The sequence below is a fragment of the Mya arenaria genome, chromosome 10 (genome assembly GCF_026914265.1).
Source record: "Mya arenaria isolate MELC-2E11 chromosome 10, ASM2691426v1".
Lineage (NCBI taxonomy): Eukaryota > Metazoa > Mollusca > Bivalvia > Myida > Myidae > Mya > Mya arenaria.
In genome coordinates, this window is record NC_069131.1 from 2527591 (window position 1) to 2599679 (window position 72089).

The window sequence follows — 72089 nt, forward strand, 5'->3', positions numbered from 1 at the left end:
GAGAGAAGACCGGTATATCGTTACGGCGTCAAGACGTAACCGGTAAGTGTTAAGCAGAAGGTTAGTTGGTCACCGCAGAAAGGCAACTGGTACGAGGGTTTACAATTGAACCATCCGTCATAGGCGCGCGCGGCTTACCGATTCATGGTAGTCGTCCTTACGTTGGTATACTTTAACGTAAAGGCATCAATAGGCTTGCGTCGTATTGGAATGATAAATGATACCTAGATCTATATACGACTTTGCAATTATAGGCTATTCCTTAATACTGTAACGTGTGACGTCAACCGAAAGACGCAACGTTCAGATCCCTTCATAGAAAAGCATGCTCGACTTTGAAGGGGTCCACTGGTAAATTCGCAATCCACACGGAGCCCGGGCTTTGCTAATTTGCATATTACCAAAGAAGTACTATGAACGTACTTCCGTCTATAACGGAATGTTTTATTATACTATGAACGCACATCCGCTGCCTACAGCGTTCCGTTACTGAATACAAACATGTGTTGTCGATACGAACGGAAAGGTTCCAAAATTAGTCTCGATCACTTTGCACCTGATCCGTCATTAACTTTGAATAGAGCGCCTGAATGATTGAGACTAGTATCAAATCGCCCCACAACGTGCGCATTTTTCCTCCGAGGTTCATTTTGAGTAACTCTTTTGAAACACTGTTGACTGCTTCTCATTCAATACACGGCGTGTTGTCTGTTGCAAATTTAGAAGAACAACAACAAAGTCATATTTCGTAATCGAATTATTGCTATTCTCCTGTCAGCTGTAACAAAAGACAATTTAAAAAATTCAATGATTATTGGACGATTTATAACATAACTATGGATGCTTCATCTGCAATGAATTTGGTAATTTTCTTACAAAATGATTTGGTATTATTTGACAAGTTTGGTATGTTCGGACACGCATCAGGATTCGGATTTAAAGTAGTTATGTAAATGAACAATAACAGGTTATCTAGGTTCTGTCAGGCCTGGATATATTTCTTTACATATTTATCCAAATGTCTAAATACACCCCTTAATGTCTAAAGTCCTTTTCGACGAAATGCCGCTTCCATATATATTAAATATTGCTGGTACCCTGGTTTGGTCAAAATACCTGCTCTAATTTCGGAAATGCCCTGGTGTGGTCAATTGTTCCTAGAGGTTCAGGACATTACAGGCCATGGACATTACTACAAAGCAGACATAACCAACCATATTTTGGGACATTACCTGTGCTCCAGCTAGCCTGTTTTTTTTAGGGCTGTCCGCCCATGCCCTTTTTCTTTTGGCCGTGCCCCCTTTTTGGGTAGTACCTTTTTTCACAAATGCTCTATGAGCGCCATCTATCCCATTAGTGCCCTTTTTACTATTGAAATCACCACGAAAGATCGGCAGCCCTTAATCCGCTGTCATAATTGAGACAAATTACGTAACACTTAACGATAATAGTGTTCCCGGTAGGACTGTAACCATGCTACGCCATTGACTGCTTAAAATATGCCATACTGCCCTTTCATCTTCCTATGTGCCTTGCAATATTATGTTAGGCCTAAAAAAAAAATACATTTGGTTCGGGTTACCCGACCCTACCTACGGAATAGGCGCCGACCCTACCGTTTTTATAGTCAGTTTGAAAAAAAAAATGAAAAGTTAAAAAAAAAAAAAAAAAAAAAATATCGTTTTTTTTTTAAATTGCTTTTTAATATTAAGTTTAAACCTTAAATGCTTATACAGAAGATAGCTTTAACACCATTCTCCAATGATGAAAATTATTTTCTCATATAAAACCTAATAAAAAAAAAAAATAAAAAAAAATAAAAAGCCTACCTACCCTACCTATTTTTTTAAAGGATGTAACCCTAACCAAACAATTTTTTTTTTTAGGCCTTACATCAATAAACTGCAACCAAATATAAGTAAGTTAGCATGACTTTTAATTAAAAATATAAAAAAATAATTGTCAAAAGCGTGATTATTAGAGGAACTATTTGGCGTCAACAGTGATCTAAATTTACTGCACATCATGATGTCAGTAAACAACATCCAATGCACTTTTTGGTGAAATGTAGAAAGATGCGTTCTTTTCACCAATGTTTCAACACATTATTATTTCAAGGTATGCAAGAAAAAATATCAATCATGTGTTTCCAGTTCAGATTGAAAAATCTGATGCTCGAGCATACTATGTCAGGCTGGTAACTTGGCAAGCCTTGTAACCGGCTTATGCGTCAACTTAATTTGAATATTGAATCCATTGATGATTGATTAAAACTTTAGTAAGAATGAAATAAGGACAATGTTGTGATATTTGTTTGTTGCTATTTCAGCTCACCCCAGAGGAGAAGCAGATAATGCAGGAAGTTGGAAGAAAATATTTATTTTTTGTTAGTAAGTACAGTCTATATTGTCGGTCCTTACTCATTACTAGATAGAAACTGCAGATACCAATCAATCATGGAAATCAGGCTTTTGGGTGAACAAGCCAGAATTCTTATAAGCTCGACTATTCGAAGAATAGGTGGGCTATACTACTCGCCCCAGCGTCGGCATCGGCATCTGGTTTAAGTTTTAGGGCAAGTTGGGATTTTCACTTATAAGTCCAATACCCTACATTCAATTGACTTAATACTTCACGCAGTTGTTCAGGGCCATCACATAATGAGGTTAGATAACTCCATATTATTCTTTACACAGATTATGGCCCCTGATTGACTATGGAACTTGAGGTTATATTACTCCATATTATCTTGAATACAAGTTATGGCCCCAGATTGACTTAGGTTAAAGTTTTAGGGCAGGTTAAAGTTTAAGGGCAAGTTGGGATTTTCACTTAAAACTCCAATACCATTCATTCAATTGACTTAATACTTCACACAGATGTTCAGAGCCATCACATAATGAGGTTAGATAACTCCATATTATCTTTTATACAAATTATGGCCCCTGATTGACTATGGGACTTGGGTTAAAGTTTTAGGGCAGGTTGGGATATTGTTTAATAACTTCTGTAGCCTTCATTCAATTGACTTAATACTTCACACAATTGTTCAGGATCATCACCCAATGAGGTTACATAACTCCATATCCTTAATACAAGTTATGGCCCCTGATTGACTTAGGTTAAAGTTTTAGGCAAGTAAAAGTTAAGGGTAAGGTGGGATTTTAATAAAAAACCTTCTATTCTGTTCATTAAATACACTTAATAAAATTCAAAATTATTTACGACCATCTTACAACAAGAAACGAAACTCCGTTTTAAGCCTAAATACAAATTATGGCCCTTTATTTATTTTTTTTAATTTTTTTTTTTTTTAATTTCCTTTGAAAGGCATATTTGTATATTCTTAACCACATTTTCATAATGGGAAATCAAGTTATTTGAATGACTTGCGTCATTGTTTGGGTGGGCTGGTGGGAGGGCAGCATCAAAGTCACCTTATGTATCGAATTATTTTAGTTAGGTTTGACATAAGGAGACCAAACTTGGTATTATATCGTTATTGTATTCTAAGTCAAAGCGGCGTGGTCGAGCGCGGTGTTTTACGGCGGCTCTTGTTTGTGTTTGCCATCAAACATTTTCAACAAGCCCTGCTATATAAAATCCAGGATTTTAGCAAGCCTGGAAAGCAATTTATCTGAACTGGGTTCATGGGCTTAAAAATTCTAAATTTAATAACTAATCAATGAGAAATTCAAGTTCAACTAGTTTTCAGGTAGTGTCGATTTTTTTTCTAAAATTCAGAATATTTTAATAATAAAAGGAAAAAGACAACAACAGGACAAAAATATAAAAAAATGTCAAAAAATCTTTCTTGACAAAACTCAATCTTGAAAATGCCTAACAAGTTTGATATACAATATACATGTAGGTAGTGACTGATTTTTACTGTATGTAATGCGCAGTTATTCTCCCCAGAATGTTATTAATAATATTGCATGCATTCTATAGAACGTATCAATGGACTCGGAATAAATTGTTTCAGTTTATTTCTTTACTCTGTGTAATAAACACAGAATATAAAATGAAGAGTTTTTACCCAATTGTTATCACTCATTCACTTGGGTGCTATATTTCCAAGCTTATCTACAGTAACATTTAGTATGTGTTTTACATAATGTACATGTAACCTGTCCTATTGATTGTTATTGCCTTTCTCAGGTGCTCCAATGTCCTTGGGAGCAACACTTGCTGTCAGGCGTTTGATACAGATGGGTAAGCACAGAGAATGAAAGAATAAACAAAGAGTTAGCATAGAGTAAATAGAGTTAGCACATAATAATCATAGAGTAAACAAATAGTTAGCATAAAGTAAATAAAGAGCTTGCACAGAGTTAGCATAGAGTAAATAAAGAGTTAGCATATAGTAAATGAAGAGCTAGCACAGACTTAGCATAGAGTAAATAAAGAGCTAGCACAGAGTGTGCATAGAGTAAATAAAGAGTTAGCTCAGAGTAAATAAAGAGCTAGAACAGAGTAAATAAAGAGTTAGCATAGAGTAAATAAAGAGTTTGCACAGAGTAAATAAAGAGCTAGCACAGAGTAAATAAAGAGCATGCACAGAGTAAGCATAGAGTAAATAAAGAGTAAGCACAAAGTGAGCATAGGGTAAACAAAGAGTTAGCACAGAGCTAAAACAGTGTAAGCACTGAGTAAGCATAGTGTAAGCACAGCATTGGCACAGAGTAAGCATGGAGTAAACAAAGAGTTAGCACAGAGTAAGTATAGAGTAAATAAAGAGTTAGCATAGGGTAAATAATGATTACAGGTAGCACAGAGTAAGCATTGAGTGAGATCAGAGTAAACAAGGAGTTAGCACAGAGTGAGCATAGAGTAAACAAAGAGTTAGCTTAGAGTAAGTATTGCATTAGAACAGAGTAAACAGAGTTAGCACAGAGTGAGCATAGAGTAAACAAAGAGTTAGCACAAATTAGTTTTGAGTTAGAACAGAGTAAACAAAGAGTTAGCACAGAGTAACTAAGTATTGAGTTAGAACAGAGTAAGCAAAGAGTTAGAACAGAGTAAGCAAAGAGTTAGAACAGAGTAAACAAAGAGTTAGCACAGCGAGTTAGCACAGAGTGAGCATAGAGTAAACAAAGAGTTAACACAAATTAGTTTTGAGTTAAAACAGAGTAAACAAAGAGTTAGCACAGAGTAAGTATTGAGTTAGAACAGAGTAAACAAAGAGTTAGCGCAGCATAAGCACTAGGGGGGTGACAGCAAAACCCTTCCCTAAATTTGACACCAACTGCCACCAAATGCAATGCAATTGGGTGGCATTTGATTTAAAATATGTTGCACTTGGTGGAAAATCAGGAATTTCACCAACTGCCCTGAAATTTCCACCCTTTTTCACCAACTGAACATGGCATTTGGGTGTAGTTTGATATCAGTGTTTTTTATGAGCATTTGGTGAAAAAAGTTAGACCTAGTTAATTTTGGATATGACAGTATGTGAATTTATTTGGTGGCATTTGGTGAACATGACTTTAGAGAGTTCTGCAAACTGGAACACAGCAGAATGGTGGAAGTTGGTGGCAAATTTAGGGAAGGGTTCTAAGTGAGATTAAACAAGACGCACTAAGAAGATTAGATGTACGCTGTTCAGTTTTGTGAATTTTGATTGCTTGTGCCTGCAATGTTTACAAACACTCTCAATTTTAAACTAATACGTGGGTCTCATTTTTTTGTTACCTTGCTTTGAGCCTTGGTGGTGAACTTCGCTGAAATATATTACTGTTTGGAAGTTTCACCATTATTTGGGTATATTTTGGTAAAATACATGGAAATGAGATGATATTGTGTTTCTTGATAAACTGCTTTTCTGTATGTTTTCATAGGTCCTGGTGACACCATGGTACTTTGGTATTATTTGATAAGGGTTTTATGGGAAGTTAAAGAATGAAATTACACAGAACAAGACTTAGTGGTGTCACAGGAACATAGCAAATGCCCCAGAAAGGCCTCATTGGACAGAAAGCTATTCGTTTTGGGGTCTATATTGACAGATAGCCTTTAGTATCTTAACATATTTTCATAACGACCTTCAAATGCAGTCTGTTAATATTGCCTATTGTACTTTTAAATGTTCCATACACTAGGTATATAACTTTGTGTATGTCCAAGAAAAATGTCCATAAATACTACAGGAAGTAGTAAACAAATAGTGATATGTTAAGCAGTATATGAAATACTCATAACAGGACCTCAATTAAAGATTGTAGCATTACTTTCTGTTGAGGTGATCTATGTTGTTGTGAACTGTTATCAATGTAGCATAATGTTCTGTTGAGGTGATCTGTGTTGATGTGATCTGTTATCAATGTAGCATAATGTTCTGTTGAGGTGATCTATGTCAATGTGACCTGTTATCAATGTAGCATAATATGGTAAATTGTCAATGTAGCATAACGTTCTGCTGAGGTCTATATGATCTGTTATCAATGTAGCATAATGTTCTGTCATGGGCGATGTGATCTGTTATCAATGTAGCATAAAGTTCTGTTAGGGTTAATGTGATCTGTTATCAATGTAGCATAATGTTCTGTCAAGGTCGATGTGATCTGTTATCATTGTAGCATAATGTTCTGTTGAGGTAAATTTGATATGTTATCAATATAGCATAATGTTCTGTCGAGGTCACTGTTATCTGTTATCAATGTAGCATAATGTTATGCTGAGGTAAATGTGATCGGTTATCAATGTAGCAAAATGTTCCATTGAGGTCAATGTGATATGTTATCAATGTAGCATAATGTTCTGTCAAGGTTGAGGTGATATGTTATCAATGTAGCATAATGTTCTGTCAAGGTCGATGTGATCTGTTATCAATGTAGCATAATGTTCTGTCAAGGTCGAGGTGATCTGTTATCAATGTAGCATAATGTTCTGTCAAGGTCGAGGTGATCTGTTATCAATGTAGCATAATGTTCTGTTGAGGTGATCTGTTATCAATGTCAAGGTATGTTGAGGTGATCTGTGATCTGTAATCTTTGTAGCATAATGTTCTGTTGAGGTGATCTGCTATCTGTTATCAATGTAGCATAATGTCAAGATAGTTGGATCAGTGATCAATATTATATGTAATGGGGTTAGTAGGTGACCTGATATTGGGTATACATGGCAAAGGAAACCATTTTAGGTGAGAGCGATGCGCTGCGCCGTTCATGTTGGAGGCGTCAAATAGTATAATGTTCTGTCAAGGTAATCTTTGATTAATGATCATTATGTTTGTATTTTCAGGACATACCTCCACTCGATTTAAACCTTTGAAACTTTTTGGTAAGTTAGCTGGTAAATGTTTTAGAATATCAGAACTTAACTGTGTACTGTATATGTTATCAAAAGCTTAAGGGTTCATCAAGGGGAATTCTTTTGATTTTTTTTAGTTATTATGTAGTAGGGATGGCAACAAGTACCAGAGTACTCGATCAAACCTCCGAGTACTCGAGTACCAAATCACTACTCGAGTACTCGGAAAAAAATCTATAAAATTCACAAAATACACAATTAACAGACGAAGTAACGGATCTGGTTAGTTGCCAACAGGACAATTTACGGTCCCTCTTATCCCCGCTGTGTACACAATTGACCCTAATAAATTAGTTGAGAGATGCAAACGGTCAGCAAAGGGCCCCTATTTCCAATTATCACTGATGTCAGTTAGCGAAGTTTTGAAAGCGGAACTTTCACCTACACAATTCTATTGTTTACCAATTAGAGTCCTTTCACCAAACAATGGACACTAACGAGCGAACGAGTAGCAACCATTACGAGGATTGATTTCTTAATGGGCATATTTTAACTATTTTTGCAATGATTATCACAATTGATTGGTTGATATCTTCAATCAAGAATTACGAATATTAATGAGGTAAACAACAATAATACAGTATGAAGTAATTCGTTCTTTATTTTTATGTAAGCTATTAATTTTCGTTTATTGTTATTATGATTGATGTTCATTATAAATATCGACTATCTAGACGCTCGAATAAAATCCGGGTTAAACTTTCCAGCTTTATTGTAGATAATTTGCAGTGCATACTTATATGTAAAATCATTAAAATGAAATAAAAAAAGACAAAATTAAAAGCATGAAACAGCATTTGTTTTCCTTTTATTTAATTTCCTGTTAAAGTAAATAATAAAAGTCTAATTTAAAGATGAAAATTTCAGACCAATATTATGACCAACGCGCATTATATACGCCATGAACGATACATGTATACACGATCTTGTCTTTCCCAAAAACAAATTCTTTTTTTCCGAGTTATTGAGTACCTGAGTACTCGATTGAAAGATTGTCCGAGTACTCAAGTACCAATTTTACTACTCGTTGCCACCCCTTTTATTTAGTAAAACTGACATAATGTAAAATATTTCAAATATTTCAAAAAACATGTTTTTTATTGAAAATTGTGTCTTTTAATTCCCTAGTGATAGTCCCTACACATATTTGTGTACATTTTTGTCCAGAGCGTTTTTTGGTGTATTATTAATGTTGAGGGAAGGTCTTAAGTTTAATTTTGGCGAAGATAGACAATTGCCATCATGCAGGTTACCATGGTAACCAAGACAACATGATTTTTTTTCAATAAAATTAACATCTACATGAAGAATCCATGCCAAATTATGCTGGTCAGCTGAAGGGTTCAAGACAATAAAAGCTGCCAGACAATTCCACAATTTGTCAGGAGTATTGGCACATTTCGGGATGACTAATGTCACAGGCTCAGAAGACTAATGGCCAGTCTGGGGAGGTAACATGGGATGCCCCGCATGTAAGTCAGATGCTGTTTCAACTGAGCATACAGGTCCGGTTACAGGTCAAATAACTCGCATACTTCATGACCCGTGTGAGTCAGTTTATGATATCTCACATTCTCCATGGCCTGTGTGAGTCAGTTTAGGATATCTCATATTCTCCATGGCCTGAGTGAGTCAGTTGAGGATATCTCACATTCTCCATGGCCTGAGTGAGTCAGTTGAGGATATCTCACATTCTCCATGGCCTGAGTGAGTCAGTTTAGGATATCTCACATTCTCCATGGCCTGAGTGAGTCAGTTGAGGATATCTCACATTCTCCATGGCCTGAGTGAGTCAGTTAAGGTTATCTCACATTCTCCATGGCCTGAGTGAGTCAGTTTAGGATATCTCACATTCTCCATGGCCTGAGTGAGTCAGTTGAGGATATCTCACATTCTCCATGGCCTGTGTGAGTCAGTTGAGGATATCTCACATTCTCCATGGCCTGAGTGAGTCAGTTAAGGTTATCTCACATTCTCCATGGCCTGTGTGAGCCAGCTGAGGATATCTCACATTCTCCATGGCCTGAGTGAGTCAGTTGAGGATATCTCACATTCTCCATGGCCTGTGTGAGTCAGTTAAGGTTATCTCACATTCTCCATGGCCTGTGTGAGTCAGTTTAGGATATCTCACATTCTCCATGGCCTGTGTGAGTCAATTGAGGATATCTCACATTCTCCATGGCCTGAGTGAGTCAGTTAAGGTTATCTCACATTCTCCATGGCCTGTGTGAGCCAGCTGAGGATATTCCACATTCTCCATGGCCTGAGTGAGTCAGTTAAGGTAATCTCACATTCTCCATGGCCTGTGTGAGTCAGTTGAGGACATCTCACATTCTCCATGGCCTGAGTGAGTCAGTTAAGGTTATCTCACATTCTCCATGGCCTGTGTGAGTCACTTGAGGACATCTCACATTCTCCATGGCCTGTGTGAGTCAGTTAAGGTTATCTCAGATTCTCCATGGCCTGTGTGAGTCAGTTGAGGACATCTCACATTCTCCATGGCCTGAGTGAGTCAGTTAAGGTTATCTCGCATTCTCCATGGCCTGTGTGAGTCAGTTGAGGACATCTCACATTCTCCATGGCCTGAGTGAGTCAGTTAAGGTTATCTCGCATTCTCCATGGCCTGTGTGAGCCAGCTGAGGATATCTCACATTCTCCATGGCCTGTGTGAGTCAGTTGAGGATAACTCACATACTCCATGGCTCATGTGAGTCAGTTAAGGATATCTCGCAGTCTCCATGGCCTGTGTGATTCATTTCCGGATAACTGACATACCCCATGACCCGTGTGAGTCAGTCCTGGATAACTCACATACTCCATGACCCGTGTGAGTCAGTTGAGGATGTCTCACATCTCACATACTCTATGGCCCGTGTGAGTCAGTTGAGGATATCTCACATACTCCATGGCCCGTGTGAGTCAGTTGAGGATATCTCACAAACTCCATGGCCCGTGTGAGTCAGTTGAGGATATCTCACAAACTCCATGGCCCGTGTGAGTCAGTTGAGGATATATCACATTCTCCATGGCCTGTGTGAGTCAGTTGAGGATAACTCACATACTCCATGACCCGTGTGAGTCAGTTGAGGATGTCTCACATCTCACATACTCTATGGCCCGTGTGAATCAGTTGAGGATATCTCACAAACTCCATGGCTCGTGAGTCAGTTGAGGATATCTCACAAACTCCATGGCCCGTGTGAGTCAGTTGAGGATATCTCACATACTCCATGACCCGTGTGAGTCAGTTGAGGATATCTCACATACTCCATGACCCGTGTGAGTCAGTTGAGGATATCTCACAAACTCCATGGCCCGTGTGAGTCAGTTGAGGATATCTCACCCATCCATGACCCGTGTGAGTCAGTTCCGGATAATTGACATATTCAATGACCCGTGTGAGTCAGTTTAGGTTGTCTCACATACTCCATGACCTGTGTGAGTCAGTTGAGGATGTCTCACATACTCCATGACCCATGTGAGTCAGTCTTGGATAACACACATACTCCATGACCCGTGTGAGTCAGTTTAGGATGTCTCACATACTCCATGACCCGTGTGAGTCAGTTGAGGATGTCTCACATACTCCATGATCCATGTGAGTCAGTCTTGGATAACACACATACTCCATGACCCGTGTGAGTCAGTTGAGGATATCTCACATACTCCATGACCCGTGTGAGTCAGTTGAGGATATCTCACATACTCCATGACCCATGTGAGTCAGGTCTGGCTAACTGACATATTCCATGACCCATGTGAGTCAGTTGAGGATGTCTCACATACTCCATGACCCATGTGAGTCAGTTCTGTAACACTTATATAGAATGATTGACTCAATTTTCAAATTTTCTTACAGTCGGTGGTATGCTCGGCTTTTACCCAGGTTTGTTTATGGGACAACGGGAGGCTTTTCGCCAAACAATTGCCAAGGTGCCTAATGGATTCAATGCCACGCTCTTCAGAGAGCTAAAAACTCTGACTGATGAGGAAAAGATCCAGTACTTTAAAATGTAGGTTAAAATAATATTTTAATAATTCATAGACATAAACATGATATTCTAATGTTTTTTCCATCTGAAAGAAAGGATATTTTGTCTTTGCTTGAACCAAATCAGTACTTTTATGCTCCATAACATCTTCGTCTATACAATATAAAAACTTGACAGGCTGCTTAGGTTGGCTGCCACTGGTGTTCACTTTCATTGCATTCAAGCCAGGTATAGAATCATGCAGTTTGCTTGTATCTGCAGATCGCGGGAGAACCAACACAAGAAACAGTTCCTGTTCCCCCATCAGGTTTTCCCAGAGAAGTTTATTGATTCCCCTGACGTAGTTCCAGATGGTCCGCCCTCCTTCCAGGGTGGTGGTGGTGGAAGGTCCTATCTCCCTCCATCGCCCTCTACCTATTCACAGCCTGGCATGCCGACAGAAAGTTCCGAGCAAAGCTCACAAGGTAGATAGCGTGGGTGTAGAAAGTTAAGAGTCCCCAAAATGGCTCGCATGCTGAAAAGCGTGGGTGTAGAGAGTATATAGTCTCCAGAATTACTCATAATGTAAATAGCGTGGGTGTAGAGAGTATATAGTCTCCAGAATTACTCATGATGTCAATAGCGTAGGTGAAGAGAGTACATAGTCTCCAGAATTACTCATGATGTCAATAGCGTGGGTGAAGAGAGTATATAGTCTCCAGAATTACTCATAATGTCAATAGCGTAGGTGAAGTGAGTATATAGTCTCCAGAATTACTCATAATGTCAGTAGATAGTCTCCAGAATTACTCATAATGTAAATAGCGTGGGTGTAGAGAGTATATAGTCTCCAGAATTACTCATGATGTCAATAGCGTAGGTGAAGAGAGTACATAGTCTCCAGAATTACTCATGATGTCAATAGCGTGGGTGAAGAGAGTATATAGTCTCCAGAATTACTCATAATGTCAATAGCGTAGGTGTAGAGAGTATATAGTCTCCAGGATGGCTCACATGGTAAATACCATAGGTGTAGCGAGTATAGAGTCTGCAAATTGCTCATAAGGTCAACAGTGTATAGTATAGAGACTCCATTATAGCTAACATAGTAAATAGCGTACGTGTAAAGAGTATAGAGTCTCAAGAATGGCTCACAAGGTCAATAGCGTAAGTGTAGAGAATATATAGTCTTCGGAATTACTCACAAGGTCAATAGTTTAGGTGTAGAGTGAGACTCTAGCATGGCTCCAAAGGACAATAGTGTAGGTGTAGAGTAAGTCTATAGCATGGCTCCAAAGGACAATAGTGTGGGTGTAGAGTGAGTCTCTAGCATGGCTCCAAAGGTCAATATTGTGGGTAAAGAGTGAGTCTCTAGCATGGCTCCAAAAGTCAATAGTGTAGGTGTAGAGTGAGTCTCTAGCATGGCTCCAAAGGTCAATAGTATAGGTGTAGAGTGAGTCTCTAGCATGGCTCCAAAGGTCAAAAGTGTAGGTGTAGAGTGAGTCTCCAGCATGGCTCCAAAGGTAAATAGTGTAGGTGTAGAGTGAGTCTCTAGCATGGCTCCAAAAGTCAATAGTGTAGGTGTAGAGTGAGTCTTTAGCATGGCACCGAAGGTCGATAGTATAAGTGTAGAGTGAGTCTATAGCATGGCTCCGAAGGTCGATAGTGTAGGTGTAGAGTGAGTATAAGCATGACTCCAAAGGTCAATAGTGTGGGTGTAGAGTGAGTCTCTAGCATGACTCCAAAGGACAATAGTGTAGGTGTAGAGTGAGTCTCTAGCATGGCTCCAAAGGTCAATAGTGTAGAGTAAGTCTTTAGCATGGCTCCAAAGGACAATAGTGTGGGTGTAGAGTGAGTCTCGAGCATGGCTCCAAAGGTCAATGTTGTAGGTATAGAGTGAGTCTCTAGCATGGCTCCAAAAGTCAATAGTGTAGGTATAGACTGAGTCTCTAGCATGGCTCCAAAGGTCAATAGTGTAGGTGTAGAGTGAGTTTTAGCATGGCTCCAAAGGTCGATAGTATAAGTGTAGAGTGAGTCTCTAGCATGGCTCCGAAGGTCGATAGTGTAGGTGTAGAGTGAGTTTTAGCATGGCTCCAAAGGTCGATAGTATAAGTGTAGAGTGAGTCTCTAGCATGGCTCCGAAGGTCGATAGTGTAGGTGTAGAGTGAGTTTTAGCATGGCTCCAAAGGTCAATAGTGTAGGTGTAGAGTGAGTCTCTAGCATGACTCCAAAGGTCAATACTGTAGGTGTAGAGTGAGTCTCTAGCATGGCTCCAAAGTTCGATAGTATAGGTGTAGAGTGAGTTTTAGCATGGCTCCAAAGGTCAATAGTGTAGAGTGAGTCTCTAGCATGGCTCCAAAGGTCAATAGTGTAGGTGTAGAGTGAGTCTATATCATGGCTCCAAAGGTCAATAGTGTAGAGTGAGTCTCTAGCATGGCTCCAAAGGTCAAAAGTGTAGGTGTAGAGTGAGTCTCCAGCATGGCTCCAAAGGTCAATAGTGTAGGTGTAGAGTGAGTCTCTAGCATGGCTCCAAAAGTCAATAGTGTAGGTGTAGAGTGAGTCTCTAGCATGGCTCCAAAGGTCGATAGTATAGGTGTAGAGTGAGTCTCTAGCATGGCTCCGAAGGTCTATAGTGTAGGTGTAGAGTGAGTTTTAGCATGGCTCAAATGTCAATAGTGTAGGTGTAGAGTGAGTTTTAGCATGGCTCCAAAGGTCGATAGTATAGGTGTAGAGTGAGTCTCTAGCATGGCTCCAAAGGTCGATAGTGTGGGTGTAGAGTGATTTTTAGCATGGCTCTGAAGGTCGATAGTATAGGTGTAGAGTGAGTCTCTAGCATGGCTCCAAAGGTCGATAGTATAGGTGTAGAGTGAGTCTCTAGCAAGGCTCCAAAGGTCGATAGTGTGGGTGTAGAGTGATTTTTAGCATGGCTCTGAAGGTCGATAGTATAGGTGTAGAGTGAGTCTCTAGCATGGCTCCAAAGGTCGATAGTATAGGTGTAGAGTGAGTCTCTAGCATGGCTCCAAAGGTCGATAGTGTGGGTGTAGAGTGATTTTTAGCATGGCTCTGAAGGTCGATAGTGTAGTTGTAGAGTGAGTTTTAGCATGGCTCCGAAGGTCAATAGTGTAGGTGTAGAGTGAGTGTCTAGCATGGCACCAAAGGTCGATAGTATAGGTGTAGAGTGAGTCTCTAGCATGGCTCCAAAGGTCAAAAGTGTAGGTGTAGAGTGAATTTTAGCATGGCTCCAAAGGTCAATAGTGTAGAGTGAGTCTCTAGCATGGCTCCAAAGGACAATAGTGTGGGTGTAGAGTGAGTCTCTAGCATGACTCCAAAGGTCAATAGTGTAGGTGTAGAGTGAGTCTCTAGCATGGCTCCAAAGGTCAATAGTGTAGGTGTAGAGTGAGTCTCTATCATGGCTCCAAAGTCAAAAGTGTAGGTGTAGAGTGAGTCTCCAGCATGGCTCCAAAGGTCAATAGTGTAGGTGTAGAGTGAGTCTCTAGCATGGCTCCAAAGGTCAATAGTGTAGGTGTAGAGTGAGTCTCCAGCATGGCTCCAAAGGTCAATATTGTGGGTATAGAGTTAGTCTTTAGCATGGCTCCAAAGGTCGATAGTATAGGTGTAGAGTGAGTTTTAGCATGGCTCCAAAGGTCAATAGTGTAGGTGTAGAGTGAGTTTTATCATGGCTCCAAAGGTCAATAGTGTAGGTGTAGAGTGAGTTTTAGCATGGCTCCAAAGGTCGATAGTATAGGTGTAGAGTGAGTTTTAGCATGGCTCCGAAGGTCGATAGTGTAGGTGTAGAGTGAGTTTTAGCATGGCTCCGAAGGTCGATAGTGTAGGTGTAGAGTGAGTTTTAGCATGGCACCAAAGGTCGATAGTATAGGTGTAGAGTGAGTCTCTAGCATGGCTCCGAAGGTCATTAGTGTAGGTGTAGAGTGAGTTTTAGCATGGCTCCAAAGGTCAATAGTGTAGGTGTAGAGTGAGTCTCTAGCATGGCACCAAAGGTCGATAGTATAGGTGTAGAGTGAGTCTCTAGCATGGCTCCAAAGGTCAAAAGTGTAGGTGTAGAGTGAGTCTCCAACATGGTTCCAAAGGTCAATATTGTGAGTATAGAGTTAGTCTCTAGCATGGTTCCAAAGTTCGATAGTATAGGTGTAGAGTGAGTTTTAGCATGACTCCAAAGGTCGATAGTATAGGTGTAGAGTGAGTCTCTAGCATGGCTCCAAAGGTCAATAGTGTAGGTGTAGAGTGAGTTTTATCATGGCTCCAAAGGTCAATAGTGTAGGTGTAGAGTGAGTTTTACCATGGCTCCAAAGGTCGATAGTATAGGTGTAGAGTGAGTTTTAGCATGACTCCAAAGGTTGATAGTATAAGTGTAGAGTGACTCTCTAGCATGGCTCCGAAGGTCATTAGTGTAGGTGTAGAGTGAGTTTTAGCATGGCTCCAAAGGTCAATAGTGTAGGTGTAGAGTGAATCTCTAGCATGGCTCCAAAGGTCGATAGTATAGGTGTAGAGTGAGTCTCTAGCATGGCTCCGAAGGTCATTAGTGTAGGTGTAGAGTGAGTTTTAGCATGGCTCCAAAGGTCAATAGTGTAGGTGTAGAGTGAGTCTTTATTATGGCACCAAAGGTCGATAGTATAGGTGTAGAGTGAGTCTCTAGCATGGCTCCGAAGGTCATTAGTGTAGGTGTAGAGTGAGTTTTAGCATGGCTCCAAAGGTCAATGGTGTAGGTGTATAGTGAGTCTCTAGCATAGCACCAAAGGTCGATAGTATAGGTGTAGAGTGAGTCTCTAGCATGGCTCCAAAGGTCAATAGTGTAGGTGTAGAGTGAGTCTCTAGCATGGCTCCAAAGGTCAATAGTGTAGGTTTAGAGTGAGTCTCTAGCATGGCTCCAAAGGTCAATAGTGTAGGTGTAGAGTGAGTCTCTAGCATGGCACCAAAGGTCGATAGTATAGGTGTAGAGTGAGTCTCTAGCATGGCTCCAAAGGTCAAAAGTGTAGGTGTAGAGTGAATTTTAGCATGGCTCCAAAGGTCAATAGTGTAGGTTTAGAGTAAGTCTCTAGCATTGCTCCAAAGGTCAATAGTGTAGAGTAAGTCTTTAGCATGGCTCCAAAGGACAATAGTGTGGGTGTAGAGTGAGTTTTAGCATGGCTCCAAAGGTAAATAGTGTAGGTGTAGAGTGAGTTTTAGCATGGCTCCAAAGGTCAATAGTGTAGGTTTAGAGTTAGTCTCTAGCATGGCTCCAAAGGTCAATAGTGTAGGTGTAGAGTGAGTTTTATCATGACTCCAAAGGTCAATAGTGTAGGTGTAGAGTGAGTTTTAGCATGGCTCCAAAGGTCAATAGTGTAGGTTTAGAGTTAGTCTCTAGCATGGCTCCAAAGGTCAATAGTGTAGGTGTAGAGAGTTAAGAATATTTCTGTAATAATTTTAAATTTATTGCCCTTCATTTATTTTTTATACTTATACCCTCTGGGCAATCTTTCTGAGAGAATATATTGAAAAGTTTTTTAGGTATTGACTTCAAACTTCATATACAGATAGATTTTATTGAGACGAAGTGCAGTGTACAGGAACCATTACCCTGACTGCAGTATCAAGTGATTGCGCTTTGTGAACATTCTTTCATTTTTGTTAAAAGGATAGCCTGAAAAAACATTGAGGTATTGACTTCAAACTTCATATAACTTCATACTTAGTATACAGATAGATCTCATTGAGGAAAAGTGCAATGAACAGGCACAGTTGCACACAAACCATAAGTATAGGTTAGGTATTTTTATGCCCCTTAAGGGTAGGCATATTAAAATCGTACCTTCTGTCCGTCCTCTCAGCTCAATTTCTCATGTCTGGAGTATTGACTGTAACTTTGTCTTGTATGTCAATAATCCCTTAAACTGGTTTCTTTAGAAAGGTGCTGCCAATTGTGATATCAGATACTTTAAAAAGGTAAAAGAACTTCCACTTATAAAATCATGTTGCCATTGCAGACACAGGTGCATCAGATCAGCAAAGGTTTTCCTACAAAGCCCAGCGTGAGAAGTGGCACCAAGGAGAGAGCACCTCGGAGACGCCTGCGACACCACAGTATGGGGAATTTACGAGGGGCGATTCTTATACTGAGCCATCACCACCAAGTAGTGGAAGAGGTAATCGTGAATCAAGGGTGGTTGTTCATACTTGTCATATAGGGACCATCTCATCATCGGAGATATTAACAATAATAGTAAGATGAAGAATTTTAGTCATAAACTGCGTTAAAGTCACTAATTGAGTTAATAAAAGGTTTAGTTGCAAATTCTAATATCTGTCTGATGTGACCGATCAAGCCATAAGTTTTGAAATAAGTATTATTGCAACTTGGAATTACCGATTTGAAAAAAATGGTTGCACAAGAGTCTCCAAATATGTAAAATTAATGGTAGGTTTAAATTCAGCATCTTAAATTTAGCAATATATAGATTTTGATTTTAATGCATATATGGGTAAAATAGTGGAACATATTGATGAATGATGTAGGAAAATTTGTTAATTTCATTGCAAGTTCTTATTTTATTGCACTCATCATCGTAAAAAAAATAGATTCATGTGTATAGATGATAAAATCTGATCATTTTCTCTCTGGCTTTAGAAGAAAATTTATTTAGCCAGATTTTTCATCGAAAAATTCAGGGATATTCTTTGAAAAAATGGGTGGGCAAAGATTTTGGCGGGCTTCGGGTCGTGTTGCGTTAACAATTTTTATTAAAGCTTTCATCTGATCTACATAAAACTTGGTCAGAATATAAGTCAACATGACATTTAAGACCAGCGTGAATAAGGGTCATCGTGGGTCAGAAACTAGGTCACATATTAAGAAAAAGTTGTGTATTTTACACTAACGTTTTTCATGAGTTCATCTGGGTCAAACGAATTTTCAAGAAACTCAAACAGAATGTTTCTCAGCATTTTATGAAGGACCAGTGCAAATATGTGTCATCTTGGATCAAAAGTAGGTCGATAAATCAAAATGGGGACAACATTTTGTCATAATTTTTTTGTTTTATTGCTTACATTAATTCAAAATTCTTAAAGGATTTAAATCCTGTTTAATAAGGTTACTGCATGTCCCCCTTGTTCAGACATAATATCAGTTTTTCTCTGGGTATTTACTGCTTTTAACATGCATCCATGACAGGTACCATTACACCACACTGTTTACAAAATTGAGCCTTGAGCACCTAGTATAGCCAATAAGCTTGTCACATGTTCAAATCATCCATTCATTGGGTGGCTTATTATTTGACAAGGGAAGTAACATTTAGTAGAATTACAATAAAAAAAATAGATACAACCTAATGCACCAGTCAATTGTTACCACGGCCCCCAGGTCCGGGTGTATACCAGGGATAGCCAGGCAAATGGTCGTGTTTTTACCTTCCTGTTGGCCCCGCAGTGCAGGGTGAATGAGGTAGTTTTGTCTACGCGCCAAATATAGCGGGGAATGGGCCTTACCTAGGGTCCCTGGGGTGCGGGGCATTTGGCGGGTTTTTTAGCAGCAGTTGGGATTTTACCCAGGCTTACCCGATGTTCCCCGGACCTGGGGGCACGGTTACAATTGACTGGTGCATATCTCATCCACCTTATTCACTGTTAATCAAGACAAGGGTCTAATTATTATGCCATCTTTGATTCCATAAAAATATATTTTTTTTAAAAGAGTGACATAAAAATAGTTTCAAACAACCTGCGACTAGTATTTATTAGATGAACTTACTGCGCAAGAATTTTGGGGCAAACCGCACACAGTAATTTCTTTCCTTTTCCATACAGTTATAGCTGTGCGAGTGAAAGGGAAATCACTGCGTAGGATATTGACTCCACACAGTGGTTACTTCCCTTAGATGGGATCTTTCGTTACAAGGGTGTCTTGAACGGGGATAATAATTTAGAAAGTACTAAATGTACATGAAAAAAATATGAAATCAGTGCAAGATTTTATTATATAAGTGAGGTTAGAATGTTGTTTTTTTTCTTGATCGTGCCATCCTTCTTACACAGGAGATGATGATAGCAACAATATACACTGCAAGGATGTACAGTATACATGTATTTATAGCGTGCTTTTGCAGCTTATAAACTGGTTGGGAGGCATGACTGTGTACACTATGTTTTATTCGTATTTATTTTACATCGACTGTGAAGAGAGTTATATTTACTTATGTTTAGTCACTCATGTTGGCTCGATATTGTGATATTGTGTTGTCGTGGGAGGTACATGGGGACCTGTAGAAAACACCCGTGTCAGACATGGCGACCACTGACCAACCTCACATGCGCCCAGGCGAGGAGTCAAATCAGTCTCGCCTTTGTGAGAAGAAATTGCTCTTACCACTGCCCTTACCTGACAACACAAGACATCGAATTCTCATATGGGTTTTTAATATGTAATATCGAAAATATATTGTTTTTTTATTTCCTTTTCAGGGCCTAAAAATAAATATGGAGATGAAATGGAATAACCCAGGGAAAGACAATTTAGAATATCGATAAAAAACAGTGTATTGAATAACTTTATGTTTGTGTAATGGGATTGACAAGTTGGGGGTTTGCTTTTTACTTAGAAGACACAAAGGATTGTGTGACAGGTACTGGTCCGACATCGTGCATGAACTATACAAGGTGTGTTTTTGAAATACATTATAAGATTGTATTAAAAACAACTTAATTGTTAATTAAGTGTGTTATAGTATGGAATAAATTGTTAAAATAAATGATGTGCATTTTTGTTTCTAGTCGGATTTTTCCTCCCGAATGTGTTTGATACAGCAAGACAATATGTCACGTTTAAGACCAGTGTCCCTACCTCTAAGATCAACGTCACATTTAGTTTTTGTTTACTATGGATTTCTGCATATAATGACAAAAGAGTATAGGGGGTCGTGTCAAGGCTGTAACTTTCTCTTTTATGGTCAGATTTTAATAAAACTTGCCACATGCGTTTGACATACCAAGACAACGGTTGCGTGCAAGACCTGTTTCCTTACCTCTAAGGTGAAGGTTACACTTAGTGTTTGTTGACTATGGAGTGCAGCATATAAGGACATTAGAGTATAGGTGGTCGTGTGAGGGCTGTAACTTTCTCTTGTATGTATTTTTTTAATAAAACTTGCCTCATGTAATCAATGTACCAAGATGGCATGTGGCATACACAACCTGTGTCCCTAAGTGTAAGGTCAATGTCACACTTAGTGTTTGATTACTATTGAATGCTGCATGTAAGGGGCACATACATGTATATATTTAAAACTAACTTGCCACATGTACTCCACATAAAATGGCGACGTGTTGTGAAAATGTTGAAGTGAATTTGGGTGTATTCGTCATTTATAGTCAAATTCCGGGCTAGCAATCGTTACAGTGTCGTAAACAAGTTTGTGTTGAAGGTTTTTTCAGTGTCATAATGATGACAGTTTGTATCTGATGTTCATGAAACTTGACAGCATGCTATTTACAACCAGTAAGATTGAGTCATCTCTGGTCAAAAACTAGGTCACTAGAACAAATACTAAGACAACATTTCTTATTCCTTACCGAAATTGGTCAGTGTTCATTCAATCTTCAAGGATATCAGTCAGAACATTTTCCAGCATGATATTTAGGACAAGTGTGAACATGGGTTATCTCCACTCAAAACCTAGGTCATTAGGTCAAATCAGGAAAACATTGCGATCATAAATCAAAAGGTGTTTATCCAGTCTTCATGAAACATGGGAGTAGGATTTTGTTATTGGTCGCAGATGAAACTTGGCGGGAATATTTATCTTCATGATAATCAAAGGGACTCGCTCATTAGTTTATTATGAGCCAATTTTGCGTAAATATCAGCAAACCAGTGATATAAGACTGCAGACAAAATATCAGATCGCAGATTTTCATATTTCCGTTCGAAAATTAATGTTTTATGGCTTAAAGCGTTACTAACGGTTTAAAATATTGCAAAAAAACACATCATTTTTTAAGCTTAAATATGATAATATGCGATCTGAATATTTGTCAGCAGTCCTATATGACTGGTTTCCATGCATTTCGCATAAATTGGCTCGTTCCAAGACTACAAATATAACAAATGTGAAAACGTTCAATTCGTGAGAGTGCAGCTTTAAATCACATATAACAACAGTTATATTTTAATCTGTGTCAAGGGTTTATGCCGAGTTGTTTGATAACATGCAAGAATTTTCGTCGCTTGTTTTTAAACAACTTTGGAATGGTTAAGTGGCCTTCCAAGTATCCTCTTTGTGTTGTTTAACATGTCTGTACTTTTGAAACTTATAATAATACTTTATGATGATATCATTATTTTTCGAAGAATTCACATTATGATATTTTTACAGTTTACATTAAAATATGATATGTTCATGTGACCATCTGGAAAAAAACTCAATACAGTTTAGAAATAGATTAATAACTATTCACACATATATACAAACATCTTTTAAATAAGACATATTCACAATGATTCTGACATACTATTTTAAAAAAATAATGTACATGTTACCATTCTGAAAAAGAATGCATACAATTTTGGGTATGAATTTACCTTCCTATACCTTCCTCTCTTCATTTATCTCTGTTTGTGTAGCCTTTTTTTATAAAGTAATTGCTGAACATTGTGGTTAACAAAGCAACTTCTCCTCCTTAAACCACTGGGGCAAATCCAACCAAACTTCACCGGAATGTTCCTTGGGTGGTCCTTTACCCGATTTCTTTAAAAAAAAAGAAGAGTTGTTGTATGCAGCATTCCGGTTGCCATGGTAGCCTTAATAAAAAAAAACTTTGAAAATCTTCCCAGAAACCGCTGGCCCTGTTTCAACATTATTTCACGGAAATGCTCCTTAGGTCACCCTGTATCAAATTCCTTCACCCCGTGAATCGTAAAACAAAAAACATGGTCAACCGAGGGGACGAGGCTACTTTTCACTATATTTGTCTATATTGTAAATCTTCTCCTCAGAATCCGCTGGCCCGATTTTAAAATAATTTCACAGAAATGTTCCTTATGTGACCCTCTATCAAATTTCTTCAACCCATTTTGGTTCGTAAAATTCTCATGGTCGCCAGAGGTCAGCGGCTACTTTTCACTATATATATGTCTATATGGTAAATCTTCTCGTCAGTAACTATTGGTCCGATTTCAAGATTATTTCACAGAAATGTTCTTAAAGTGACCTACAGTTAAATTCCTTCAGCCGATACTGATTCATAAAAATCACGGTTATATGTCTATATCGAACATTTTGAAAACCATTTAGAAACAATTCACCCCATTTTTCAAAATAATTTCACAGAAAGGTTTCTTAGGTGACCATAATATATCAAATTCCTTCACCTCATTGTGATTCATATAACTTCGTGAACTTATTAACGGTAAAAATGTGCTCTTTTGTGACAAGTTATATAACTCCCAACTTACTAAAATATTGTAAGAGTTATGACCCTTTATAACATTTTAAACAAATTCATTTTTTGATGTTTCTTTTTATAACCCCGTTTAAAAAACGGGACGTATTATAGTTTCGCCTGCGGCTTACGAGCGGGAAGCGTTCAGTATGTTGTCCGATCAATACTTTTAGAACCCTTGTCCAATTAGGTGAGTGATATAGGGCCATCTTGACCCTCTTGTTTTCACTCCTTGCCGTTTGTGACTTCTATTTAAATTTAAGATATTGAAGTAACGGCTTAGCCCCTTCAATGAGACATGCACCAGGAGCGCAAAGCCAAAGCGAAAATAGCAATCATTTTCCGTATTATGTACAACTAAACAACCACGGCCTTACTCCAATCACCTACGTTCGAGGCCATGGGTTCTATCGATATATGTGTGTACAGATTGCCAGGACTCTCTCCCGTAGAGTATAGATTTGAGCTGCAATGTAATATATGCATACATGCATGTAGCTACCTGACGAAAACCACTGCACGGACGTTATTGTTGCATTGACAGAATACACCCTGCAGATAGTTTCAAGAAGTAGTGCTGGTCTGGAAAAAAGAAAACGTGTATACATGTAGAACTTTGTGTGTATTAATAGTTATTATAAAGCTGGTGAAATTCAAGTGGCTCTGACTGCATGAATCGGCATGATCAGATTTTGTACGGAAACTGTCACTCTTAAATTAATAATGATAACATCATATGAACTTATTTATGATGTATATGGCTGTCTAGAGACAATCTTTATTTTAATCTTAATACAGGATGCTGCGCATTATATTCATATCACAACCTTAATGTGGAAAGATAAATAAAGGATAATACCATGAACAATAATGTAGGTTTTAAAAAGACAGAAGGTGCAGAAAAAGGATACAACTTTCCGCAAACATATATATTAAGTTCGTAAATATTTTGGATCATAAAACATGTAATAAACTACTTGATTAACTACAGCATTTAGTTCTAAGGAGGCGGAAGGGTGCCCATGCTTTTCTTCCATGTTACCAGAGGGATGCTACCACAACAGGGGAAGGCTGCAGCGCCCTCCCCAGATTCTTAAGCGTAAAAACTTATAATCACAACAAGAACAACAGAGAGATCGCAATATTCGCTCCGAATAACGTTGATATACTTATTGTCGAGCTTAATTCACAAGATTGACAAGTGCGAGCTTCCGGACGTTTGAAATGTTTGATGTTAGATGTAAAACAGTCGCTCCGCATAGTTTAATAAACTTGACAAAACCTGTGCCAGATAAATATAAGTTTGGAAACGTTTAATATATAAAACGGCAGTGTTTATTTCAATATTTGCTGATCGCAAAGATCTACTGGAGTGTTATCTCGGCTTCAAATATAACGTCAGTTAACAAACTTGACGTAACTGACAATCGAAGATTAGTTAAAGAGTTGACTGGAGATCTTATGTAGGTTTCACGTTTATTTTCATTCACGCCATAACCTGGTAGTAGAAATGTACCAAAAGGTCGGTCGCTTCTTGGAAAGTGACGAGAACGAGGCAAATTTGACCCTCGAAGAGCTGAATGATGAATTGTTTCAATACCATATACCGGCCATCGTATTTGTGATCATCAGTATGGTAGTCGGAGTTTTCGGGAACACGCTTGTCATTCTGATCTACAAGACCAAGTTTCGCCGGTCCAACCACAGGTACTTCATCCTGTTTCTCGCCGTGACGGACTTCGTGGCTTGCGTTACTGGTATGCCCTTCCTGGTGGCGAGTCTCCGCCTGCCGTACCTCATGACATCGTCAGTCACGTGCAAGACACTGCGATACTTCCATTACTTCGTCAACAACTGCTCAGGGCTGCTCCTCGTGGTCATTGCCATCGAGCGCTTCAGGAAAATTGTTCGCCCGTTCAAAAGGCAGCTTACCACGCGCCAGACACTATATCTCTGCTATGGCACGATGTTTATAAGCGCAATTATGGCCGTTCCAGCACCGATTTACTTCGATGCCACAGATATAGATACAGGTGTTCAAAACATAACCGGAAAACAGTGTTACGTAAGCCCTAGTTCGAAAAAAGGATTCGAAATGTTTAACTTTATCCTGATGCTTGAAGCATTTGCCAGTATGGTAATATTTGCTGTACTGTACTCTCTGATAGTGCGAAAACTTTGCACAAGCGACCAGTTTGTGCAGGCTATGAAGAGTATGCGATCAGTATCCTCTATGGACTCTGGACGTAAAGGGATAAACTCCTTGGAGGACCATTCAGTGGACATAATGGACACGGAGACACCGACCCATTCTGAAATATCACAGGAGCCGTCGGTCAAAGGGGCAGTGTCACTTAAATCATCCACACAGACCGAATACACGAGTAACGACAATGGGACGACACAGTCTACAGTGTCGTTAAATACAGATGTAGAATCTCGAAACAATGGTCACGTGACAGGAAGGAATGCGAGGGCGTTGTGGCGAAAATCAGTTGACCTAATTGGAAGGAACAACCATAATGAGAAGCAGAATGTTGTCACTCGTGCCCAATCTGATGTGAGGCTAAACAGAATAAGACAACCGAAGACTTCAAACACAAGGTCCCATGTCGAGCCATTTGAAGTGTTAATAAGGAAGAAAAGATCTCAGGTCAAACGTGCATCAAAGCATAAAAGCTCGAAGACAACTATTCACGTGACCGTCATGTTGTTTACCGTTTCGATATTTTTCGCAATAGCCTTCATTCCACATCTGGCTTTGATGATTATAACTGTTCACGACAAAAAGTTCCTGAACATTTTAGACAAAAAGGAAACTATGGCGTACCATTTGTTTCTCAGAAGTTTTATAATCAACAACATTGTTAACCCGTTTATCTATCTGTTATGTGATTCACAATTCAAGAAAGAAGCAAAACTGTTGCTATGTAGGAGTTGCTTATCGTCGCGATGAGTAACGGAAGTTGGGCATCGTTTCTTTTGATTTAGTCTTTACTCGTATAAACCATGACTGGATCCAGGGGAAGTAAGGGGAGGGGCGGCATACACGGCGTGTCCCCCTCCTCATCCAAGTGAACATTTTATATTGATATAGAAAGAAAAGATGCATACATTACACCAAAATGCACATTTTAGACTAAAATTACCAAAAACAAAAATATATGTTCCGAGCCTATTTTGGGATGCACCCCCAAGTGCTAAAGTGCTACCCCTCTAACTTCAAAGCCTGGATCCGCCCCTGTATATCATTTTGTTTTGTAAGGTTTGTACTTTTTAAAATAAAGACAAAGATATATATCGTTAAGAGTTTATTAGTTAAAAATCGTTGGTTTAACTACATATGAGGGTATATATGTATGCTCCCCGGTGCTTTGGGTACGCCCCTGGTGTGTAAAAGGTGGCACAACGACGACACTCATGACGCCATCATCGACACCCAGTCTATGACAATTCCCCTGTGGGTTTTCTTCGAAAATAATACTTACAAGCTTAAAAGAACATCTTCTGAAGCATATGACGAGAATTTGCAACTGTTTTATAAGTATATATTGACTCCATCTTTTAACTTAGTCAATCACTTATATAAAGGATTTAGTGTTTCAGCCATTTTTGCAACCAATCGTTATGCTCATACAACTTCATTCAAAAAAACAACGGCAAACACTAAGTAAGAAATCACTGGGCGTTTAAACCGGATAAACCCTCACGGCATCAACTTGACTTAGGAGTCCAAAAACCGGTTTACATCCACAAAACCCCGTGATTTCCTACTAAGTCCTTACTGAACGTGCCAAATATTTCATATATGACGATCTTATAAGGTGTTTCTCTTGGTTGTTGTTTTGTTTGGCATTGGTCGTTGTGTCTATAAATAAGATCTTGGTTGAAGTTAAGACCATTGAGTTTGTTGCTGTGGTTTGTTGAATTGTCTTAGTGAATTAAACAAAAATTCAATACCAACTGATAAGTCGACAACCAGATGCATCAACATCGTGTCAGCCCAACAGTACATTCACTAGAAGGTCCAAATCGACGACCAGATGCATCGACGACCAGATACATCACCATCGTGTCAGCGCAACAGTACATTCACTAGAAGGTCCAAATCGACGACCAGATGCATCACCATCGTGTCAGCGCAACAGTACAGTCGATTGAAGGTCAACATCGACAACCAGATACATCACCATCGTGTCAGCGCAACAGTACATTCACTAGAAGGTCAACATCGACGACCAGATCCTTCACCATAGTGTCAGCGCAACAGTACATTCACTAGAAGGTCCAAATCGACGACCAGAGGCATCACCATCGTGTCAGCGCAACAGTACAGTCACTAGAAGGTCCAAATTGACGACCAGATGCATCCCGATCGTGTCAGCGCAACAGTACATTCACTAGAAGGTCCATTCAATAATCAATGAAAGAGCGGCATCGTCAAGATTGTTTTGTACATTTCATATACCAAGTAACTAGGTAGGCAGTAGCACTCCAATGGACCAAATACTATGCCAAGTTCGACATAATACCTCAATAGCCTCGCCCAGGTTTCCTGTAGTCGTCAAGTGTTACCATTAAAGTCGAACCCCGTTGGCTCGAACTCGCTTGGCTCGAATTCCTCGTTGGCTCGAAGTAGATGTAGAGGACCGATTTCTTTATGCTGAAGGTAAACAATCCCGTTTGGCTAGAACTTTACGAGGCTCCAAGTATTTTCTCCGGTCCCTGGGAGTTTGATCCAACGGGGTTTGACTATTTATAGCGTCGTTATTTCTTTGATATATTTTGTCAAAAAGTACCTTCATACAATTATTACATGCTAATTTTGAAAATAAGTATTTATTCACAATCGTGTTAATTTCATTTGTACATATCATGACGTTGTCATATAACAGAAGTACACATCAAACATTGAATAAAAAGTTATTTTAACAGTGCTATGTCGGAAAAGGAAGTTTGAGAACGAAACCGGTTTTAATTCTTCTTCTTTATATAAGGTAGCAAAAGCGCCATTTTGCTTAAGTTAGACGGAAATAACTGTTTAAATGAATGTTTGGCTGTAAAAGTGAACCACATAAAATTGTCTAGTGATTCAGTGTCCCTTCAATTATTATCAATGCATTGTAGAGTAGTTTTAACATATATAACAGCCATTGACTTTATCGTTCTACGTATACAACGAGTTCAAGTACCATCTTTAAGATGATACCGGATGAAAGAAACCAACGTGGGAAGCGGACATTGTTACAGTCATTTGATTGGAATGACCTGTTGCTTTAATGTCATATGACCTGAAATACACTTAGCGACATTAACTTAAAATCATTTACTTTTTTTCTTAAGATTTATCAAAGGGGTCAATTCGATGAACGATCTAGCACAAAATAACTATGCATTACTGCAGTTTAAAAATGTCAGAAAATTTCGAAATGCCTAAATAAACTAAAGTCAAACATCTTCGATTTTATCGAAAAATTTCGAGTACGAAAAGCATGCCAAGAAAAGTACCTAAAAGAAAACATGCAACCTACCTGCAGATGACGCTCCAAGCTTTCAATAACAACCAGATTCCCACCTGTACACGCGGCACATTAACGAAACAAGTTTCCGAATGTATCCAAAAAAAATCTCAACACAGTACTCCGATCCACTGAGATTATTTTGGGTTCGAAAAGCAAAAATATAGTGGAATCAACACCAAACGGTCATTGATTTGAGAACTATTTAAACAACAAGCGGTCAGGAAAAAGCGTATTATTGACCTATTGATTTGAAAAACAAACTTAAGTTGTGATTATAACTAATATAATGCCTATTGGACAACCAGTATAATGCTTGGTTTTGTTTCACATGTTTTACCTTCCTTTGACGGAAGCGAGCATTGCTGTAGTCAACTCAAAGTGCTTACTGCAGTAACTCGTGGACACGAGCTTAAGACTACTAGCGGCCAAATCGGAGTTCCGGGCCCCAATTTCTCGAAACTTCTTCAGTTCCTTACAACAGGATTAAGCTAAGCTCACTATTTTTGGTGTTCAATAAATTGCATAATATTAACTTCTTTAAGAGTTTTTATACTTTAGATAGGAGTTATCATTATGATAATCACAAGAAAACATTTTTCGTTTATCAAAAATAAATTTAAGTATGTATTTAAGCTTATTGAAATAAGCTACTTAAGCCAGGGTCTATGATTACGAACGGTCTCAAGTCTGAGTTCAGACTCAAGCGGCATAACTGTAAATCTTCATTTCATTGTAACTTTCCTTCTAGTTGAGTTTGATGATGAAATTTACTGATTTTAATTACTATTCGAAACTGTTTATTTATTAACATTTAATTTGTAAACAGAATTGAGTAACGACTAGTTTTTGCATTTAAACATAAATGTTGAGTGTTAGACAAGACTTGGACTTGAGACTGTTCGTATATGGCGCCAGAGCTTCTGTGTACAGGCCAATAATGGGCTGATGTGAATCGTAGCTGTGCAACATAAACTCCGTATTAGCAATACAATGATAGCTCGAATTTAGCTTCACTCATTTAGTTTAAACATATTAATTCAGTTGAAGGAAACACGAAAATAGATGCACACTGTACAAATAAGATTATATTTATAAACTGTTTATGAATGGTTCGGAAGACAAGCAATCTAAATGCTTATTTAAGTTCCTGTTGCAGTTCACTTGTTCTGGATTGCAAAATTGTTCGGTAATATAGCCAATAAGGATACGATCTACCTTAAGTGGAGAAATTACTTGCTAAGATTATATCCTTAGTTTAAACATATTTATGTGACAACGATTGTGAAACAAGTTTTTACAACATTATATTAATCACTGTCGTTGCCACGATTTGACGCGAGAGTGTTGTCTTGTGTTGTGGAGGAAACCGGAGTACCCGGAGGAAACCCGTAAAAAATATGTTTCTGTACAACAATACAAATTAAACCATTTAGTTGCAGCAATAACGTTCTGAAGTCCCTAATGCCTGTAAACGTATACCCGACGCCCCCCCCCCCCCCCCATTCGCTAAAGTTTACTTCTCATTTCAATATATAAACACTCAAAATGCAACATTTCGGAATAGAAATTGTTCGCCCCCTTTAACATCAAATCCTGGCCAACCCTGTTCACTTACGTGACTCAATGCGTGCTCTGTATAATCATCGTGACGTCATTCATATCATTTGAGAAATAACGATTCGCTGTGGCTTGAAAAACACATTACCGTTTATGATTTAATTTTACATTTCCTAAATATTAAATGAGTTTTACTGAACTGTGAAAGAAATTTAATTGTGTAAGAATATAACATTTTGTATGACAGGGTGGTGCTTAAGTAAAGTTTACCTCTGCACGGTAAAGGTACGTCATAACTAAATGGATAACATTAAACATCAAAGCGAGTGGACAGTCATAGGAGAAACATGACATACCTTTATATTGCTTAAATCAATTGAATTTGTACTGAAATTTGAGGAAATGTATGGTCGTCACAAACGTGAAACGCTACAACTGGCATTTTTTCCAGTCTAAAGTTCACACACACACACACACACACACACACACACACACACACACACACACACACATGGTCTCTGAAAGGTTTTGGCGCAAGATAGGGTGCTTCGGTTTCCGGGTAACTAATTTTTCATTTCAAGTCGTACTATGATATTTCAGGTCGTTTTTACAGTAACAAACTATCAGCTTAAATCGGGCTAAAATGCAATTACTACAGTTTGTCTTGAGTTGACACAACAGCTTTCCAAAGAAAATTAAAATAAATAAAGCATGTAACAATAGGTAGTCTCTCCGAACTGGTGTAATTTGCCCTTTTACATTGAAATGTATACCGAAATAGTTAGTAGTGTGTACCCTAACCGTGTGAAACGCTAATTTTATATCTTCAGATTATAACGTGACTCGACAGAGTAGCACATAATAAATTCTAGCCGAGAATTCGTAAAATGACTAAACATTGTCACTACTGGGCAGTTGCCTAATTCCGGATCAATTTTGAAGTTTTCTTAAAATATTGTCATAATTACTGAACATAAGTGCATGCAATTTTAATAGAAAAATGTTGGGTACTGTATCAACCAAAATGGAAAAAGAATAAAAGAAAAAAACAATTAATTATAATATAATATTCAGTACGAAATAAGGGCATAAACGACGTCCAAAAACCTGCATTCAGTGCCTAAATATTCGGATTTTTTTCAAAGAACAAAGTAAACATTATCAAGTCAATACAAATATTTAAATGCTACTTAAATGAACATCATGTATTAAATGTTTAACCTGTATATAAATTTTATACTTCTCCGAAGTATTTGTATGTGTATTTTTGGCGTATCCGAACTACTAATTTGTCCGAATTTGCATAATTTTGAAAGTACGAATCTGTTTCATTTTTGCTTCATTTTCATATCAAATGCTGCACAACACAAAACAATGACATCGTCAATTTATTTACTTTATATGTAATTGGCATTGTATTTCGTGATTGACGATAAGTCATAAACATTGTATAGTAGGTCTAGTGTTTAAAGATAACCCTGTTGAACCTCAATATAAAAGCTGGCGCTGTGTGACGTCATCCCCCACGTGACTCAATATTGACATTTAGGAAAGCGAAAGTTTAGAGGTATTTTTTTTGGGGGGGGGGTATACTCGAATAGCTGCACTTTTGTGTTGTTTCTGTTGCTATGGAGGTCAATTGCGTAGACTTTGATCATTATATATTGAGCACGGTCGCCGAAACGCTTTTTAAACGATTTCCGAATTTTTAGGCAAATCCGGAATTAGGCAACTGCCCAGTATGTTGTTGCATAACTGTCGCCGCTAATTTACTACATAGTCGTAATCTTTGGATAACTATGTTTTACTACCAAATTGCACTTCTGCACATGGTTTGAATATTCCGACTATATTAAAAATATCGTCTTCAAGTAACTGTTTTGACATTTTCGTTACTGTCGCCAAACAAATATACTTAACTCCAACAGTTGCACTTTGTAAGAGAATTTATTTATTCCACAAATATTCAAATACCATTTTGTCAGCAAGTGGAAACACAAACAAATGTTACACGTGCATTTAACCACAATGAATCTTTATCTGCTTACAACTAGATAGTTTTGTCAAAAAGTTACACGAAAAGTTAGATGACATGTTCGTTACCGGTAATATATAGAAACCAGAACAAAACTATTTATTAGAATGGATAACATAGTAATTTCACATCATTTTTATATAGCCGATAATATAAAATAAAATATGGTCAAATAAATTATATGGTATTAATGCAATTTATAATAGGAAAAAAAATCATGGATAAACGACTCAAAACAGCATGTTTGTTACCCGCATCATCTATATAATGCACACATTTATAGGTTTTATAAGGTTCTCAATACAACAACATCTACCTAAGCAATAAAAAACACAAACAGTTTTATTACAGTATTGAAGTGTGTGAAGCATCAACAAAAAGCAGCTGAATTGTACTGACATGTACGTTACCGAGTATTCGAAACGCACACTCTCGTGTCCTAACTCTACCCAAATAATGATGATATGAGGTAATAAGATGGCGGTTTAACAAGGACGACTTTGTTGTGGAAGAAATTTCAACGTTTATTGAATCAGAGGACAGGTAAATGACTTACATTATCCCTTTTCTTGTTTTTGAAATTTGGTTTAGAACTTATTCGCTGATCCATTTTATATCCATAAGTCATATAAAATTGATGTCCTTGATACTCTTTAATTTGATGTACACGGTGGTCGAAAGTGGTCTCAAATAACACATTAATTATAGTAATGTACATTTAAAAATGTATTACCTGCATGATTTGTTTTATTCGATATAATTTGTATGGACACATTATTAATGTTGTTTTATTCGCAGAGACCTGCTATTTATAAAACAAGTAAAATGATTGGGTACACATGTTAGGTAAAACATTTTTCTTGAGCTGTCAAATGTCCCTTAAATATTATACTTTGATCTAGATGCATTAAACTTAAATCATGAAAATATTCATGCATAGAATATATTCATTTGATAAATGTTTTGCCTAAAGAGTGACAACGGATACTTCCTCGCAGACTCCCGCATTTTTCTTTGCCGAAATGTTTTAGCCCAGGGCTGAAATCGAAAAGGCATACAGGCAGAGGTTAAAGGAGAAGTGTAATGCACAATATCTAACCAAACAAATAGAAAGTCGGCAACGAACATATGTACCAAAATAACAACTGTCAAAGAGCTAAAGAGGCAAACGTAACCAGAAACATTTTAAACCGCCAGTATAAGAAAGAAGCAGCAGCACTGTTACGCAATGCCTTTAATTCAGCTGAAAATCAAATAGGGCATGCAAGCTCTAGTCACTACGAGAGTGTCCCTTCAAATAACCATAACGGAATAGTGGTTAGAATGAACACCCTACACCCTACAGGATATTGTTAAAGATTACAAGTCAACAAGCTCTGATAAACTACTCCATACGTGTATATTTGTTGAATAGGATGAATGGGTCATAACGCTGGGACCGTATTAACATTTATTGATAAATTGATCCCGGAAGTAAAACTGCTTAACCCGGAATCGACATGCATCCACTACTGGACGGACAGCCCTACATCTCAGTACAGAAACAATGTGATATTCCGAACCATAGCCAGCCACACCGTTATCTATGACATGAAAGCAATCTAGAATTATAGGGAAGCCGGCAACAGCAAAGGCCCCTGAGATGGGCTAGGGGACAGTCGTTGATGCCGTTAAAACGGGAAAGGTTGCCATACAAGACACATTGAACTTCTATGCATGCACACAATCTCGAGTACTGCACCATGAAAAAGTACAGTTCATATTTTGTGTCATCTGAATGTTGTCAGGAGAAAGCCATTGAAATAGCAAAACTTCATTTAAAGCGTTGGAACAACGAAACTACACGCTGTCAAGGGAAAGGGCAGTTTTGTCGTGGCCGTACATTACAAAAGCTGTTATTGCATCGTGTCGGCTACCTCTACATCCAATATATTGAGGGATAAGAACATGGAACTTAAAACTAAAATAGTGACTAAACGCTCAACCTCAGCCAACCTTACAGAGGACAATAATGAATCTTCAATTCCCGAATAAAGCGCACAACAATCAGATAAGCGACCAATTCCTAGGTCCAATATAGTTAGAAAACAGACATTCTTGGCATTCTTGAAGGAGAATGACTACATAGCTGCTAAATATCTCAATAATTGGTATATCGGTAAGGTGACCTATATAGATTCTGACGACAAAACTATAGAAGTGTCATTTCTGGATTAGAAGAAGAAGTCTTACCAGTGACCATGTAGACCCGACGTCTTATGAGTGAAAAACAGCGATATACTCTGCAAAGTTTCAGCGTCTACACCCTTTGGCAAAACGAAGCGCATGCTGGAAACGGATCCAAATGATATCAAGCAAGTCAAAGCATTGTTTGACAAACTTTGAATGACAAGGTTACATTGAAATGTTCGTTATAATTGCATTTGAAAACTGTTCAATTCATCAGTTTCTATGTGAAATATTCAGAATAATATCTGTACATCCATATTTATCGGCACACTGGTACAAAGTACTTAATTATTTTTCCAACTGTACAACAAATAACACTATAATCAATACTTATGAATTGGTAACGTACATTTCAAATAAAAAAAACTCCACTCGGAGCACCGATAAAGTTAATATGTAACAGTTACAAATTATGATCATAGTTTGATTATGTAAAGATGTAAAGCTGTATTGCGTATTGCCTGTGTCGTTCTGTTCACACATGTAACATATATATATATCAGGGGAATAAAAATTGTGTATAAACATTCTTTTGTATTTGTTATAAAAAAAATATGGTGGTTATAAACACTTGAATATATATATATACCGACATTACTCATATACCCCACAGAATACAGTGTTTAATAAGATAACTTGTGTGAATATATATATATGTATATTTCTTATGTGTGCCTTTAATTTGAAATGTTCGTTACCATTTACACTGTGTCATAACAATGATTACATGTTGTAAAAATTCATTTATCCAGAACTACATCATTCTTAAAAGGATTTAGTGTTAAATGTTGTAGTAATGCATTAGATTTTGTGTAATTTTGGATACAGAATAGAAACAGTGGATTTCTAGACCAGTAGATAAAACTTTCGTAACTCTGATCAGAAGAGTTGCGAGTAAATATGATTAGTCCATTTCCATTGTCGCACATAGAAAAGCGCTGGTAAATCGGTAACTGTCTCAAAAGTTCAGTGAACACAATACGAATGATTTATGAATATTCTGACAGCGGTTCGATCTAGCTGAGGAGCATGAGCAATGACTATCCAGGTGAGCTTTTGTAAAATTTATTCCTTTCATTCAAGTTTTTGAGTAGTTAATCTTAAACCTATTTAGGCTGTTATTTCCCCTCAGGTTATTCCCCATTCAGCCTAGTACTACATCAGTCATTATATATCTATCTATAGTTCATTGCTAAAAATAAGGCAATCACAGCCAAGAGTTGCATGCACTCTTCTTCGATTATTCACGTATGCGACCGAGTCAACTTAAAAAGTGCTCTTTCGTCATATTTAAACCTTACACAGGTTTTTTATGGGTACAACAAGTAGTTAGTACAAGTCACTAAATGTGTACCTTGCTATATCAGAGGCGGTAATCACGTGGTACATTGTTTTGATACCAAGCACTAAAACAATGCTGCGCCCAGTGAGGCGGTATGTATTTTTGTTTATTTTCTCTCCAATTTTTAAACAATTAAATTTCCTAACATCAACCATGTTCCAGCGCTCAATTCTCCCTGTAATATAGTACCTTCATTTTGTCAGACAGTTCTGTAGTTTATTTGGAATGCATGTCGCAAGTTTTCAATCGAGGCGAAATGTGCTGCGGAAATATTTGAACCAAGCATGAACTGTCCTTTTTTTCTAAATTTCGTCTGTTATAAACGCAACTTCGTTTACAGAGCTATTTTTGAACATTGCATGTAGCCCTATCGATATGCCATAAGTTATGTTACCATAACAACGTACGCATTTTGCGGTAATAACGCTACAACCGTTTTTCGAACCAAGCACTTACGAAATATTATTCGAACCAAGCACTATATAATTTTTATATTGTTGCAGAATATGTTATGCCAACATTGTGGGAAATCATACAAGACCAAAGGCGCATTAAGTATACATTAAAGAAAACATACAGGCTCAGCACCATACAGATGCTGTGAGCTTATGTTCTTTAGCCAAAGCCACTCAAAACGCCACAGGTAAACTATCCGTTTCAGATTGCCATATTTCGAAGTCGTTACATTTATGTTTATGCATATAAAATATTAACTAAAACATAAAGAAATATTTTAAATGTTACAATTTGCAAATACAGGATACAAATATTCTTAAAATAGTTATTAAATCATATTTCAGAGGTTGTGCCCATAGTGAGAAAATGCAGAGCCAGTGTACATACTGTGACAAAGCGTTCGCTACAAATGGGGATTTGTTTAACCATCGGAGAATAGTGCATACAGACGCCCAGATCGAATGTGAAATTTGTGGTGCTAAATGCCACATTCAACGAGATCTGGTGGTTCATCTGTTATTCCACCGAGGGGAGGAAATGTAGCTGTGGTAAAGAATACGCTTCACGTTCCGGCCTGAGCTACTATAGAAGTGCGCCAATAAGTGATAGAGTTAACTGTTTTTTTATATTTTTTAAACAGACTAATGTTATCATCTGCTTGCGATGATCAGTTCTTAACCCAATTGAATGTTATATCAATCTGTGATAATCTCAGTTTATGTTTGCGATTTGTAATTACTATGTTAATGATACAGTTCTCGATTTTTGTTTAATTGCTGTAATATGTTCATGGCTGTATGTATTTGCATAAGTAAGAGTATAATTATACAATATTTATTACATGAATATAGCATGTTAATGTTAACAATGGTTTATACACATCATCAGTTCTATTCATACACTCATACTGTTATGTTAGTTATGTGTGTTGTTTTCACACTGCATGCTTTTGTCATAAAAATAATGAAAATAAACATTTATTCGAATTGATTATTTGTTCCTCAGCCATTTCCCGAAACTAATACTCTTAAAGTATAAGAAATTTATAAGCTTACTGTTAATTGATATAGTTTGCTGCTATAAAATACAATATTTCAAGGTATGCAGATCAATGAGAGACAATACAATGAGCTAAAATGTATAGCAACATATATTCTCTTGGCTTATTTTAAACGTAAAATTATGGAGAGAAAATAAACAAAAATACATAATGTCTCACTGGGCGCAGCATTAATTTAGTGGTTGGTATCAAAACAATGTACCACGTGATTACCGCCTCTGTATATGTCGCGTAAAAAGTTTCAAAATTTGAATTTATTGGGACTCTTTCATATAATTGTGCTATTAAAGGCGTATAGCATTGAACCAGCGTTGAATGAACACCAGGCACAGTTAAAGTATATAATCATTGAGCATTTTTTTTTTATCAATTAACACTTGTCCATTTTCAATCACGTTTCTTGCGCTTTTCGGCCTGAAGCATTTCACAAACCAATTTTGAGTAATAACTCTCTGAAACATATGCATAAATTACCATATTAGCAAATCTTTCTCAAAACCCATAATGCTAAATTAAGAATAAATTAAGAATATCCGACACTTTTAAATATGAACGTGTTCCAGCAGCATGCGCCATGTATTACCTGTAAGGTCCAAAAGTCCAACGACAACGATGACCACTACTGGTAACATTTTGGTCAACTCGATGTTTCTAAATGTTGACTGGTGTAGTCTGTAAAGTGCTTACATATGAAGATAACATTGACCTCACCTTATCTTTCTTTCATTGTAAATGCAGGTATACAACTAGAGCTATCACAGAAATGACAAATAGCCTCCGACACACAAATGTTAACTATTCATCTTTCTTTTTTTCGTTATTTTGCAATAATTAAAAGCATCGTTAAAACACACGCAATAAATATGCTGCTTTAGGTGCTAAATAAAAGAAATTGAGCCTTGTGTTATTTCACAAATTACTGTAAAATAATTTTTGACTGATAACCCACGAAACGTCAAGCACTGTAAATGTTTTTCTAGCGCAGGATGCAAATATACCGTTATATTTAAGTAGAATGAAAAGAAAAGAGAGTATTTTGTTGTCATACAAATTGTTTCAATCATAGATAAACACGGTCCTAGAGCTATTATTCCCATGTATAGCGGGACAAGGCTTGAACGAAATATGAGAATGAAAATTAATGACAACACTGAATGAGAGCCCAGTTACCTGGTATTTGGACTGCAGATTTTGCCAGTCGAGCTATATGATTCGAGATGGGGTTTTACATATTTAATATTTTATACAATCTTTATCATTCATAAAGATTGCATGAAACTTAAAATATCTACATTTAAATATATACAAATATACGACCAAAAGTGGATTCCTTGTTTAACAGGTATATCATAAAGTACAAGAACACATTTTCAAAATTCCCCGAGAAAGGGGTCACCCTAGGGACTGAATCGCTCGAATTAGATAGCTCGACAGGCTAAAACTGCAGTCCAAATACTAGGTGACTGTGCTCTCATTCAGTGTTGTCATTAATTTATTAATGCCTTGAATCGGTCAATGAACGCTAGTTTATAAGTACTTCACCTCACATTTTCAGAGAAACAGAAGCTCGATGGGGTTTAACTTAGTGAATAAGAACCTCCAATTGTCGGTTTAACTAATTGATATGTACTCAACCTCCAATTGTCGGGTTAAACTAGTTTATATGTACTCAACCTCCAATTGTCGGTTTAACTAATTTATATGTACTCAACCTCCAAATGTCGGTCTAACTAATTTATATGTACTCAACCTCCAATTGTCGGTCTAACTAATTTATATGTACTCAACCTCCAATTGTCGGTCTAACTAATTTATATGTACTCAACCTCCAATTGTCGGTCTAACTAATTTATATGTACTCAACCTCCAATTATCGGTTTAACTAATTTATATGTACTCAACCTCCAATTGTCGGTCTAACTAATTTATATGTACTCAACCTCCAATTGTCGGGTTAACTAAATTATATGTACTCGACCTCCAATTGTCGGTTTAACTAATTTATATGTACTCGACCTCCAATTGTCGGTTTAACTAATTTATATGTACTCGACCCCCAATTGTCGGTCTAACTAGTTTATATATATTCAACCTCCAATTGTCGGGTTAACTAATTTATATGTACTCAACCTCCAATTGTCGGTCTAACTAATTTATATGTACTCAACCTCCAATTGTCGGGTTAACTAATTTATATGTACTCAACCTCCAAATGTCGGTCTAACTAATTTATATGTACTCAACCTCCAATTGTCGGTCTAACTAATTTATATGTACTCAACCTCCAATTGTCGGTCTAACTAATTTATATGTACTCAACCTCCAATTGTCGGTCTAACTAATTTATATGTACTCAACCTCCAATTATCGGTTTAACTAATTTATATGTACTCAACCTCCAATTGTCGGTCTAACTAATTTATATGTACTCAACCTCCAATTGTCGGGTTAACTAAATTATATGTACTCGACCTCCAATTGTCGGTTTAACTAATTTATATGTACTCGACCTCCAATTGTCGGTTTAACTAATTTATATGTACTCGACCCCCAATTGTCGGTCTAACTAGTTTATATATATTCAACCTCCAATTGTCGGGTTAACTAATTTATATGTACTCAACCTCCAATTGTCGGTCTAACTAATTTATATGTACTCAACCTCCAATTGTCGGGTTAACTAAATTATATGTACTCAACCTCCAATTGTCGGTTTAACTAATTTATATGTACTCGACCTCCAATTGTCGGTTTAACTAATTTATATGTACTCGACCTCCAATTGTCGGTCTAACTTGTTTATATATACTCAACCTCCAATTGTCGGGTTAACTAATTTATATGTACTCAACCTCCAATTGTCGGGTTAACTAATTTATATGTACTCGACCTCCAATTGTCGGTCTAACTAGTTTATATATATTCAACCTCTAATTGTCGGGTTAACTAATTTATATGTACTCAACCTCCAATTGTCGGGTTAACTAATTTATATGTACTCAATCTCCAATTGTCGGGTAAATCTAGTTCATAAGTATATAAACCTTTCATCTTTAATCGTTCTATCATCAGCAAAAGATCAAACCAAACAGCAGTTAGTCAGCCATAAATACATTTACCTTTCCGAAATTGAGGTCAATCCCATTACGGTCAACGTAAATGAGAGAGTAAACGGAGTTATATTTGTATAATGCTTTGTCAATAAACATTCTTTAATGGTGTAAAACGCATAACATAATCAAGGACATCTAAATATCCCAGCGTTCTAGATTATGTCCAAGGATATACCCCCACTACCAACCGGACTACATCAGGGTATATTACTATTGAAAGGTTTGAATATAAAAATGGTCAAATTGTGATATGTTCACTCACATACATTCTTTTGATTAGGAAATAACTAATACAAAGATCTATTTATCGATTTAAACGTAAAACAATGTAAAAAAATAAGGTCGGTCGGGCAAATGGAAATTAAAATATGTTTGCGCCTTTTTAAAATTCTTGCATAAAGCAAATGATTTTCTATTGTATTTGCTGTCGCTTTGAATAAAAGCGTTTACGTTTTTAAATTGTTATACATGCAATATATAATGTTGTGCATACTAATCCGGTAAACTGTATATTTACGATACATCGACGACACTATAATAAACCACGCAACTTTAAAGTTGACAATAAATCGGTCATTAAACTATCCTAGGATACCTAGCCAGAGTACAGGGATTATATCTAACAGGATAGCTAACTAGAACACAGGGATTATATATAGACGAGATAGCGCGGTCCTAGTTTAAACTCAGAGTATAAAATACCAATTTAAACCCGAACTTGTTAATATTGAAAAAGTACTTCGTAATTTGAAGGTGTTTTATCGTATGTACAAGAAATATTGTAAGGACCTTAGGCAATCTACAGCAATGGCTGCGCCGGCGGAAGTAGAATACAATTTCCTGGGAAATACAGGTGTTAAGGTGTCCAACCTCGGCCTTGGGACCATGACATTCGGTTCATGTACGGATGGTTTATTTCCTGCCGTAAGTTGTTCTATTTGTTTTTGACAAGCATGTACATGCCTTTTAAAACTACCGAATGTCCAATCAGATCCGTGTACATTGTTTTGATAAATTTATCTTATTGAAATCATTTTAAACATTTTCTATGTTTAATTTAGAACAATTAACGATAATTGACTGTCAAGTTTTGCATAAAACATACATATTGTCATGTAACCATACACGTATTAGCGACAAATATCATCAAATCAACGTTAATATTGATACAAAGTGTCAAGCTGAGTTTGATTTATTAATAAAATGTTCCTTGTCAAATGATACTAAAGAAATTTGCTCACGGGCACAGTATTTAAACACAATAAGAGTAATTGAAAGTGAAATATGTGAAGACGTTCACTGGTAACGCAATCAGAACAACAGAAAAGAGATGTGGAAGTCATATCTCTGCTTGTTTTTGCGAGCATTGTGAAAACATTATTTGCACACTTACTGAAAGGAAGTAAACACTTCATGTCATCGTGAAGATAAATAATTCCTATATAATAAGCAATAATAAGTAGATACCGGTATTTTGTTTGCATATTTGTGTTCGAAATTCAGAGTCGAAAGCATGTATTTCATACACATGCACCATTGCATATAACTATCTCATTTGTAAAATACATCGTGATTACTGTACATGTATTTACTAGTTTACTTTTAAAGTGTTTAAGTGATTATTACGCATATCATATTTGAATGGCTTTTGTAAATATTTATGATTCTAAGTAAAGTTAAACAAAAACAATTGCATGTCTTTAATTGTGTAGTTAAAAGTATTTTATAATCTTTGTGGTGCAGATAATTAAAAACCCCTTGAATAGTTGTCATATGATCGTAGGGCTTACTATCGTACATTTCCACGTATAGCCCTGTTTTTGGCGTTTCAATAAAAAATATCGAAAGGCCATTTATCGCATACATTCTGCTCGTATTTTTGTACGGTACGGGTGTACCTGATCACTATTGGGAAGTGTCATGTTTACTACTGAGGTATTTTATTGAAGCTAGACCCAGAGGTTTAATTTTGTGATAGTGCACATTCCGTTCCACCTGTTTTATAAAAGAGGAGTAGGGTTACTGATCTGCCCGCTCACGCTATTTACACTGATTTTATCAAGTGACCTTAACCAGCGGATTTGTGAGTTCACCTAGTTCTTTAATTGCATTACTATTTGTGTATATAGCAGATACTGAGAGTACTTGTTAAAAAGAGTGTTTCATTTTATAAAATACAGTTCATATGAAATATATATAGTAAGTGTGTATTAATTTCAGTCATGGTTGTACAATAGAAAGACTATATTCTACGTCAATATTACTTTTGAATTAAATACTTGAAATTCATAACCAAACTTGTTTATAAAAAGTAAGTATTTCACAAAGTAACAAACGAATTATATTAACACTACACAGGACCTAATGAGTAACGTTGATCTTCTTCCAATCCGTCTAGGCGAACCGTTAAAAGAAACATAGTTCTTAAATAGATACAGGCTGCCGTATGTTTATAAAAATTCAAGGAAACGGAAAAGACTTGGAAAGACTTGGAAATATTCCATCCATCAAATATTTTTTCTGTTTGAAATACTTCTTGAATATTACATTCCACAAGCGTAATCATGAGAGAAAACACTGATTAAAACCTATGTTTTTTATCTTGATAACTGTATGCAAAAGTTCAGTGGTACAGTGATATTTAAAAAATAAATAATTGTATATGATTAAAATCGAATATGTATGCAAAAAGGTATGCTATGAAAAATATTTAGTATTGCAAGTTTAGTAAATAAACATACTTGTTTTGTGTCTTTAACCAAACACTTATGTCAATGAAATGCAAACAGAATGCAAGCTTTAAACGGCACAAACTGTTGCGTTACCCTACGAGTGTAAAATTGACATACTAACATAATGGAATGTAATCAGTTAGCCGTATCAACGTTTCCTGCCATATTCCAGTTCTACACTAACCCCAAACAGCTTGATGAGGGGACATCACACAAGGTTATGGACAGGTACTTTGAACTGGGAGGAAACTTTATCGACACCGCCAATATCTACGCCAATGGCCAATCAGAGTCCTTTATTGGCAGCTGGATGAAAAAGTGAGCAATATTCTATTGATATCTTTATGTGATATGAATGATGTTTTCAATGAAACGTATTTTGTACAAAAACTACAGCTCTGCTAGTATTACTACACACCTAATAATGCTAACAGTTTAACTGTTATCATTAATGTTTCCACAAGGTGCAGCTGCTAGTAGGTCAGTGAAGATCTACCTTCCCCATTAAACAATCAATTGATGGAAACATCATCACTTATGTTCATTATCATATATGATACTATAAAACACTTGTTACATCCGATAATAATTTCCAGGAAACAGAACCGTGAAGACGTTGTCCTAGCGACCAAGTGTAGATGGCCTATGTATATGAACAAACTGCAGAACGGACAGGGCCTGAGCAGACGACACATCGTACAGAGTCTGGAGGACAGCCTGGCCAGGCTCCAGACGGACTATGTCGATCTTTACCAGGTATATCAGTATGATACACGTCATGTTCTATTGGTCATTTCACCAACATGCGACCGGATTATTTTTTCGCAATTAAGAATTACTGTATGCATAAGACAACTTACTATGGTTTCTGCCTAACTGATAGTATCTCTACCAGATACATAATTAGATTGTCAAAGTTAGCTAAATGTATTGCGCATATACATCACCAAATTATCACAGGTATGCACATTAAGCACAATAAGTTAGCATTACCACATCACAAATTAAAATTAAAATCTCAAAATAAAACAATCATCATCATATTCAAGTTACAAATATATCATTCTATTTCTAAAACAGCATTGAGTACTACATTGCCTTACCTGTAATACTTAATAATCAGCTTTGGTATTTTTCACTGCAAATTTTTCCTTATTCCTAAGACAACAAAATAGTTTATAAAAAATGTATTGTATTGTTTCTGCATTTGTATAAGTAATGCACCAGTCAAGTGTAAGTCCCCGGGATGCGGGGATATTTGGCGGGGATTTTACCAGCAGTTTGTCCCTGCAGGTCGGGGATTTTACCTGGGATTGGCTGGACCAATAGTCAAAGTCCTCGCTATTCCCCGGTCCTGGGGTGCATGGCTACTATTGACGGGTGCATACGTATCTCTTTCTTTAATACGAGAAATCAATTCTCAAAGAACCCATGGTTCAGACTTCTGTTAGATATGAACGTCTTTTAGAAGAACAATTGTGTCTAAGACATGTGTAAACATAATTTTAAGATCTTCCCATGTCTGGTTGACATTGTCAATAGTGAAAACATTGGACCAGTCATGCTTTTAACACTGGGCGATGATTTTCAACAGAATAGTTTACCAATGTCCGCATTCTTAAACATTTGACTTGAGCAATTGTTTTAGTCTAGAAAAATGGCAAAACGATAAGTTAATCCACAAGGTAGAGTACTATAAGTTGCTCTATTTAAGAAAAGAGGCTTAATGATTCGTTAATCCACAAGGAAGGGTACCTGACTGATTTACTATACTATGATAATTACAAATAATACAATACAACACATCACATGACTCAGATGTAATAATTGTGAATGATCAAACATACGCAAACAAAATGTTCATCCGCTTTAACAGGAAATATCTTCTCTGCTTATATCAAATGTTATTTTTTAGGCTACTAAATCAATTTCTTCATGGTATACATTCAAAGAGGAAAGATATTTATAAGAAATGTAAAATAGTGAATTCAATGGAGTTAATGTTTACATAAAATACCAATTTTTTTTTATTTTTTTTTTGCTATCGCTTCAAAGCCACAGTGCATGCTGATTGGCTAGTCATCTTATGTTGACACAAAACATATCCAGCTCTTTAATAACCTATCCGGAATCAAATCTAAACGATTAGATTAAAGATTCAAACAATTTTATACTTTGATTTTTCAATAATACAAGAAAACTAAAGGGGATGAAAAGTAAATTTTAATCACATATAAACCCTGTATGGATCCTTACCGGAAGAACCCAAATGAACAAACCCAACAAACAAACCTTACACAAGTTCACTGAAAGAAGACTTTAAAAGTAGTTAAGAAGAGTTTATATGCGCAAAAACCTCCCACGTATCCAAACTTTAATCAGTTAATACAAAATTAAAAAAAATAATGTACCTTATCGGATCTAGCACCAACCCATTAACAATACTGATTAAAGTCAATTTATTAAAAATACTGATATGGTCATGCATGAACAACTTCATACAGACATCAGCTGAAAAAGAACGTTTGAAGCCGGAGCAAGATTGTTTGAGGACATTAATTCCACGTTTGCACTGCGGAACGCCGTTGGCCTCTTAATGTGATCAATTGGTACTTTTTATACATGACACAGACTTGTTTGTTTTACACCACAATGTAACCAGTCAATGTACTATATTCACCCATTTGTAATAAGATTGCATTCTTCTGTAGCCCTATGCCAATTTAATATGACACCTCTGTATACAGGGACATGGGTGGGACAGTGGAACCCCTCTGGAGGAAACCTTGACAACGTTTGAGGACCTGGTGCGCGCGGGGAAGATCCGTTACTATGGTTTCAGCAATGTGTGTGGCTGGCAACTTCAGAAGATCGTAGACACGGCTAAGCACTTGAACTTGAGACCTTGTGTCACTCTGCAGGTTAGTGTTTAACAAGGATGTGGTGCATATTAGGTTTATATGGCCTTTACTTACCTATTTTAAGAAACATTGTGTGTGACATATTGAAACGTATAAGCAGACTTAATATGTGAAGGACTTTGTCTGTTTAACATATAAGGAGTGATTCATAATTTGTATGAGTGTGCGTTTTTTTACCAATGGTAATTCTAGTTTTCAAACGTCTTCTTGAAGCTGAACATTTGCTTTCGTACAAACTCTTTACAAACGAAAACAAATGCTCGAACATACATCCAATAATGTATCATCCATTTATCATTTTTCAAACCGTCTGATTTTGTAAAGCAATCAACTTGGAATATTAACACAACCATTAACTCATTAATAGACTACAACATCCACACTTAAAGAATCTTAAACACGTCAAATGTCAACAACGAAGCATGGTCTTCACCGCAATGGTCTTCACTGCAAGGCTGGAAAACGTCTCGTCAGATTCAGACACAAACACGGAATAATGTTCATCCAATTATACTTTTTTTACAATTAAAACCTTTGAAATAGTTTACATATAGTTAATTGTTACCATCGTACTTTTGGTGCCTGTTTTGTTTTATTTGATATTTACTGTTTTAATTTGGAACATAAATGCATTAATCAAAGTTTAATGTTTATAAAAGTGTTATATCGGCGAACGGGGCGTCTCCAGGTAAAACATGTGTATGCAAAAAGGGTGTTATTAAAATCAGTAAAGCTGCAAAATGTGCATAAATGAAACAGAACATTGGTTGATTTCTGTGTAAGAACGAGAAATATCCTCGCTCTCTCTATATATACATAGAACATGTTACTAACTTAAGAGGTTCTTTTGCAATCACGAGAGTCAGTGCTTTATTTTAAAATTATGTGGCTAATTCAAGGCATTGTGAGGACTAAGTAATGACAAAAGTTTGTGATGGCTGTAATTCCCAATAGCCTGTTTAATTGTTAATACATGTAGATCTATTTCTGTACAAATATTACGTTTCTGTCTGTGCATAAAGGGTCAGTCAAGAAGCAAATTTATTTATCTAATTAGTTCTGTGAAATCCCTATATATTAATGCTTAATTTCTGTTGTCTTTTTATGTAGAATTATTTTTAACAATAATAAAAAAACATGCAATGTGCAAACGTGAGTGTCCATTTTACAGCAAGAGTACAGCTTGTTGTGCCGGGACTCAGAGTGGGACGCGTACGAGGTTTGCCGCAACGAGGGGGTCGGCGTGCTGCCCTGGAGCCCACTGAAGAGGTGAGCTAAGGAACTACTTCTTTTCAAGAATTGTTTTATTAATGCTTCATAATAGTCGACAAAGACTAAACGAATATGAATTTATTAATGTGTTAATCATGTAATTATAAAAGAAACCATAATTGTACACGTATATTTTATTCAGGTTATACTGATGACGAAATTGACCTGTTAAAACTGTAACTACAGTGGAAACTACAGAAACAAAACTCAGTATTAAAACATTCAAATTGAACTCCCTGTTTAGAGCCATGACGCTAATGCCTACCATTCACACAACGAGAGGTTCGAGCGACATTATATAACACAAGACACACCTCACTTGTATGATACAACTCTATTATTGGACTTTTCAATCTTGGTGTAAGATCCTGATTCCGTGTCTAGAAAAACTGAATGATGTCCCAATTGTTCTGTTTATATCATGTCGGTGTTGTACGCGTACAGCAATTGTGGCGTGCTGTACGCGTATAGTGAATGCCAATAAATTCTTGTTTGTTATCGGTTTTGTGCTTTGTCATTAAAACATACCTTGTGCCATGGAGCTCCATGTATTGTATCCATCTTGCTGTGCCATTGTGTATTCTTCTAGTCGCATCTTATAGTATATAAAGTTGGAGTTTCTGAATACTGTTACATTTATGGACATTCAAAATACGGCATAACTGGCTGACTATTAAAAAAGACAAGTATTTGTCATTCCCGACGGAGTTTTGTTTATTCTGTTAATTATAACAGAAATATGTATATTTCTTTACAGTGGTATGTTAACGGGAAAATTCAAACGTGGAGAGACGCCCGACTCAAAGTCAAGCCGGGCCGGCTATATGTCAAAAAACGCCACGCAAGGACAGATACAATGGAGCCCTTGGGACCAGGTAAAGGAACGTGAAGACTACTGGAAACTTATCGCTATCATGGAGAGGATTGCGAAGGCAAAAGGTAGGAGCTTATGCTCTGATAAATAACGATAATAATTGTTTGCATTAAAAACAAATATGGGCTTTCAACTTGAAACGATCAAGAGCAGGAAAGATATATTCGCATATTGTTACATGGGCGTTAACGTACTTAACCATCTTAATACATACTCTCGTATATACAATTCTTTAACTGGTTGGTCAACATGCAGGTCGCTCTGTGGCCCAGGTGGCTCTCCGCTGGTTGACTCAAAGGGATGTGGTGTCCGCCGTTATCATTGGCTGCACTTCCGTTAAACAACTTGAAGATAACATGGGTGCTTCCGGCGGCTGGGAACTTTCCCCGGAGGAGGTAATAATGATTATAATTCCGCAATTTTAGGAAATTGCAGACGAATAATCGTAAGAGCTCTCCTTTGAATATCTTATAGTTTAATAATTGAGAATTAAGATCATATGAAGTGCATGACAGTCTGAGGGATAAACAACCACTTAAAAATTTATTATTATCAATAAGTTCGAATTTCGAAGTTACGTCACTTCTCTATGAATACCAATAAAATGAGGACTTCTCTGGATAAATTTATAAGAGAAAAGACGTATGTTGAAGAAAACAATAATAAATGAAATAAAAAATGCAATCCCCTCTATTCAAACGTTCATCTTTTTATCCAAGGGTAAATATTAAGTTGGCTGATATTACCTGCTATTCGAGTCAGGGTGGAATAATTATATACTTATTGACTTATCATGCTTTCGTAATACAAAGAAAAATACAGGAACAATTCAATAATTTATTTAAGGAATGAATTGCGGGGTTGATGTCATTATCGGGGTATGAACGCGTTTGGGCTGGTTAAAGTGCGTGGAGTCCGAATTGAAACACTTATGGCAATAATACATTTAACATATAATAAATTAACACTTTCTAAAATGTTGATTTGTATTTTACGGGAACTGATACAATACAAACAATAACAAGATCAGTAGTTTCCATGCATATTGTTATGTGATGAAATGCGATCCGAATATATCCGAAGATATTGCGTTCATCGATTGATAAACACAATTGCCGAAAAGCAGTTCATTTAAGGAATGGAAGTTGAGGTGTAAATATTTGTTGTTTTTTAACAGATGAAGGAGATGAGCGATGCGTGTCCACCAAAGACTCCGTCGTTCATTAACGCGTTAGGCGCAGGGCGAGAAAACAAGCACGCCAGCATGAAGAAACTGTATAACACAGGCACTTCAGCATGAAGACACTATCGAACACAAGCAGGCCTGCATGTACAAACTATCGAATACATGCACGCCAGCATAAAACTACTATCGACCACAAGCACGCCAGTATTAAGAGACTGTAGAACAAGTACGACAGCATAACAAACTATGAAAAGACTAGCCCATTGAAACCCATAATTATAATGCAATGTATCATACAATGTAAATATTTTAGCCAAAAACATTTAAGGAGAGAGGTATGAATATTAGCTCTAAGCTAAGATACCTCTTCACTCCTTAATTATTATATTCAAATGTAATTTATGTATTTGCTTATTGTACTCATATACAATAAATATTGTTTAAACAAAATAAACATTTAATTAATTCCTCCTTAGAGGTGTTGTAGAGGTGTTGTTAAACGTGTCTTGTACGACAGGTACCAGCAGCAGTCGATGCAAGCTAACAAGAAATATATTTGAAGAAGACACTCGACCGGGTTAAAACAGCGGTTTACTTGTGCTTGAAAATGTTTTAATATTTGACCACAGCTGAGATTGTTCCTGGTTTAATTTTTGACCGGTAATGGATATTAAGCCGTTGATTACCCAGGGAGTAGAAGAGCAATACAATGCAATAATTGTCAAAAATGAAACATATCTAAAAACTTGCACACTTTTTCGGAAACCATACTCGTTGCACATTGAGACGTTTTGACTGAACTTTGTCGAATGACCTTGACCTATGATTTTCGGTCAGCCAGAACAAGTCCAAAATTGAATTAAATTCATCTCGTTAAGCTTAGCTTAAAATATAATTTGTCTTACTTTTCTTGAAAAATGTTCGAAAACAGTAAATATCTTCAACTTTGAAACAACCACAAAGCTAAATATATCGTATTCGATACTTATTCGATTCTCCTGTATTCGACTTACTTAACAATGGCCAATAGTATATTAATATTTCTTGTTTCACCTCAATTTGCCCTAAAATGGTCAAATATTACTTTTTATTTCGTTATAGGAGATAAACGTAATTAAATACGCCCAAAATGCACCATTACGGACTAGAAATTGTTAAAATTTTCTTGGGTATGTTCCCAAATCCCCCTTGCCAACACTTTAAACCAACACTTCTGAGGGAGAGGCGCAAGTCAAAAGATTACGCTCCTAAGTTACGCCCTCTCTAACGTCGAATCCTGGATCCAACCAATTTTAAAGTAGCAAATGAGACTTCTAGTCTTATTTTGCAATGACAAATATTTTTTTTTACTTTATTCAGCCCACCTCTGTTTATTTTACAAGAATGAAGGGTGATTTCAGTCGGTATACAGCCAAAAGACGGGTATAAAGTGACAGAAAAATATTCCTTTCAGTAAAGCGCGCCAAATTGTATGCGAACACTACGTCTTCTGCAAGTCTGTTCGAGCTCTGTACGTTCTTATGTTTGATTTAAAATTAAAAGATGACAAAAAGTTCAGAACAGTGAAAACATTATTTCAAACTGTTATTTCACTGTTGGAAATGTGATTTTCATTTTACTGGCTATCCTTAATAAATCACAGGAAAGCATATAAATAAAGTCACCAATAAAACAACTAAGCATTTATGCGATTCGGTTGACTTAACAAATTTTGTGATGCAAAAAAAAAGAAACGTTTCGAAACTTCATTTTCATAGACAAAAAAACAAGACAGACATTTACGTAGTTGGTTTATTTTACTTGTTAATACAAAACCAGTTTGCCATGATGAAGCTGGCAAATTGGGTCTTAAATGATGCAGTACGCAGAGTTTGTTGTAATCTTTGATTGAGTTCTTTGATAAATAGATCAATGAACGACCTGTCACAACAGGCGTATAAAAAGGTTCAGCTTAGAAATAGAACAGCAGAACTGATCATTAAAGAACGTTACAGTTCCATGTTATGTTTATTAGAAAAGTATCCTCATTGGAATATGGTATTTTATTAGCCACATACATAAGTATACTACAACATTTGACCAAAGAATGTACATGTGACGTCCAAACATATACTGTAAGAATTTAACAAACAAAAAATAACAATATATCCTCAGCCATATGTATAAAACTTGTATAGTTTGATATTTATATATAATGGTTCGTTTGCACATCCAAATAATAATATAATTACTGGATAAATGTGAACCAATTAAAACATTCGGCTAACTTTGAACTATATAATTAACCAGTTGTAAACAAATGGTTGTCGATGTTTAGAATAACTGTGTACTTCTGTCGCTTAACATTAATTACCATCACGTTACAAGTGAAATTTCTGAACTACATGTGATTTTACTAAATACATTTTATACTTTGAATATCGCAACAATTCTAACTAGTCAAGTCAAACAACGTTTATTCTCTCATACCATGATGTATGGCAAATGAGGTATATACAATATACATAAAAGGCATGGCACAACATTCATATTTAAATTTAGAATGTGATAAACCTTAGTCTGGTGTGATTTTTCTTTTTTTGTATTCCATGTCTTTGGTGTTTGCCCTGTGCCATTAAATAGGGTTTATGTTTAAGCCTTAGGCCACTGAGCTTGTTCTCGTGTGTGTGTGGGGGGGGGGTGGGGTGGGGGTGGGGTTCAAACAAATATTGTGATCAGCATGCCAGACTATTGGGTACTCCGGCTTCACCCACAGCACAAAACTGTCTTTAAGCCTAGAACTATACTCAAATTAAATAAGTTTAACGTCTAACTTATAAGTTTATTTTTGTAGTTAGTTATCAAAGTCTAACGTGTGAACGGGATGCGACACATTACAGAGCACCCTGCGGCAATCGACGACATCCTCAAAGACCATCCGAACAACAAGTCACGGGTGAAGTTTACGTCACCAGACATCCATAACAAGATGTTTAACATATACGCACAGCAAGCGTTAACATTATCTAGTGTAGGGCCTCTATATTTCGCGGGATTTTAACGGTCACTTTGTATTGCAACGATAGCTCCTTTACATATATCCTGGTAAATGTAAGTATCATATATAAACTTGAAAATCCGGATAAGATCAGAATCAATAAAATCTCTCTAGTTAATTAAATATTGGCAACTTTGTTAGAAATGTCGAAATTTTATGTTGTTTCAGGCTTAAAGTGGTTCTGCATATTTCTTCAGACTCTGAGGTAAACGGGCAATCAAGTTCCTAGATATCAACCTCGTCTGCCGTGTCATTTCCAAGTCGTCTGTATTGAAGGTACTAGAGGGCAGAGTGTAAGACATGTTTTTAAAATATTTAACAAAGTCATCAACTCCAATATCATAATAATTTGTGAAGTTTAAGAGGGAGTGCCAGTTTATTACACTTGACTGTTGTCCTAACATCCGAGGGCTAACTATTCTAGTTTCACGATCCCATTATTAATTTGCCATCACTGATAAATGTCAAGTGTCAAGGTGATAGTAATGCTAAGTAATCCTGGTATAAAGTTGGTGGCTAGCTATCGATGACTCTCCAAACATTGATTGCATCTAATTGGAGTTCACATGTAGTGACTACTGCCCCATGACAATTATTGATTTGAATAGGAGAAACTACGAAATATTTCCTGATTTTTTCAAATATTATTTTAGAAAATAACTTTCCCAACGCGTACGCCAAACATTTTCACTCATCATATTATTATGATTCTAGTCAGTATACTTAATTTCAGAATAAATGTTCTAATATCTTAGCCATAAAACAATATTTCATGGAGCATAAACAAGACTGCATCGATTCGAGGACTAGTCCATATAACATCAAGTCATAGAGAATGGCGAGACACTTGTCTGCAGGATTTACTTATTGATTTTTAATAGAGAAGTGTGTAAACAGTCGAACTCCGTTGACTCGAACTCGGTTGGCTCGATTTATTCTTTGGCTTGAACTGAACGTAAAAGGACCGATTTTTTTCTACTAGAGGTCAGCATTCCTGTTTGGCTCGAATTTCCCGGGGGTCGATGTATATTTTGCCGGTCGTTGTGAGTTAGAGACAACGGGGGTTCGAATGTATATGAAGCATGCAAGTGATAGGACAAGTGATAGGACCCCAGAAACGTCAAGTTTCCTTTATTCATTCATTCATTCCAATACATACATGAAAACATAAGGTAATATCAAATCCTTTATATCACGCTTAGTGCAAACATATACGGATTTGATTTCTTACATAACAAAATAAAAGTTTGACATTATATTGGATAAAAAGTAATTTGTCATTGAAATAGATTTTTGTTTAATTCCTGACAGAAAAATTATTGGTATAAATAGAGGGTTAATCCATACTAGAATTTTCATGATCATGATTTTAGTCATACCTTATTTTACATTGTTAAAAGAATCATTTGAAATCAGAATCGGTATACTGAATGGAGTAGTTGACAGTAACACAACACATAAAACATTTTTTTATGATTCATACATCTGGTATGTAAAACCGTCCAAATCAAGAATGTTTTGACTGAGGATTGTTTTAATTACCGAAAAAGATACGATAAGAAAGAGCTTTATAATGAAAAACATCGTCTAAATTACCAAACAATTCATATAATAATAAGTAATGTCAGAGAAACCTATTACTAACAAGTAAGCTACTATATGTTAACCTCCAGATGTATATATGCAATTAATATTTCTTACTACTGAGTTAACGATAATCTCGTTGGATACATCCATGTTAAATATTATAATGGTTAGTGTATATAAAGTTTGGTTCTGTCATACATTCCCTTTACTCCTTACTGATTGTGTCCAAATCTTCGGCAGATATTTTTCATGAATTTACGTGTTTGAAGCACTGTTGGTTTGTTGCTGCATCAATGTTACTTACTTCCCGATATTGTCGTTAATGCTTGCCATTCGCTGATCTAGCTGTGAATACATTGTTTCTAGTCTTTCTATAGCAGCACCATTTTGCCCAATATGCTCGTCAATGCTCGCCATACGCTTGTCTAGCTGTGCATACATGGTTTCTAGTCTCTCTATAGCTTCATTATTTTGTCTGGGAGTCTTGTAGAACGAATGAAACTTTGTGACGTTGCAATGTTTAAGAATCGGACAAATCGGAGAAATAATAGCAATCGAACTAGTAATTTCCCCTCCTGCCACCATTCCAACACACGTTAAATCGTCTTTTTCTTCGTCAATAAACACGAGAGCTCCTGAGTCACCGTAGTTAGCAAATTTCTTGTCTGGATCAGTGCCTATTGGAGACACAGCAAATTGGTTAAGTAACATAATTTGGAATTGATCGGGTGTTCTCCATGACAGAGGAACTTCTTTTACAGCGGTCATTGGAGTTTTAAGGTGCGTTTTTCCCTTTGTTGAACCAGATGTTCGCCCAAATTTCCACAAAGACTTGTCGGCTGCACGGCTCACACCACACACATTTCCGCTCTTAAACGTGTATGCAACATCATGGAGAAGATCTGAAATAAAAATGAGTAAAATTAAATCTTTTTATCTTTTTCCCAGTATTCTTATCAGTAGAACAATATCTGCTGAATCAATTATTGAAGTTTTGCACTATTCGAATATGCGATAATTTACATATGTGTTGTAAAGCTTACATTATTAAACGAATAAGAATACATACAACGACACAAGAGAGTGGGGTGCGGTGACAATTGTTCATGTCGTACAATAAAAAGGTGCAAATAAACCATGAATATAAAAAAAATTACAGGATGTGATACGGACCCCGAAAGATAACACATTTGAAAGATGGAGCAATTGGAATGTATATTAAAAGCCAAGTGAGTGACTATGCAGTGGCCATACCATAAAATATGTTAAAATCGAAAACATTACCTTGATTTTATTATTTTTATAAATATTATTTTTTAATAATTATGCACGTGCTAAGCCATGTGGCAGAGTTAGTTTTGGCATTGTTTACAACTTCGTTATTGTCAAAAAAGACGGAAGGCTAATACAGCTTTTTAAACAAATCAAACAATATCGATAGGGATTGGACTTAAAATAATGTTAACCTTCTGACCTACATATAATAAAGTTATAGTTCTTCAGATAGGAACAGACACATAAAAAAGGAAACAAAACATTATTATCGACAACAATCCAATAAAACATCAGTCATGCCTTTTGCCTGTCAAGGGTCACAGATGTATGGTGTTTAATTGTACAAAGTCGAATTTACATCAATTAATGTTTTTGCCCAATTTCCATCAATAACTTTTCAAATTCTGATAAAATGTAAACTCATTTAAAATTTTATGCTTCTGGTTATATTGACATTAGAGTTGTTTTACTTCTCAAATAAACAGTAGTGTTACTATGGTAAAAATGTTTTATGTTCGAATTTGATGTTAGCGATGGTTCAAAATACATTAAGAACATAAAACAAAACATATGTAGAACGGACGGACTCATAGGATATTTATCAACGGACCACGTATTTTCTGCAGGGCCCTTAAAAGGGTCCGGACAGTTTCAGAAGAACGCAAATAAAACCATCTAATTGGGCATGTGAACTTACCGTTTATTTTCTCAGCTGGAAAAATTCCGTCTGCTGGATATTTCTTCTCTATCTGGAACAATGCGACATCGAAACCTGATTCCAAATGACTGCCCACTTGATAAAGAACTTCCACAAGATGACCAACCTCATCGCCATTTTGAAGTTTCGCAGGTTGAAACATCTCTCTCCCACGACTGCCTTCAGGCCATTGTTCTAACATAAGCCGTCCATTGTTTTTTACACAAGCTTCGTACTCTGCATGATCCAGACACATGTGTCCGCTAGTTATTCCACACAGTCCATATTCCGGGTGATCTATAAAGCCACCAAGAGTTCCAATATCTCTGCTTTCTCCTCTTCCTATTTCACATCCCATTGGTAATTTGTCATGTGACTCATGCGACAAACGTCCAAAGGTAACAAAAGCACCTTCCATCACGTCTGTACTAATTCCATTCAATTTTGCCGGAAGTGGGTCCTCCTTTATATATATAAAGTCCTTGGCATGAACACAGAAGACGATGCAGCATTCAGGTTCTCGCACAAACGATTGAAGAATCTCTCTGTTTTTATTTCTCTTAGACTTCAGTGGAGAAGCTGTGATAACACTCAAATACTTATGTGCCTCTAGCAAGGGTTTAGCCCATTTTCCAATGGTAACTGCTATGGGCCTTTGGCATTCGTCTAAAATGCCATGACCTTCTGCATGTACCGCATCCATTAATGTCTTCAATTCATTGCTAAACTTGTGGAGAACTCGTATTTCTAAAGTATATGCAACCGCATTGCATAGAAGGGATACATCGGTCGTTTTACTTAATGTCACAACAAATATAATTTCGTTTTCTTTTCCGACTTTGAATGCTGGATATATGTGAAGTATCTCATTGTTCGAACACAAAATGTTATCAAATGTTTCTTTCAAGTGATTAACAATCAAATCGCATTTACGAGATACAGTTTTCGATTTCCTCCCATCCCGACTGCACAATTCGTTCAACTGTGTTTGAGTAAACAGTGTTTCGCTGATGGCTGCTGAAGGTTCGTCGGTTTCGTTTTGGTCTTCCAATTGGTCTAGATGAAACAGTAAAAACTGAATGTTAGTTAATGATATATTAACTTGTCAAAAGGTGTTGTTTTTTTCAAATATATTATAAGCCGTAATCAAATGTCTAACGTTTTATGCTAAAGAGGAATTCAAATCCTTTCAAATGTTTCAGGGCCATTCGAAAGTAAGTATTTTCATGTTATCATCAGGTAGACTCTGGATATAGAAAAAAACTTAAACTCGAATTGCACTTTTTCAAAATGTATTACACAATTACATTCAACAAAGTTATCCCCCTTAAATAAATACTTTCTGTAACCATTCTCACCGTAACCGTTGGTTTCAACCATATCAGTTTTCATGGAGTCTGTCAGAAATGGACCATCTGTAATGAATGCAACAGACATCACTCGTACATTGTATAATATAATCCATTAGTACATCTTGGAATGGTTACACGAACATATTTCTTTGAGATTTTGCTTAATTGCCCTGTTTATGATATACGCTGCAATGATTTACGATTTTAAAGCGGCATACAATATTCCTACCTCTGTATTCTGTCATGGTTCCAATGTCTTTCTTCATTAAAACCGGTATTGGTCCAATTGCTATTAAAACCAGAAGAACTCATTGTATAAGAATTGTAAAAGTTTTTTAATTGTTTCAGTTTTACATAGGGTATTAACAGAGTAAATGTTATAAGTTCTAGCGGCTGGATTAAGTTGAGCCTCTTAAAAGAGGAATTGTTATTGGTTCTAGCGGCTGGGCTATGGTTGAGCCTCTTAACAGAGTGATTGTTATAACATTTAGCGGCTATATTATTGTTGAGCCTCTTAAAGGAGTAAGTATTATGAGTTTTACCGGCTTGAATATCTCTTATTAGAGTGAATAATATAAATTCTAGTGGCGGGGTAAGAGTTTAGCCCCCTATAAAAGTTAGTGTTTTAAGGTTTTAGCGGCTGAGTTAGGGTTGAGGCTTTTGGAAAGTGAGTGCTACCCGTGCTAGCGGCTTCGTTGGGGTTGGGTCTCGGAACAGAGTGAGCGTTTAAAGGTCTAGCGGCTGGGTTTGGGTTGAGCCTTTTAACAGGGTGAGTTTTATAAGTTCTAGCTGCTGGGTGAGGGTTGAATCTTTTAACAGAGTATGTGTTATAAGTTCTAGTGGCTTGGTAAGGGCTGAGCCTCTGAAAAGATTGAGTGGTATAAGTTCAAGCGGCTGGGTTAGGATTGAGCTTTTAAACATAATGGGCGTTATAAATCTTAGCGGCTTGATAAGGGTTGAGTCTCTTAACCTATTAAGCGTTATTAGTATTAGCGGTTAAGATAGGGTTCAGCCTCTTAACATAACATGCGTTATAAGTTCTAGCGCTTGGGTAAGGCTTGAATCTCTTATTAGAGTGAACGTTATAATTTCAAGAGGTTTGGTGAGGGTCGAGTCTCCAAACAGAGTAAACGTTTTAATATCTAGCGGCTTTGTTAGGGTTGAGCCACTTCATAGAGTGAGTGTTATAAGTTCTAGCGGCTGGGATAGGGTTGAGCCTCTTAACAGAGTGAGTGTTATAAGTTCTAGCGGCTGGGATAGGATTGAGCCACTTAACAGAGTGAGTGTTATAAGAACTAGCGGCTGGGATAGGATTGAGCCACTTAACAGAGTGAGTGTTATAAGTTCAAGCGGCTGGGATAGGATTGAGCCACTTAACAGAGTGAGTGTTATAAGTTCTAGCGGCTGGGATAGGATTAAGCCCCTTAACAGAGTGAGTCCTATAAGTTCTAGCGGCTGGGATAGGGTTGAACCTCTTAACAGAGTGAGTGTTATAAGTTCTATCGGCTTAGTTAGGTTGAACCTCTTAACAGAGTAAATGTTATAAGGTATAGATGCTTAGTTAGGGTTGAACTTCTTAACAGAGTGAGTGTTATAAGTTCTAGCGGCTCAGTTAGGGCTGAACCTCTTAACAGAGTAAATGTTATAAGGTATAGATGCTAAGTTAGGGTTGAACTTCTTAACAGAGTGAGTGTTATAAGTTCTAGCGGCTCAGTTAGGGCTGAACCTCTAAACAGAGTAAATGTTATAAGGTATAGATGCTTAGTTATGGTTGAACTTCTTAACAGAGTGAGTGTTATAAGTTCTAGCGGCTCAGTTAGGGCTGAACCTCTAAACAGAGTAAATGTTATAAGGTATAGATGCTAAGTTAGGGTTGAACTTCTTAACAGAGTGAGTGTTATAAGTTCTAGCGGCTCATTTAGGGTTGAACCTTTAAACAGAGTGAGTGTTATAAGGTATAAAGGCTTAGTTAGGGTTGAACTTCTTAACAGAGTGAGTGTTATAAGTTCTAGCGGCTGGGATAGGATTGAGCCACTTAACAGAGTGAGTGTTATAAGGTATATAGGCTTAGTTAGGGTTGAACTTCTTAACAGAGTGAGTGTTATAAGTTCTAGCGGCTCAGTTAGGGTTGAACTTCTAAACAGAGTGAGTGTTATAAGGTATAGAAGCTTAGTTAGGGTTGAACTTCTTACCAGAGTGAGTGTTATAAGTTCTAGCGTCTCAGTTAGGGTTGAACCTCTAAACATAGTGAGTGTTATAAGGTATAGAGGCTTAGTTAGGGTTGAACTTCTTAACAGAGTGAGTGTTATAAGTTCTAGCGGCTCAGTTAGGGTTGGACTTCTAAACAGAGTGAGTGTTATAAGTTATAGCGGCTCAGTTAGGGTTGAACCTCTAAACAGAGTGAGTGTTATAGGTTATAGCAGTTGGGTTTAGGTTTTAGCCATTTAAAAGAGTTAGCGTTGTAATTTCGGGCTGCCGGGTTTGCTCCTATCGTTTCCATTGCATTAGAAAACTTAAGCATAAAATTTGCATCATCATTTTATGTTATCTTATGCATTTCTGCTATTGAGTAAATGAATCTCCCATATTAGGAACACACTTACTATCCTACTTACCAGTGTTTACGCATGGTTCCGACAAATCGGGTCTCATAGATTCTGCCAGAGATGTATCATCTTTAATGAATTCCACAGACGTCAATTGTTCGTACCAATCTCCTCATTGATTTATTGAAAAACAAGGAACGTATATAAGTGTTGAAATGATTTCAATATTTGGCCATTTTTACTACATTTGATCAATATTCAACTGAAAATCGTTCATTACTGATTGTTTTATCTTCAAACAAATATATGTTTGCCGTCAACACAATAACTCTATATTCAAACTAAATATTCAGTTCGTCGTCTGCAATATAACTCAGTGTATATTCTAGTGTGTCATTGAAATGGTTCATTCCCTCAATATCTACTCTTCTATACAAATACAGAATATTTTCATTTGATAACAATTGCTATTTGGAATGAAGCATTTTCAAAAATATTATATTTTAACACATAGCATATAATAGCTAAACATACTTCCATATCCTGAATCTGTGGTTGGTTCCCTACTTCGGATATCATCGTCTGTACTCTCTGATGAACCTATGAAAGTTACTGATAGAGAGTGGAGACGGAAATGGCATTTGATTATCTAATTTCTAGCGCAAACGACTACACAGAAAATGACACTTGCAATTCTGTTCATGTTTTACAAAACGATTGTTTTATAAAAATGATGTTCTGTAGTCACGGGCACAAATTAAAGATTAACAAAGATCAAACAGTTGTTTTCATCGTTACACTTCAATAAACCACTTCAATATAACTTCAATTTAACAATTAAACATAACACTTAAAAAACATGTATTCAATACAACACTTCCATATAACTGATTTCGATATTTGGCCATTTTTACTACATTTGATCAATATTCAACTGAAAATCGTTAATTACTGATTATTTTAGCTTCAAACAAATACATGTTTGTCGTCAACACAATAACTCTATATTCAAACTAAATATTCAGTTTGTCGTCTGCAATATAACTCAGTGTATATTCTAGTGTGCCATTAAAATGGTTCATTCCCTCAATATCACGTACTGAATGTTTGCTTTTATAAATGGCCAAAGGTATTAAGTATTTGTCGATTTGCCGATAAACTTTTCATTTGTTTTGGTATTGAATGCCACAAACACCATTTGTTCGTACATTCCGTTCAATGATTCATTGATTACATTTGATTGGCAGAAATCTTTTTTTCGTCTTTTACAGAAATAAGTTTTATTTTGTTTTATTGCCATTTATTTTTATCATTTGCAATATTTGTTTTTAATTTCAAATCCTACGGACATGTTCCTACCTCTGAATTCTGTCATGGTTTCCACATCTTTATTCACCAAGAATATTTTCATTTGATAACATTGTTATTTAGTCCAATAATCATATCAAATAGCATACTATTTCATTTTGTCATTTCGTATATGCAGTGTGTTTTGTTGTATTGCGATAGTGTGTCGCTCGTTTTTGTCTGTAAGACTCTTAACAGAGTGTCCGTTACCAGGTCTAGCCGCTGTGTTTGCTTCTGTAGATAACATCATATAAGTAATATTGGCGTACAAATGTATTTACAGATTTGAAAGGTACGGCAATACAAATTGAACGAATGTATACCTGATCCATACAGTGCACCTATAAATATATTTTCAAAACACGCCAAGCTGATAGTTGAGTCCAACATTTACCAATACTTTCTAACTAAAAAAATCTTGAGACTCATATGCATATTCGTGAAGTAACCCCACGAATATGCATGTCAGCGACATTAAAATGTAGAAAGTGTCGGTACCTTGCGGCATGAGTCTCAAGGTTTTTTTAGTTAGAAAGTATTGGTAAATGTTGGATCCATTCAGATTTTCACCTCAAAGCTCTAGGTCACACTAATTGGACAATCGAGTTCAACAAGATTATATGGTTATCAAATATTGTTGCTCTATCTATTATGATTAATTATATTTTAGGCAAACTATATACCCATTCTGGTGGTGGATTGATTACATGAAACAACAATGTCCTTATCCTTGGATATGCAAGTAGTTTACCTTTAAAAATTAAGTCCTCTGTTTGCCATTGTTTTATTTTCATCTGGAAACATTCCATTTCCTTTTCAGTAAAATTGACGTCTGAAACACACGACAACACGTCGTCTGCTGAATTCGCATAAACACTTGACTTCATTGAGCAAGCTGTAGAAAAGAAAATATGTTATATGCATAAATCATTCTTCAACTAAACGTACGCGTCGAAAAAAGCATTACTTCATTCTTAGTTGACAGAACAGAACAGCCGAACAAAGATTATTCATTAAAAGAAATATGACAAGATGATACGTAAAACTGTATTTTGTAAACAATTCTAATGATTATACAGACATATACTAAGCTAATACCCGAATTAAAATACGCTTATGCTACAACACTTTAATTAAATACACTTAGCTTGTATATAAAAATTGACATGGCGTATTTTAATTGCTCAATCATAAATAATGCTGAAAATTAAAAGAAAGTTTATTGCGATAGTTCTCGTCATGATTCAAGAAATCACTAAATAAAGACCCTAAACGAAAGATGCTTCTTAAACATAGCAACTAAAAATAAGATTGGAGAACTGTAACGAAGTTTTCTTTGATTGTTAAATTACCTTATTCTTTACACGTTTGTCTAATAAAGTGAAATATCACGTAGCCAGCCATGTCGCAAGCACAATGCTTCGATGGAAACAAACTCTAATGTGCAATTCGATCAATACAATTTTAAGATGTATTTAAATTGTTCAAATTTTAACCATTTCCCAGTTGTACGAGAACACCTTTTGACCACTCATCATTTACGTTTGAAACAAGTTGCATTACCCAATCAAATGTTTAGACAATCAAAACGATCCGAAGCATTTTCAAAATATTATATTTTTACACATAGCATATAATAACTAAACATACTTCCATATCCTGAATCTGTGCTTGTTGCCCCTCTGTAGATATCATCGCCTGTACTCTCTGATGAGCCTATGAAAGTTACTGATAGAGAGTGGAGACGGAAATGGCATTTGATTATCTAATTTCTAGCGCAAACGACTACACATAAAATGACACTTGCAAACAATTGTTTTATAAAAATGATGTTCTGTGTGATAAATGAAATTGCTATACGCTACTTAAGTTAAAGGCTCAATAATGAGAGGGAGATAACCGAACAAGGATCAAGGGGAAGTAGACAAAAATTAAAAGTTATCAAAGTTAAAACAGTTTTCATCGTTACACTTCAATAAACCACTTCAATATAACTTTAATTTAACAATTCAACATAACACTTAAAAAAACATGTATTCAATACAACACTTCCATATAACTTCAATTAAACAGTTCAATTTATCATTTCAAAAACGATTTAACATTTTTAATATTAATGTTACTTGAGCGCGATTAGCGAAAAACTTTGAACAAACCCGGTCATTTAAAGATGAAAATGCACGACATAAATTAGTCTAAAACAAAGGTTACCTTTTTTCATCACATTTTGTATACGTTTAAGGCTTGTCTGTATGTATTTCAATGTACCCTCTGTCCCCTCCAATTCATAAGAAAACACTGGCCGTGCAGTCTCTCCCCCTAATGTCATGTCGATCAGATCTTGAACCTCTGTTACTATCTTAGCTGCTTGTGCCAATGCAAATTTGCTTTCTTCCTGTTCTAGCTCTGGCATGTCGTCAGTCATAAGCTAAACATAATCGACAAGCTAGTAGTATTTATGACAAATATTTATTTCTGAAATATATGATAAAACTATGAGGCATTTCAATAAAAACATGTATATTAAAGCACAAAAGCCACTCTTTAAATCCTACTTGGTTCAGTTTTGCCACGGCTGCCTTGGCTCTTGGATTACTGGACAACCACGTTGAGTCTTTTAATAAAGCTGTACACTTCACTATACACATCTCAAAGAGTTCATCACTCATTCTTAATTCTGGCGAATGACGTACAAACCGCGAAATATCCCTAATCTGAAATGAGGATAATTATGTAATATTGTGCCATAGGCATGTTTGTTTTAATGAAATAAAACTGAAATAAAAAAGAGATCGTTTCAACGTACACACTCTGTGTACGCGGCTTCTTTTTTATGAATAGATGTGATATTCTGTCCAATTAAAAAGATACTAAACCATAGCGTTAGTGAAATTAATACTACAATTGAAACTACAAGGACATGCATAGTAGCCTGCTATTTGAAGATGTTCAATGAGTCACACATGATACAAATTTACAAGACAACACACATTCAAAATCTTTATAAATAGTGTCATTGCTAAATGTCAGGATAAACGCATGGATACGGTCAGTGGAAAAGAATGAAGAACTTTCTGGGGTTTAAACCCTTACACGAACTCTTTTCCCAACATTCAAATATTCGTGCAAAAGAAATATTTAAGCCCCAACATATCCAGCATCATTAAAGGACAATGAAGAATAAAATAAATACAGCAATTAATTATAAAAGTGAAATAGGAAACATGATTTATTTTAAACTCCATGTGACTAAAAAGCTATAAGTTTGAAAAAGCATTATGATTTGAAAATAAATAAAATGAGCAAGGTTGACAAACTAAACTAAAAGGGGATAACCATAAGTATGATTTCAAAGCGGTCATGAAGTAAAGACACATCGATTGCGAACAACACTTAGAGAAAAAAGATACGGTTAATACACGGAGTTTGCAATACCATTGCTTGAAAAGCATTTATTCGGTGAGAACAATGTTATGCTGTTGTGGATTATTCATATGCATGTATAGCATGCGTTTCCGGTCAAGATAAAAACATTCGACCTAAGGACAAGTGCATTTGCCGGAAACGAGGTTTACGTAATAATTCAAGTGTGTCAGGATGCATACAATATAGGGGCAGCATTGAAGATCGGAAAACATGTTTAGTTAAAACACAAAAGGATAATGAAAATATAAAAGAAACAAACAATGCTTACAAATATAACCCTAAAGATTATTACCTCTGTCAGTATGTTCTTTGGATGGGTCAAGAGAAAGGAGAAATAGCTTTCATACTCTTTGCAGTTCATCATAAGATCAAGCACGCCATTCAAATCTACATCATCAAACGATGCTGCGTCATGGTAGCCTTCTCCCATGAAACACTTCGCAACCTCGAAGTGGTTATTATTCCACATTTCAGCTCGGGTGTTTCGCCAGGAAGGCATTTCGAACCGATGCAAGCTATATATCTGGTATCTGAGGTACTCACATATACGATTTGGGCATGGTTTATACATTTTATGTGGAGCATCGTGAAATGTGCAATTCTTCCATGCATGTGAACATAGTCCCCTGGTAGGACAAGGCAAAATGTTTGATGTTCTGCACAAGCCACAAAATGTCGGAAAATTTGTCTGCGTACATGAGAATATTTTTCGTTGTGTTCTGGCACTGCCATCCTCAGCAAGATCCCGTAGCCCGTACCCGGTAATCCGAAGGGCGAGGACGGATTTAAACCAGTTCTCACTGTCTTTCTCCTCTAAAATTGCTTTATAGGACGCCATCGTTATACGGCACTGTAATTCAATAGTATAATTGTAAAAAAACGCTTCATGACATTAGCTATGATATAAACTGTCGCTGTCGATGTCCTTTTGCGTGTGGATAAATCCGATGAAATAGGAACTGTTCAGTCTTGAAATAAACGATGAATAAGATCCTTATAATCGAGGAATTGAATTTATCATAAATCAAGTGCCATCTATTTGTTTAAACATATATATAAGATCCATAAAATGATGGGTACGATATTGAGTAATTAACCCAAACCAAACTAGAGAATTATTTCTATAGTAAAGCTTAAACTTATCAAAAATAAACCGTTTTGAACTATACTTTTGACGTCTGGTTAGATTACTGAAATAAATTTGTTTCGTTTCGAAAGATTTTCTTTATCAGCAGAAGATAACTAGTCGGGATTCTTATATTGCAAGAAGAAAATGATACTCCAACATTTTTCCATTATAACATAGTAAAAAAACTAAAAATGTAAAAAACCTCGACCGCATAACTCATATGCACGAACTCTATCGATTGAAAATATGTTAAAGTATCGAATTTTACTGTAAATGGTAAAAACTATCTTACGAAACAAAACAAAACAAAAATGGTTATCGTTATTATCGTGAACAATGGCCTTCAGTCGGTTATAAGCATCTATATAGAATGATGTGTTCTGTTCTTAATATAATCATAACGGATTTAAGTCCTTTATTTCGTTTAGATAAAACATGTTTATACTTGATTTGACAGCAAGTAGTTTATCAATATCTTTTGAATTACCTGTTTAGTCTTAAACCTCTTTAACATGAGAAAAGTAAAGACATTATACTGAAACAAAACTAGTAACCTCGGCCTAAGGGACTGAATATGAATAACTTAAGAGTACTACAGTGAACGGACTGTATAATTATCCTCCCCTAGTATTGTTGAAGGAATTTAAACATTAATAAAACATCCCGACAATGCATTGGATCATATAACTCATAATGTACCATACACATGAAGGCTGGTAGTGAGAAATAACTATAGTTGGTATAGGCAAGGTTTATGAAAACTCCGGAATGAATCTATTCTGGTCTATCTGAAATAATTTAGGTGTTATAAGGACTATTTTAGTCGCATCTAAACTAAACTCTTATATATGTTTTTTTTTCTTTTATTCCACTTCTCAGTGATTAAACGTATATCATAAGTGACATGACATACGATGTATTTGATAATATAAATAATACAGGTTCAAAAGATAGGTGTATGATTATTACAAATTATTGATTATATCCTTCAAATGTCTGCTTACAATATTTACAGGCAAGCACTCTGTATTAACGAAAAGAGCTTATCGAACACGAAAAATAAGCATTTAGTGGCAGGTTCGAGATGTGTATGTTCGGGTACTAATGAGACAATATGCAAACAATAGTTCATTATATTTACATAATAGCATTGGTTTTAAACAAAAGAAATATCTTGAAAGTTTCCTCCGGAAGACTGAATGCAGTGATGGATTTCAGGTGGAAGAGTGAGCGCATTAGATAATCTTATCCGAGTTTAAGAGCAACGTATTTATGTTCTGGCCGCATAATGTTTAAATTTCGTGAAGAGTCGTTTTTCTTAGGCTGCCAGTTTTTGAACAGATAATAATAGTATGCATTATAATATCAGCAAGTACAGTTTTGCAGAGTTTACACGTCTGTTTGTGTTGAACTTGTGTGTATACTAAAGCCTTGGTTGCAGTTTTGGCGTGAATGATTTCCGTACGTGACTGTGCATTCGAGGATGGAAAGGGAAATGGACTCATGGACGCTTTGCAATCTTCGAAAATCCTCGTCAGAGTTTGTTCTTCCTCGCCACTGTATTTTGTGTTTTGTATTACAATGATGATAATGTTCGATTGACTATAAGTTTGCATTTACTTTTACCTTGGAATATGGATGTTTTAAAATATACATTTAAAGAACCAATCAGTTCGTATTTTAGAAAAGTGAAATTATATCCGGAATGCAGCCTGTCTGATGTTTAAATCCCTTTGTTACGTATAGGTTCAGTCTACTGTTGAATATCTGACGAGTTAGCGATGAGGTGGGCATAGTACAAAGTGTTTTCAGGAACATAAGTTTACGTTTTTGAATGCCGTACTGCAGCATTGTTGTAGCGAAAACGTAGAACCATGATTCTGCGTGCTGTGGGGATACTACTTTTTGTCACGACAGAGGCTTTTGTCAGGTTGCGATCGTAACATCGCGATCGGATTTTTCAATTGATAGTACACTGAAAAGGAGGAGTATGCTTTTCGTAAGAAAGAGAGAGTGAGGGAGAGGGGGGAGAGGGAGAGAGAGAGAGAGAGAGAGAGAGAGAGAGAGAGAGAGATTATTTTCAACTTTACCATATGTATAAAAATATCACATTTTCAGATGCTTAATCTCCCATTAAACGACCGAATTACAAGTGTCCATTTACATTAAGCCATCGTGTCAGGGTAAAACAGCACAAGTTGTATTTAGAAACTATATAGAAATGTTCAAACCTAATTGAGGGAACTGACTGACACTGATTTGGTTGAAGGTTTAGGCAGGGTATTGAAAGTATCATTTTGTGTTTACAGTTAATTAATACATAATAAGAGACATCTGGGGTTTGAATTATATATATTCATGTTTGTTAAAGATAAGAAACATGATTTGGCACCAAAAATTTATCACGAAGCATGACTACAATTTAACTCTCATCAAATGAAGGTTGCTAGTTGTCAGAATCATATATTTGGCACATCTAAGTAAAAGTGTCACAACATCTAAACGTTCAGGGGAAAAAAAAAACTTGGAGAAAGTGAATGACCATGGTGTCTGTAATGTTTACATTTTATATTCAAGAGCTATTTATGAAAATTCATAAGTGATAGTAGAGTGACCACATTTCAATTTTCAGATAATCATCTTTACGTGGGCTAAGCATGGGATACAGAGATGCTCTCTACCAAACTGACGAAATGGCGACTGCAATGTGAACAGGCGATGAATCACAATGTATGAACTGAATTAAAACTATTTAATACCAATATAGCTAGTTTTAAAAAAAATATTAACGCTTCATCTTCATAGAGAGGATATAAAAATCTCTTCAAAGCCGGACCAATTTAACTTGCAGTGAAAAGATAATCTCAGTGTTTTCATTTTTTACTAAATCTATAATCACACTGCCCCCATAATTTCATGGACATATCGATAATCATTACTTTAATATTAAACATTGTTCGATTAAAATTACAGGAGTATGGAACACACATTCAGTTTGGGGGAGCTATTCAAGGAGCCGCTCTCTTGTATCTCAGTATTTGTTGCATTCACAAGAGGTTACAGTGAGATCATATTATTCTTTGTTATTTTAAGTCATCTTCACATATCCTTTAAAGGAAATATTATACGGGGCATAAATGGATGCTATGATGAGTTGTACATCTTCTCAGTCCTACGACAGGTTGACTACGGTGTTATTGGACTGCAACAGATGAACGAAAAAAGGAAAATAAGGAAATAATATACTACCAAAATAAGACAATGATTCCGATGATTAATACTATGATGATTAAGATTATGATTCAGATATTTATGCGCACGAGAGTGTCGACCAAGAACATACCACCCTGACACCAAAAAAGAGTTGGCAGATCTTAGGGCTGAGGTGGAAACACTCAAAAGGTAGTTGGTATGTCAAGATACAGTAATATAAAATATTAGTCTAAAATAATAGACGTGATATACGGGATTCTTCCAATCCCTAATGTCTTAACGGGTTTGTGCAAAATCCGGGGGTGGGTTGAAAAATATTGAAACTGCATTTAGTTAAGTATTTTATGTTTGAAATGGATAACAAAGGTTTATATTCATATTTTACCATATAAGTGCAAAGCTATTTTGCACAAAACAAGCATTAAAGGCATAAAACACTTGATTTATATTTCCAATAAAACGAAACTTGACTGACACAGACAACTATTATGCTAAGCGGAACAACTCGACCCAATCGTAATAACTCGGCCATCTCCGGCAAGCTTCGACATAGACCTCGGAAATACAATCGTAACAACTCCGCCATGGCCGAAGTGTTCCGATCGATGTAAAACTTTGAACTGCAGCCTTGCATGTATATATCGTTATGTTTTGACAGAATGAAATGAAGAAAAACCCATCAAACTCATAATTACTCGTTGGATATTTATGTTTTTGTGTACGGAACTAATATAAAATAACATTATCTGGTAACATTTCTTGTTTTTATGATAGTTTATAGACGCAATATGCTTAAACCCGGAATCCAGACCGGAATAACATCCTACTTTTGGTACAAAACAATTTGTACGTGAAGGATTTGCCATATCAAAAATCGTCAAACAAATTCGTCAACGTACAAATATTTGGACTACATAAAATATCTGCTTAATAATGAGAAGTTGTTATTTATAATCCATATGGTGCATCATACAGGAGCCAAAGTCCAATTCCTAGAAGTCGGAGGTGTCGGTACAACCGCCCTGACTTTGCCGTAGGTAAAGATGGAAAAACAGTTTTTTCAGAACAAGGTTTTTCTCATTCAATTTAATTAATTAATTCATTATATAGAGCAAATTATAATAAAGCTGTTGTTGATGACATCTTCTTAACTCCAGAAGCCACAATCCATTTGCCAAAACCATCAGAAACCATTTTAAGAAAACAGGGCAACAGCAAATCAAATAGCAGAACCCGACGGTCACACAAAAAAAGGTAACATAAAGACTGTTTAATAATAACATAAATGCATTTCAATAGTGAGATTAGTGGGTTGTATAACAAAACTTGATGACAATCACTAACATAGAATGCATCCTTGCTAAAAGATAATAATAAAATGAGCATTCAGAAGCGATGAAATTTCAGAGAAGTAGGTAGTTCAGTAATAAGTTTATGTGCGTTATAAGATGAAAAAGTATTGACATTAAAATCTCCGAGTGTAAATATATTATTAGAACTGCGTGTGAAATCGTTATTTTCACTCATCTTAAAGTGACCAGTAGTCGTTAATAGAGTTCGGGGGTCTGTAGAAGCCCCCGATGAGGAGTTGTCGGTGTTGTACGGTGAGGTAAAGCCAGAGAGCTTCAAGGCCTATGATTTTGAGATCAGACCTACAAGAACACTGAAATTGAGAAACACCAACACCGCCTACTTGTCTACTTAGACGGGCTATTCGAAAGGGGAAGGGTTAAAATTGTGAATAAGGATATCTTAATTGTCTGTGGAATCACAGAACCAGGTTTCTGAAAAAAACGAGAATATCATAGGACAGTGCTTAAATCTGGAGAATATGAAGCGAGATTTGGATGTACATCACCTGCTATGATAAGTTACATTACGAAAATGTAAACAGCAACAGAAACATCGAATAACAACAGAAGTTTTTGAGTTAATGGTGTTTATCGTAAGACCAATCCAAATGCATTTATTCTAGAGCGTTTTCAAACGGAAGTAATGCACGAGAACTATCTTAAAGGAGTAGAAAATTGCGTGACGACCGATCCGGTTACATCTGTAGGAAAAAAGAATTAAAAATATAATGAAATGAACATGACGACAGTCAATATGCTTTACGTATAAAGGAGCATACCGCTACCATACATCGGTGCGCTACCGTAACCGCCTAATGCAGACCAATTTTTAAGGGTGCTGGTTACCGCTACTGTTTTGCTGTAAGAACAATGTAGACGACTGTAACGTACCGAAATAATAGGTACATCCAGTTCTGCAGCCGCTAAATGCACATTGTCCACGAAATTGTGGTGCGTTTGTCATTAGAAAAAGAAAGGATTTTGCATTTTAAAACCAGCATTATTACGCTATGGTACTTTGTCTTAGAAACAGTTACTACACTTCCTAATTTCTTTTTAATATAATAACCATGCAACACTAAGCAACAGTATTTCCTTAAACATCGTCATTCAACATTATTCGGCTCTGGCTTTAGTATACTTTCTTAAATGTAACTACATGCTTAATTTTTCTCTTGTATAAAGAGTACGCTATGGTATCACTGTCAAATTTAAGAAATGAGCAAAACTGCACAGTGGTATTTCTTTGACATAAATATTTGTTTTACGGACCTGTGTGTTAACTTCGATAAGGTAGACATTTCATGGTTGAATTAAACTATAATCAGCCGCTTAAGTGCACTGTTGTAGCGCTCTCGAATCTAAAAATATGCAAAACCACGCAGCGGTATTTTTGGTATTAACGTAATACGTTACCAGCATAACACAACTCATTTCAAAGGCGAATGAAGTTGCCTTTGAAGGCCATTTAACGCTATTTACGCTCTATTTAACTGTTGAAATGTTAGTTATAAGGTGCTTATAAATCCAACCGGACATCTATTACCTGATCGCTATAAAGTTATCATGGAAACCATAGTGACTGCATAAATTTCAACAGAAAATCCATTACCAATTACATGTGTAGCTGTACAGTTGCCATGGAAATCACTGCAATAAAATAAACCAACCGGACAAATATCCGAAGGTCGCTTTAAAGGTTGGATCCAAAGTGACCCCTCCTTTGAAAGCTGTATGGGAAAGCAGCATGATTTTACACAGCATTAATACATATATGTTGATGAAGCAATGATCAAATGTCACGGTTACCATTCAAGAATCGTTTTTGCTCTTTCATCGTGTGTCCTGATGCTGTCATTTGGGTATCTCTGGAATTTCCTGTTGTACTTATGTCGAAAGACAGACATAGGTTGGACTCAAACAGTTCTACAGAACTGGAGAGAAAACATCATAGGACGAAATCATGCTGTATTTGCCGACAAGATTTAAACAACAGTTCTTCTGGCGCTTGGCAAATCTACACATTCGTGTGGCGTATTTAACACCGGGGGGAAATATTGGCCAAGCACAAAATCAGTCCACAAAAAAGATGACAAAGTTAGGATGCTTAGCAG

At 36.4% G+C, this 72089-nt stretch overlaps 4 protein-coding genes across 6 annotated transcripts in view; 3 read left to right on the top strand and 1 right to left on the bottom strand.

Annotated features, from left to right (window-relative positions):
* Positions 1-718: 718 nt before the first annotated feature.
* On the top strand, positions 719-20026 carry LOC128204206 (uncharacterized). Of its 2 annotated transcripts, XM_052905592.1 has the most exons (9): positions 729-863; positions 1887-1918; positions 2330-2390; positions 4162-4215; positions 7243-7281; positions 11171-11324; positions 11565-11767; positions 17264-17422; positions 19740-20026. In XM_052905592.1, exons 3-9 carry the CDS (start codon positions 2354-2356, stop codon positions 19772-19774), a joined length of 681 nt encoding a protein of 226 aa, XP_052761552.1. In that variant the 5' UTR covers positions 729-863; positions 1887-1918; positions 2330-2353; the 3' UTR covers positions 19775-20026. The 2 variants fall into 2 exon arrangements, with proteins under 2 accessions (XP_052761551.1, XP_052761552.1); XM_052905591.1 differs by lacking the exon at positions 1887-1918 and having other exon boundaries at positions 719-863.
* Positions 20027-23458: 3432 nt separating this feature from the next.
* On the top strand, positions 23459-26008 carry LOC128204203 (cholecystokinin receptor type A-like). Its single transcript, XM_052905588.1, has one exon. The coding sequence runs from the start codon at positions 24226-24228 to the stop codon at positions 25669-25671; it is 1446 nt and encodes a 481-aa protein (XP_052761548.1). The 5' UTR covers positions 23459-24225; the 3' UTR covers positions 25672-26008.
* A 14574-nt stretch (positions 26009-40582) lies between these two features.
* LOC128204204 (1-deoxyxylulose-5-phosphate synthase YajO-like) lies at positions 40583-49442 on the top strand. The gene is made up of 8 exons (XM_052905589.1): positions 40583-40953; positions 42934-43079; positions 43358-43517; positions 45509-45682; positions 46854-46951; positions 47712-47893; positions 48084-48223; positions 49006-49442. Exons 1-8 carry the CDS (start codon positions 40795-40797, stop codon positions 49126-49128), a joined length of 1182 nt encoding a protein of 393 aa, XP_052761549.1. The 5' UTR covers positions 40583-40794; the 3' UTR covers positions 49129-49442.
* Positions 49443-53821: 4379 nt separating this feature from the next.
* The window catches only part of LOC128204201 (uncharacterized), a 22471-nt gene continuing 4203 nt past the window's right edge, over positions 53822-72089 (bottom strand). For both annotated transcript variants that reach the window (XM_052905583.1, XM_052905582.1), the window contains exons 3-13: positions 64574-65131; positions 63411-63569; positions 63067-63283; positions 62506-62571; positions 61607-61750; positions 60043-60108; positions 59578-59679; positions 57192-57251; positions 56969-57025; positions 55611-56666; positions 53822-54540 (exon numbers count right to left, since the gene is read on the bottom strand). In XM_052905583.1, the coding sequence (XP_052761543.1) occupies positions 53939-54540; positions 55611-56666; positions 56969-57025; positions 57192-57251; positions 59578-59679; positions 60043-60108; positions 61607-61750; positions 62506-62571; positions 63067-63283; positions 63411-63569; positions 64574-65119 (3075 nt within the window). In that variant the 5' untranslated portion in view covers positions 65120-65131 and the 3' untranslated portion in view covers positions 53822-53938. The remainder of the gene's footprint in view (positions 54541-55610; positions 56667-56968; positions 57026-57191; positions 57252-59577; positions 59680-60042; positions 60109-61606; positions 61751-62505; positions 62572-63066; positions 63284-63410; positions 63570-64573; positions 65132-72089) is intronic.

Bases quoted from the DNA above. Each gene is read 5' to 3' on its own strand.
- LOC128204206 (XM_052905591.1), top strand. From the start codon at position 837: ATGGATGCTTCATCTGCAATGAATTTG. The intron at 11,325-11,564 runs GTAGGTTAAAAT...TTGTATCTGCAG, and splicing joins AAGATCCAGTACTTTAAAAT to ATCGCGGGAGAACCAACACA. The intron at 17,423-19,739 runs GTAATCGTGAAT...TTTCCTTTTCAG, and splicing joins ACCACCAAGTAGTGGAAGAG to GGCCTAAAAATAAATATGGA.
- LOC128204203 (XM_052905588.1), top strand. From the start codon at position 24,226: ATGTACCAAAAGGTCGGTCGCTTCTTGGAAAGTGACGAGAACGAGGCA.
- LOC128204204 (XM_052905589.1), top strand. From the start codon at position 40,795: ATGTACAAGAAATATTGTAAGGACCTTAGGCAATCTACAGCAATGGCT. The intron at 43,080-43,357 runs GTGAGCAATATT...AATAATTTCCAG, and splicing joins ATTGGCAGCTGGATGAAAAA to GAAACAGAACCGTGAAGACG. The intron at 45,683-46,853 runs GTTAGTGTTTAA...TCCATTTTACAG, and splicing joins GACCTTGTGTCACTCTGCAG to CAAGAGTACAGCTTGTTGTG.